This window comes from Miniopterus natalensis, chromosome 15, assembly GCF_054644295.1.
Source record: "Miniopterus natalensis isolate mMinNat1 chromosome 15, mMinNat1.hap1, whole genome shotgun sequence".
NCBI lineage: Eukaryota > Metazoa > Chordata > Mammalia > Chiroptera > Miniopteridae > Miniopterus > Miniopterus natalensis.
This window is the reverse complement of record NC_142095.1, coordinates 26,375,121-26,447,209: the sequence shown is the minus strand read 5'-3', so window position 1 is coordinate 26,447,209 and position 72,089 is coordinate 26,375,121. Positions and strand designations below refer to the sequence as shown.

The 72,089-nt window shown below is 42.6% G+C and overlaps 2 protein-coding genes and 1 pseudogene across 3 annotated transcripts in view; 1 reads left to right on the top strand and 2 right to left on the bottom strand.

The window, feature by feature from the left end:
* Positions 1-134, top strand: part of LOC107546055 (alpha-1,4-N-acetylglucosaminyltransferase) — a 5,892-nt gene extending 5,758 nt beyond the window's left edge. Inside the window, exon 2 of the mRNA XM_087824625.1 lies at positions 1-134. This exon is cut by the window's left edge and continues 481 nt beyond it. Coding sequence (XP_087680751.1) covers positions 1-134 — 134 coding nt within the window.
* Positions 135-19,804: 19,670 nt separating this feature from the next.
* Positions 19,805-20,183, bottom strand: LOC107546056 (cysteine-rich PDZ-binding protein pseudogene; annotated as a pseudogene).
* Positions 20,184-24,162: 3,979 nt separating this feature from the next.
* CLDN18 (claudin 18) lies at positions 24,163-42,830 on the bottom strand. 2 transcript variants are annotated; one of them, XM_016224332.2, is made up of 5 exons: positions 42,611-42,830; positions 28,829-28,993; positions 28,082-28,199; positions 25,232-25,342; positions 24,163-24,334 (listed from the first exon to the last, which is right to left on the bottom strand). In XM_016224332.2, exons 1-5 carry the CDS (start codon positions 42,828-42,830, stop codon positions 24,163-24,165), a joined length of 786 nt encoding a protein of 261 aa, XP_016079818.2. The 2 variants fall into 2 exon arrangements, with proteins under 2 accessions (XP_016079818.2, XP_016079817.2); XM_016224331.2 differs by lacking the exon at positions 42,611-42,830 and adding an exon at positions 38,631-38,850.
* Between the last annotated feature and the right edge of the window lie 29,259 nt (positions 42,831-72,089).

The following is a 72,089-nucleotide window of genomic DNA, read 5'->3' as shown; positions in this document are numbered from 1 at the left end:
GGAGGGGCGTGGTTAGAGGCAGCAACACGCTGGTGGAAAATCTCTATCGTCAGCACTGTCCCAGGACTTACAGGGACCTGATTCAAGGCTCAGAGGGGTTGGTGACTGGGGAGTCGGGTTCAGGGATCAAATAGAGCCAACGCTGGTTTGTTGCTGCTACATCCTGGCACTAAACACTTCCTGCAGTGCCTCGCTTTCCCTGATCTCCACTGTCTGCAGGGGTGTGGGGGCTTCGTCACATGTCGGTAAGAGTAGCTTCCTCTGTCTGTAGTAGAGAAGTCCCAGACACCTTTGTCCTGTTCCTGTGTCTGGGACTGACCATGGTGCCACAAATCTTGTGTGTGCTGTGGCAGAGGTGGCACAAGAGAGGGTGACAGCTTCCCAGGGTTAAGTGATCTAATCCCCTATCCCCTCTTGGTATCCTCAGGCCCTGGGACAGAGCCTGACACACAGTAGGCGCTCAAGACCTCTTGGCTGTATTGAATGTCAAATTATTGGTTCTGGTCCCTAGACTAATTAACTTTTTTAACATTAAAATTTCTGATAAATATATATATCATAAAAGTTGCCATTTTTTCCATTTTGAAGTGTCCAGTTCAGGGGCTGTAAGTACAGTCACATTGTTGTGCAATCAACTCCACTGCCCGCCTTCAGAACTTTTTCATCTTCCCAACGTGAAACTCTGAACCCACCAAACACTGACTCCTCTCCCTTCCCTCCCCCTCTCTGCCCTGGGAACTACTATTGTATTTTTTGGAATATCTCTATGAATTTGTCTATTCTAGGTATGATGTACAAGTGGAAGCATGTTCTATTTGTCCTTTTGTGTCTGGCTTATTTCACTTAGCGTATTTTCAAGGTTCATGTTGTAGCATTATCAGAATTCTATTCCTTTTTAAGGGTAAATAATATTCCTTTGTATGTTTGTACCACATTTTTATCCATTCGTTTGTCGATGGACACTTGGCCTGCTTTTCTCTTTCAGCTATTGTAAATCATGATGCTATGTACAAATATTTGAATTTCTGCTTTTTATTCTTTTGAGTATATACCCAGGAATGGAACTGCTGGACCATATGGTAATTCTTTTTTTAATTTTTCCAGAAATTACCATTCTCTTTTTTACAGTAGCTGTACCATTTTTTACTCCCACTAGCTTTGCATGGGCTTCCATTTTCTCCAAGACTTTGCGAACACAGTGTCTCATGAGGTTTTGCTTTGAGTTCCCCAAGATACAGAGCTTGGCAGATTGAGGCTGGGGTGGGAGAAAGATCCTTAAAACATCCCCAGAAATCTGAGTCTCAGTAGCACAGGGGCTGGCTATGGGAAGGACCCAGGGACTGATGTCAGGAGAGAAAGTTCTTTGGTCCTGGGCTTCACAGTTAGACGCACAGGACAAGTCAGCAGGTGGAGGGGTGGTGGTGGTCGTGGGGTAGTTGACATCTGACCAGGCCTGGGATTCGCTCAAAGGACTAGGACTAGCTTGAGGCCAGATCAGAAACCAAGACAGTCCCTTTATTTTAGGGCAGGTGCACTGTGTGTGTGTGTATAGGAGCATATCCAGCCTCCTTGGGCTCCAGGGGCTGCCTCTTAGCAAGGTCTGGGAGCCATTTACATGAATCCTTTATTTCCTAAAAGTTTAAATGAAGCAATCCTCCTTTCTACTCTTAACAGATCTAAAAATAGCTGGTGGGAGGGAAGGGGAAGACTAGTGAAAGGCTCCACCATTGTTTGGAGTGAGGTGGGGCACCAGTCTGTGGAGCAGAATCCCTTGGAGACCCTAGGCCAAGAGCTGCTGGGGCAGAGAGGTTCTCTTGTCCCTGGCAGGGTAGGTTGGCAGCACTGAGGTGGCCTGGTGCCTCTGTTCCTACCCAGGAGAACCCAGGGGTTACCAAAGCTGGGGAAGCTTACTGGCCTGTTGGGCCAAAAGGCTTCTGGCAAAGGCCTGGAGCTGATGGGGGCAGTTGAGCAAACCTGAACCTGGAGGCCAGATGCACAGAAGGGGAACTGGTATCTCTGGAAACTCTGCTCACTCTCCTGGCTCCTGGGATCCTTGGGTGAGCCTGAGGCCTGCATGGGAAAACTATGCCAGAAATTAGGCCTGGGACAGGCGTGAGTGGGGAACGTCCTTGCATTCCCAGTGATCTGTGCCACGGGAGGCCAGAATCTAAACATTAGCCTCTTTGAAAGCATGTAGGGATCCTGCCCAGAGCTGGGGAGCTAAAACCAGGCTTGGCCTCCAGGTGCCTGGCTTCCTGCGCCCTAGCTGGGCCCTTCACCCCCAGCTCCTGCTTTTGCTCTGGACTGAGGTACCCCCAGAGGGGAGCAGTAATTATAGGACACCCTGAGCTGGGCTTCCCTGGGAGAATAGCCTTGGATTTTTTCTTTTTGAAAAAAGTAAAATGATTTGGGAGTGGGGGAGCTTAATGCTTTGAGTTCTGTAGGTAAAGGGGTACCTTTTAGTAATGAGATGATTTAAAAACAAACTCATTGGATCCCCAGTGAAAGGTTAAGGTTGGTGGTGGATGCACAGGCTAAATAGCCATCTCAGATGGTGGATAAAGAAAAATTGAAGTTGTTTAAGGAAAAGGGGGTGGGGGATAGGGATACCCAAAGGGAAGGGCTACACAGCACTGAGTCAAAGGGTATTGGGTCCATGATGGCAGCAAAAATATACCTGGGACAGTGAAACAAGGAAGAGCATAGAAGAAGCAACAGGAGAACCTAATGGGCTGCTTTGGCTCACTGAGAAATCAGAGAGAGAAGGGGCCCTGGAGACAGGTTCAGAGGGTAAGTCCAGGGCGAGCTGCAGCTGCCTATTGCTCCCCTGGTTGCAAGTCTCCTGGGGTCCCCTTGGAGAGAAGAAGGGGGGAAGAAATGGTGCTGGTCTGAGCTCAGGGGAGCACTTTGGGCCCTTTGTCTTGAGCATATTTATCTCTTTCTTGCAGGAGGAAATATTAGGGGAGTTCTCAGGAAAGTCTCTCAATAGAATATTAATCAACTTTCCAGGTGTGTTCTTTCAGGATCGTGTTCTCTACTGATTGATAGGTGCCAGGGCAGGGGGTCATAAGTCAGTGCAGCTGGTCCTGAGGCAGCCAAGGTGCCACTTGTCTGGTTTTGCTGCATTTCTAGGCCTGGAGCTGACATACAACAGAGGCCTAGATGTTATCTTTACGGAGGAAATGCTCAGGGGGTCTAAACCACATGACCAGCCATATGCTAAGGGAGGGTAGATTATCTTGGGGACAAGGTTCTTGTTTTGCCCACTGCTAAGCATCTGGGACTTTCTGCCTTGGTGAGTCTCTGTACCTGGCCCATCGTCTGCTCTGTTCATGCCTGTCTAACACCTAGTTCCTCCCCCTTGCACTCTGGTGCTGGAGTTTAGCAGGGGGCAGCAAAGGTGTTTTCATTGAGGTGGCTGCACATAAAAGTCCAGGGGAGGCTTGCTTAGTACATGACAAGGGGCCAGAGGCTGGCAGAGGACAGCTCTTTAGGGCTGGACAGCGGCTACATTCACCCAGCAGTCCTTAGGCCCAAGGCCTGCTGCTTCTGCACTGTCTGCTGGAGTTTGATTTCTAACAGGACTTTGAAGGGAGACCTGGTGAGTGTGAGGTACTCCAGCTGTGGCCTTTCCCACCCCCACCTGCAGACAAGGCTGCTGGTCTCCCTCCCATGTCACACAGTCTCTAACACCTCCCCCTGGACCTAAGGAGTGGCCACTGAGAACACCCCCACCTAGAGGAGGCCGGACTCTCAGTTACGTGGCCGATAAGTGGTCTTTTGTCTGTGTCTGTTAACACCAAGGCTCTGGACACATCACCCTCATGTGGAAATATTTTTGGACATCATCCAACCTGACAAAATGGTCCCATGAAGTTGTATGTTTCAGGTTGGGAGCAGAAAACTGAATTTGTTGTGCAACACACTGGGTTCTGCCACAGAGTTGGACTTTGTTCAAAAGGCTTGTTGCTCAACTGAACTGACACAGCAGCAGGGAAGGGGACCACTTGGTGGGCTGTTCTGAACCTCCTTGTTAGCCCCTTGCAGAGCAGGCCAGTTCTGATCAGCAGCGTTAACCACCTGCAATGCCACCTGTCACTAGGCTTCCTAACTCTAGGGAGGATTCTGTGGGAATTGATGGCCCAGGTGCTGAAGATGGAGAAACTCTACCAAGAAGCAGTGGCTCCTTTGTGGGAAAGAAAACACCAGAACTATATTCTAACTGCTTTTCTTCTCCACCAAGAAGCAGTGGCTCCTTCATGGGAAAGAAAACACCAGAACTAAATATTCCTGAGACATGCCATTCAAATCCATACCTCCAATTTTCATTTAAAAATCCTTTTTGTGGTACCAACATAAAATAGCCTTTTGACCAAACTATGGACACTGTCTTTTAAAAATATGTCGTTAAAGTTGCTGGGAATGGAGGCCAGCTGCAAGGGAGAGCCGGATGTGTGTCCAGTGGGGTAGCACTCTCTCTCTCTCTCTCTCACGCGCGTACTGCTTGAAGGTTCTGTGAGTGGGGGCAGCCCTCTTGTAGAGCAAGAAGGAGTGGAAAGGAGGAGCCCTTTCTCAGGGAAACAACTGACTCAGAGAAGTCTAAGGACTGTGACAGCAGTGCTCCAGGAAAACTCTGTGCCCAGCTGGTGAGGTCTGTGTGCCAGTGTCCCAGGCCAATTTCAGTCACGCACACTCCCTCAGTTCTGGGGGTGGTGAGACAGAAGTGGCTTCCTGGGCAGCACCCCTCAAAGCTGGGGCAGTTGGGTGCTCACTCACTCTCACGTTTCCTTGTGGGAATGTTTGCAAGCTTAAGGAAGTCTCTCCTGGCGCTGAGCTGTGCTGCCTTGGGGAAGAGGTGATGCAGTAGAGTGAAACTGTCTTCTCTTCAAGGCATCTACTCTTCGATTTTTTGCTCCATCCAGGGACTGGAACCTGTGAACTGGATTCCCGGGTTCCCATAAAGGTCATCTCCTCTATTGGTGGCTTGAGAGCTGGAACCTCCTACCCCACCACCTTGCTGAAGTCACTCCCATTTTTTACCTTTACATTTTTGACCCACCTAGGCTTTATTGTGGTTTAAGATATGAAATAAGGGCCCAAGTTCATAGTTTTTTTTCAGGCAGTTAGCTGCTTGTTTGAACACCCTGAGTCAATAACCCATCCTCCCCCAGACTAAGATTCCATGTTTTCCCCTCTTCCTCTGTGCTTTCTATTCTTTTCACTTATCTCTCTTCCTAATCGTGAGCCAGTACTTTTTAATTCCTGTAGTTTTATAATGTAGTTTAATATCTAGAGGGGCCCATTTTGTAAACTTATTTTTCAGGACACAAAATGGAAAATGGAAACAAAGAAACTTCTAGAAGAGTTTGAAGTTGAGGCGGTGCAGGTAGGTCTCGTTGGGTGGTCGGGGGGAGCTTGGTTCCCGTGACCTCCTCTCAACCTCCAGCACACCACCTTTCCCCCACCTTGAACTGGTTGGCAGGTATTTTGTTGCTGATATTGTTCCTGGCTGCTGACCCTCATCAGTACACAGAAGGGCCAGCTGCCCACACAGGGGCAGGGACAGGGGACTCCAGGCCTTGTCTTCTGGACCACCGCAGCCTTTCCACTGTGGTCCCCTCGGCAGTGACCCCGTGAGGCCCGCCCAAGAGGCTTTGTATAACCCTCAGATGAATTGCCTGGTCACCCTTCTTTGAAATCCCACCCAGGAGAGAACCAAGTGGCTGTGGACCTCAGTGATAGTTCACCCAGAGCCCCGGTGGAAGGGCTCAGATATGAGACCAGTGAACAGAGAGCAGCAGGCTTCAGGGCAGAGAAAACATCCTCTATAAAAATGCCCCTGAGGAGGGGCAAGTTGAAGAGGAAGCCCGTTCACAACAGCCCCAGGTTCTGCATGCAGAGAGCTCAGAGCATGAAAGGGCTTGAGTCCGAGTCGGGCACATAGTATCCACCCCACTCCAGCAACCCCATTGGATGGTTTTACTTTATTTGAAACACTTTAAAATGGGAAATGCATCCAAACTCATTCCTGAAGCAGGAGAAATACATTAAGGTACACTAAGTTCAGTCTCACTTCCACCCAGTCTTCACCTACCTGTCCCCTACACCCACCATCCACAGGTGACCACTTGTATTTTCTTTCGTACTATTCTAGAGTTTCTTTATGCAAATACACATAGTCTCATTTTCTCTCTGCTCAGAAAGCAGAGGTAGCATTTTTGCCACCTTTTGTTTTCACCTAAAAACATCCATTTGGTGATTTTTTAAATTGAATTTATTGGGGTGACACTGAGGTAACTTCAGTAATCAACTTAACTTATATACTTAGGGATGACATTGATTTAAAGTTTGTAATAAGTTTATGGTTGGAATCTGAAAAAGGTTTTTTACCACCTAAAACTATGAACCCACAATTTATGGAAGAGAAGATGCTTTGGTCTCATGGTTGGAAGCTGGTAGTGGTGTGTAACTGAGATTAATACCATTTTCAATTTATTAAACTCTAAAGTGAAATATATATATTATCATTAGTTGATTTATATACTATACTCAAATTCTAAGTTTATAAAGAATCTAACTAAAGCAACCTCTGAAGCAAACAGAACCTCAAGTGTGATTCTGCACTTTTATGTCTTCCCTGTGTCTGAGGGGAGCTACAAAGATCCATCAAGCCCTCCCTAGACTACAGAGGAAAGGAATCACCCCACACCTTCATGGCCTGCTCTACATCAGTTTTCATGCCTGTGGCTGTTACAGATGGTTACAAGCCTGTCTCTCTGCTGGAGGTAATGGCACAGGCACAACATTTTAGAAAATGGAGCTGCCAGGCCCCAATGTCTGCTAAGTTCTGCAGGGAGGGGCACGGTGGACCTTTGTATCACCTGTGTCTGCACAGAGCAGACACTTGCCATCAAATAAGCCCATCTGGGCCAATTCCAAGTCAGTCACTGTGCCAGGAGTGTCTTCATATATTAATCCCCCTCATGACAAGAGAGAAGAATTAACCTAAGAAAGGAGCCAGACAGAAAAATATTTCCAAGGTGTAGAGAGGACTCAAAAATAAAGATCAGAGGGTGGTGAGTAGAAGGACCTGACCCCAGGGTAAGACAATGATCTGAACGGTTCTTCCACTGCCCATCGCTGGTCATTGCTAGGCCCTTGCAGAAGATGAAGCTTTATTTCATACTCAACAGAGCCCATCAGCAGAATGGATCAACGGGGTGCTCTGAAGGAGTGGGAAGCTGCGCACTGCTCATTGATTCCATGATTCTGACCACAGTCAGACCTTACAGAGGAGATGGGTGAGAACTTGGGCCTGACAGCTGATTACTAGGGGCCCATTGCACTGTAAGATTCAACAGCCTTTTCTTTGCGTTGGTTCAGCACAATATCCATACAGGGAAAGTGCTTTTGAGCTTCTGGACCACAAAGGATATGTTGGCTTAAAGGCTGGAGCTGCTTCAGTTGTATTTTGTGCACCGTCAGTCGCCTGGTGCCTACCACACGGTGGCGCTGTGGGCCACAAAGTGGATGGCTACACAAGGACTTTTTAATGATGTGGACTTCTCTGGTTAACTGCCTTATGGTTAAAAAACCAAAACACAAAACCTTTAACGATAGGGTATAGAATGCTTTTCTGCTTACCTTTGTGTTGCCCAGGACTAGCTGAGAGCCTCACATAGAAAAGGAAATCAGCAAGTAAGTATCTATGAGTTTTCACAATCTGTGCTCCCAAGAAGCCTCGTTTGGGGTTTTCCCCTTTCCAGGAATATCCAACATGCACAGCAATTTCACATGGGAAAATTCTATAGTTTTATTGCTTCCTCAGTTGCTGTATCATTTCTCTCATCTAACTGATTTGTCTATACCTGCTGCATCTCATTCCCCATTCCAACAATTTCTTAGATATACCCAGTCATAACCGAATCTCAGCTTTGGCTGATGTGCCCTTGAGTTGCCCTTGAACTGTCCTCTGCTCCTCAACTTTCCAGCACATATACATAGCACTGCCACCATCACTACCACCCCAACAACCATCAGTGCCATACATTTATCCATGTAATTCCAGGGATTGCTGCCCATTCGTGAAAGTAACTTCTGTAGACTGAGTGGGAAGGAGCCGAAGAAGGGGGTCAGGAGCTCTGATTCAAATCCTGACAATCATAAACCTGTTTTGTGACCTTGGGAAAGTCATGTAAACTTTTGTTTTCTCACCTGTGAAGTGAGGGGGTTGGCAGACAATCTCTTAGACATATAGTATTCTAGAATCCCATGGATGCCTTAGGATTTAGAAATTCGCTTTTACCTTTAAAAAGGTTAGTCAATTTACTAGTTATAACCCGAAAGGTCTTTTGATATTGAAGAAGTCCTCTTGCCTTTTCACTGTTCTTTGGAAATTTAGAGCTGCCTCAGAGTGCCGGAAGCCTATATTTAGAATCAGCATCTATTTCATGGTTCTGAGCAGTTTGTCACATAATTGTCTTTTTTATCTTTGCTTTAGAGTTAGTTCTTTTGTGGTTAATGTATAGCAGAAACAAAATGACTTTTGAAAAAACCCTTTAGGAATTATGGGGCCCGGCCAGGCGTGGCTCAGTGATTGAGCATCGACCTAGGATCCAGGCGATTGGGGTTCGATTCCTGGTCAGGGCACATGCCCGGGTTGTGGGCTCGATCAATGACTCTCTCATCATTGATGTTTCTATCCCTCTCTCTCCCTCTCCTTTCCTCTCTCTGAAGTCAATAAAGATATGTTTAAAAAAAAAAAAAATGGAATTATGGGGTTCACAGCTGTACCACTAGGGGCCCTCACAGCGCTGTGAGAAAACTGAATCTCAGAAGGGAAGGCAGAGGAATTCTGGGGGAGAAAGGAGCAACTGAGGTCAGAGGCAGATCTGCAGTGGTGTAGGCAATGGTTTGAGGGTGGCCTCAAAGAAGCCAGAAAATAATAGTCTGGACTCCAGAAGGGAGGGAATGAGGTGCATCCATGAGATGGGAAGGAGTTGGCAGGTCACAGGGTGGGTGAGAGCTAAGGGTGGATGCAAGCAGAGGTTCTGGGTATATGTGGGTGCTTTGGACCGTCTGGGGAGGAAGATGACCTTACCCTGGACCCCCCCATGGGTAGATCTGGGTACATTTGTGTTTCACATGTAAATTATGAGAAATCTGAAAAGTTTGGGGGTTGTACTGCAGCAAAAAATGGGACTTCCTATTTGTCCAGGGTGTAGGGGCTTGGACCATCAATATTTTGAGTGTAGCAATATATAAATGATCACATAATTTTTACTCATTAGCTGCTGCAGGCAAAGTGGCAAATATACTTATGTTTAATACCCCTAAACTTGTATATTTTTTTCATCCTAGAGTGTGATGAATTTTTTCATGCTAGAATGTGACTGCATTCTCAATACAGTCTTTAGTCATAGGTGGTTGCCAATGTCCATACAGAAAGGGTTGAGGGTGCTAACCTGATTGAGGGGTAAGGCACTAGAGGACCTGTCTTGAAGTTGCATGAGCTTAGGAACACTTCATGCTTTTACTTGGGTTGTATGCATTAGACTAAGTGGAAATAGAAAATAAAAAGATTTTACTCTCATTCTTAAATGATAGAGTATTTAGGTTTCAAATGCTAGGATAATAATTGCTTTCCATCATTACATTAAAGAGATGACTCCATTGTGTTCTGGAAAAGTCTGTTATCACCCCAAATGCTCTTGCTTTGTAGTCAATCTGTCTTTTTTCTTGATTTAAGTCTCTAAGATGTTCTCTTTATTTCGGAAATTTTACAGTTTCACCACAGTGTTTCTAAGCATGGACTTACTTGTTTTTGTTTATCCTTACTGGAATATAGTGTGATTTTGTTTTATTTTATTTATTTATTTTTAATATATCTTCATTGATTTCAGAGAGAGAAGGGGGGGGAGAGAGAGAGAGAGAGAGAGAAACATCAATGATGAGAGAGTCATTGATTGTTTGCCTCCTGCATGCCTCCTACTGGAGATCGAGCCCACAACCCATGCATGGGCCCCGACTGGGACTGAACCGTGATCTCCTGGATCCTAGGTTGATGCTCAACAGCTGAGCCATGGCCGGCTGGGTGAATATAGTGTGATTTTAAATTGGAGAAATCATGTCTTTAAAATTATTTTTTTTAATTGAAGTATAAAGGTAATATAAAGTAAATATAAAGGTAACTGGGATAATTTACTGGAATTTCTAGAAGCAGATGTAGGACTTATTTTTCTGCATATGGTTGGCAACTTCCCTCCATGAACAAATAATAGCAACTTACAGCGATTTAGACAATTCCAAGGAAAGCAGTAAAAGAACAGAGCCCATGAGGCCTGAGGCCCCTTGCCTTCCCAGGGCTAAGCCATGAATTGCTCCTTCGTGTCTCCTCACTAAGATGATCACGGCTACATTCACATTTGTAGAGATGAGCCCTAAGCCTCTCTACACTGGGCACAGAAAGAGAAGTGAGGCTGTTTTGATGGGTTAGGATGGATGTAGATAGTCCAACTGAAGTCTCCTGTTTGATATAATCGCCTCTTTACCAGTTGATCTATTAAAGTAAGTACTGTCCTGAAGACAAACACTCATTTTGTTCTTGGCCATAATATGAAGTCCTAATCTTGGCCTTCACAGGTCTCCATTACTGGGGGGAACTTTTCTTTCTTGATTTACCTGGAAACTTTCCATTAAATGTTTGTTCTTTGCTTACTTCAAGGATGTCTCCTGCCTTGAATAAGCTCTTTCAACTCTGGAGCTACAGTCTAATGAGTGGAAATATCTGTACATGTGGTGTTTTGAGGCTGTTGTGGTTGCGATGGTTTTGCTTTTTCAAATTATCCCTGTGACATAAAACATATTTTTTGTTTGGGTGTGTTTCATGTTATAGTAGGTACTAGATTCCTGACTTAACAGAGGTGAAAATGCATGTTCTTAGTGACCTGACCAGACCAGGGTCCCACAGCAAGGATTCACACTCTGGTATCATACCCTGGGATCTACACCCTAGGATCACACCCTGGACTCACATCCTGGAATGCACACCCTGAGGGTCACACTTGGGATCATACCCTGAATTCATATCCTAGGATCACACCCTGGGACTCAGCCTGGTAAGCCAGGCTCTCCTCTCATGCATCTCAAGCCCACAAGCCAGTGGTGCTGCCACAGGTTCTCCAAATCCCTGGGAAACTAAGGTTTTAATTTAGTTGAATATGAGGGGATAAAAGTTAAGCATTTTAACTGCTAAATAACTTGAAATCAAAAAATTACAACAAATAATATAGCTATATTATGCAGCAGAATGCAAGAAACACAAGAGTCTCTACCTAGAGCTTTCCAATTGAGTCTGGCCCTCCAGGCCTCCCAAGGACAAGTTTCCCAAGGCTGTTTCCCTTGTGTGTTTTTAAAATTTTTTTATTTTCAAGATTTAATTTATATAACATAAAGTTCACCACTTTAAAGTGTATATATAATTCAGTGGTTTTTAGTATATTCACAATGTTGTGCAACCATCTCCACTATTTCCCTGTTTTTAAGGGATTCTTTCATGGAAAAGTTTGGGAAGGCTGAGAATTCACAGCATCAGTAACAGGAGAGAGGGAAAAAAACTTTATTTGAGGGAAGAGCTTTCAGTGCGATGGGGATGAGTTTTCAGTACTTATTCAAGTCCTTCCACTTAGGCAATGATCCTTCTTCTCTCTACTGGGGAGGCAGCCTGTTCCTTGAGCATTCATGCTGGGCTTTGGATGGATTATCACTAGAAGAACTAAGGATGGAGTCTTCCTGCCATAGAAATTACTGAATCACAAAGAACTAAACAGCTTAGAAACTGCGAAGACTCCTGAGAGAGTAGAAGGGACTGGACCAGCTTTTAATTAGGTTTCAATGCAGAGACAGGTGTCCTGTCAATTCCCTCATTCAGGGACACATTTGTCCTGGCATTAACAAAGTCAGCATTCCAGGGAGGCTAACCAAAGCCTGATCCCATGTGAGTTTGTGCCTTTCTGTAAAGATCTGCAGTGGGATTCCAGGCGGTGTAGATAATGGCCTTCTTCCTCTCACTGTAGATGCCTGGCTATTCCAGGGGGCCAGACCTGGTGATCACGCTGTTTATCACTTTTCATGCAAATTCATGAGCAGGTTCAACAATGGTGAGTCCTCTTGTCATTCCTGACCAGTAGCTCTGCTGAATGAGGACTTGGGAGGACGAATGCAAGTCTCTGAACTTGCATCTGATTTGGGATTTTCTTTTCTTGCAGACTCTCCTGAGATTCTTCAAAAAACAGTATACCTTCTCAAAGCCATGTAGCAAAATCTTGTTAACTTAGATCCTGGGTTTCGTGATTCGTACCCATTGCAAGTTCTGAGAATTTGGTGTGTAGAAAAATGGCTCCTGTCCCTTTGAGAAATGGTAATTTACAAAGCTGTGAATAACAATTAGCTATTCTTTAAAGCCTACTTACCTCTTTATAGCTTACTTATCATGCGCTAGGCACTTGACGAATATTATCTTTAATCCTGTCCACAACCTTGCAAGGTAGGCATTAGCCCATGTTGACTGGGCTGCTGAGGCTAAGAGAGGTTAGTAACTGGCCCACTCCCCCCCCCCCCCCAGTGGAAGCCTTTATTTTTATTTATTTATTTTTTAAAATTAAAATTTTCAAATACAGCCAACATTATTTTATATTAGTTTCAGGTGTACAGTATAGTGGTTACACAATTAAATAACTTCCAAAGTGATAACTGGTCCTGTTTCATATGGCTCAGTAAGAAGTGCTGTGACTCCAAATTTCCCAGGATGCCTCACCCCCACTTCCCTATGATCCATACTTGTCATTTGGTTCCATGTTGTGATACATTGAAACACCATGGGATTTGAGTCAGACAGATGGAAATTTCAGCTGCACTAATCACTAGATGAATGGCTGGCAGGTCATAACCTCCTCAAGCCTCAGTTTCCTCAGCTGTAATTGTGATAATGATGCTTTGGGAGGTTGTTATGGGAATGAAAAGAGCTGAAACACTTCAAAGTCCCCAGCATGGTATTGGCACATTGCATGGAACAGTAGAATCTCAACAAATGATACTTTCTCTTCTTCTTTATTTATTTCTGTACCAGTCATGGCACCTGGTACAAAGTAGGTACTCAAGAAATATTTGTGGAAGTAAATTCAGAGGATTCATCATGGCCTTGGTTCACAGGGACGTTGTGAAGTTGGACCCTCTCCAAAAGCTCCCTGAAAGAACAAAAGAAGTTTCGAAGCATGTCAAAGCTACTCATGGTTAAAATCTTTAGGATGAAGCAGGAAGACAAAAATAATACTAAAAACAACAAAAGTACTAAAATCCTGAAGTGACATTCACTAGGTGGAGAACTGTTGTTCTTCAAGGAATAGCACTAGTTGAAGATCGGAATGTGCTCTGAAGCATCAGGGACAATAAATATGATGAGAATGGCTCTTGGGTTTGGTGGATTGTTTAACAGTGAGAAGATTGGTTGGAGACAGTGCATTTTTGTAAGTCTATCTTTCCTTAAGAGTGAATAAAAAATAAAAGATTTTTGAATGTATAACATGGAGTGTTGAAGGGAGGGCATCCTCACTGTGATGCAGGGAGTGGCTGGCAGGGGTCCATCTCAGAAGGATGCAGGAGGGCGAGTGTGTGGCATGGGTGCCGCCATTCCCCAGCCAATTCCACAAGACGCTGTTTATTGATCATGGCATTCTCTCACGCCCGAGTCCTTCTAACTACAGTTAGTTGGAATCACTCTGAGCTGGCATTTAAGATCCAAAGGTGAGGGGAAATGGGGACATCGTTAACAGTGCAAACAAAAATAAAGTAAAAGAAAAAAAAAAATTTAAAAAAAAGACCCAACTTTTTGCTGTCCCTGGTTCTAAACAGGGACTTTTGTGCCCAGTTAGTGCCCAAGATTCAAAGACTGTTCTTCCAGCCCAGGAAACTTCCATCTAGTCTCCTGACACAGACAGGCCATGGCACCAAAGCTACTAGCATCTCTCAGCATGCCATGGAGCTTTTAGTGAAGTAGTTGTTTTAGCATAGGTTGCTAGAAATTGGTGGAAGAGTGGGGAGCCCAGGGAACTGAACATTATTGAGCCTAATGGACTGGGGAACTAAATAGGATGATGGCTCTGCCTCGCTAGGAAGTTGCAGCATTCATAGGCACCCCAGGCTATCATAGCACTGTCCTGTCAAGGGGATTAACACCCCTCCCTCCCCCAAGTAGGGAGGACCAGTTTTTCAGTCTCCCCCAGGTACAACTGGTCCACTCACCTGGAATATGGGGGAGGGGGAAGAATAAACACAGTAGAAGCCAAGATGATGCAGGGGGAGACTACCCTAAAGGCCCGTCTGTCTAGCCTGAGACAAGATTGAGTTGGATAAGAGACAGAACCTCCAGAAGATCTAGGAGATGAACTGCTTAGGGGAACGGCCCAACACAGCTTGCAAAAAGTTGGGAAATTGATTGGTTATTTTGAAAGAGTGCCTGGACCTTCCCTAGCCTGAGATAATATAAGATAATATAATTCAAGCTTAACAAAGCTCTCCCCCCCCCGTGTGCTCGTGCATTCTCTCTCCATAGCAGCCTTGTGGGCCTAGCAGCTGCTGGGATTCTAAGCAGGCTCCAAGTGCAGGCCTGGAGCCAGCTGAAGTGCAGCTGGGAACAAACTAAACTAGCTGGATGGGGACAGATACTGAACTGGACAAAGCCTTGGCATGGCACAGAATTTCTGGACACAGGCTCTATTTCTGGGCCTGATGAAGACAAGGCTGGACTTTTTCCATAGTGGGATAGAGCTGAACCCGGGACAGTCCTTTGTGTTTGCTCTAGCTTCAATAAACCTTACCACAACATCTCAACTTTCCCTGCGTGGGTACCTGGAAATGCTTTTCTTGTGACACCACAAGGACCCCATTTCCACCTGCAACAGTTGTTAATATTTTTCACTTTTTTTTTTTTTGCAGTGCACTTGCTCTTAAACTCAGATACAAGTCTGTGCACACTGCATTAGAGGACAATCAAAATGACAACCATCACACCGCACTCAGAATCATCTTTACTCATCCATGAAGTAAACTTGTTCTCTATCACTTTTCTTACCTTGTGATGGTATAGCCTAGGTCATTCTTCAGTCCTCATGTTCCCCAAGTCCATTAAACCCATGTGGCACAGTGGATATTTGCATTGGAGTTGTACCCACCCATTGCCTCTGATTGAAAGCCTGGCCTGGTGTTTATGCTTGTTTTGATTAGGATGCATTGGCTTTAAGTAATAACAAATCCCAACTGAAATTGGGTTAAGCAATAAAGAAGTAAATTATCATATATTACAAAAAGTTCAGAGATGGGATATCTGCAGGTGAGGAGCATAATTTAAAACTCTGGCTCCACTTGCCTAGGCTTCTCTTGTTCTAGCCTCCTCCATGAGTTGGCTTCATCTTCAGGCTGGTAGCAACCTGGCTTTCGATCATCACATTTAGTTACAATTATGCTTAGATGGAAGAAGAAGGCATATGTGCATGTATGCCTGTGCATGTGCGTGTGTGTGTGTGTGTGTGTATTTTGGGAGATTGGGCACTCTGTTTTGCTGTATTCTCATTAAGAGTGAAGAAATCTTTCTAAGAACCCTCCAACAGACTTTCTTTTATGAATCATTAGTTAAAACTGGGTCATATGCCCTTTCCCCTATATCAATCACTGGGAAGGAGGTTTAGTCACTATGATTGACTTACACCAACAGAATATATCCCTTGAGCTGGGGGTAAGGTCATAGGAGGGAGAGGTAGATGCACTTCTTTGGTAAGAAAAAGTGATAGTAGCAGAATGGTTGTTGAGTAGGCAAGCCAACTGTTTCTGCTACACAGGGACAGAACTGATAGAATCAGAGGTGGACCTTTCACAGAGGAATGACAATTTTTCATTGGCTAGTGGTCAATCAAGCTATCTTGAGAAGAATTTAAACTGGAGGAACATAGATTATGCTTTGGTGGTAGTAGATACTGAACTAAAAATTCATACAGAGTTGGGTCTGGGTAGAAATACCATTTTTAGTTGCTGAGAGAGACGAGAGAGAGCCAGAATCATGGAGTGGGTTTTCTGCCTTTTGCATACAAAAAGACTTGACCAGAGTGCTCATATATGTTTGCTCTTCAGTAAGCTATATTTTGCACAGTGTAGGTTTAAACTGGGCCCTCTGCGTGCCTAGTATATGTATCTTTGCAGTTCTCAAACTACTGAAGAAATTCCAAATGGATAAAGAACACTAACTCTAAGCTGATGATTGCTCTTCAAGGTTGACCTGTTCTTGACTGTCTAGATAAAATCCTCACTGGTATTTTTTTTAAAAAATTATCTTTATTGTTGAAAAGATTACAGGTGTCCTATGTTTTCCCCCCATTGACCCCCTCAACCTTGCTCCCACCCCCTTCCCAGTCCTTCACCCTATTATTGTCTGTGTCCATGTGTTATGCATATATGCATATGATTTCTTTGGTTAATCTCTCCCCACTCCCCACCCCCCTTTCCTCTTCCCTCTGAGATACAACCTTTTGTTGCATGCGTCAATATGTCTGGGTCTATTTTGTTTGTCAGATTCTTTTGTTCATTAGCTTCTTCTTAAAGAAGACCCTTCAACATTTCCTGTAGTGCTGGTCTGGTGGTGATGAACTCCTTTAGCTTTTTTCTTATCTGTGAAGCTTTTTATCTGACCTTCAGTTCTAAATGATAGTTTTGCTGGGTAGAGTAATCTTGGTTGTAGGTTCTTGCTTTTCATCACTTTGAATATTTCTTGCCACTCCCTTCTGGCCTCCAAAGTTTCTGTTGAGAAATCACCTCACTGGTATTTGCCTGCGATTCTGCACTCTATAGGGTCAATAGGATCTCCAGTTCCTCAGACCTGACTCTTTCACTGGGAGAATCCTGAATGGCTCACATAATATCCTGAGAACAATGACAGGTGAAACTGCCGGTATTTTTTATATTGGTTCTTGAAAGCCTTGATCATAGCTGCTACTCTTCATCTTTCCCTTAATAGTTTAACTGGGTGTAAAATTCTAGTTTGACTGCTGTTTTCCTTCTGAACTTTGAATATATTGTTACGTAGTTTTCTGGCATTTGTTTGTGTTGATGTCAGTCTCATTACCATGGGTTTGTAATAAATAATTTTCTTCTTTGCTTATTTTAAGTTGGTCTTTCATTGCTGATATTCTGCTTTTTTGCAACAGTGTAACTAAGTATAGCTTAATTCTGCTCAGGAGATAGTGTGTTTTCAACACTAGAATATATGTCTTTCTTCAGTTCTAGTGGTATTTCCTCTTCCTCATTCTGACTGTTCTTCTTTTTAAAAATTGAATTAAGTGCATGTTAAAGCTTTTCATCTTGCCCAGCCAGGTGTGGCTTAGTGGTTAAGCATAAACCTAGGATACAGGAGATCGCTGGTTCGATTCCCAGGCAGGGTGTGTGCCTGGGTTGCGGGCTCGATCCCCAGTCGGGGGCATGCAGGAGGCAGCGGATCAGTGACGACTCTCTCATCATTGATGTTTCTCTCTCTCCCGTCCTCTCTCTGAAATCGGTAAAGATATATTAAAAAAAAAAAAAAAAGTTCTTCATCCACTGTGTCATGTAACTAAAATATTTTTCAGGCATTATATCTCTCTCTTTTTGTGTTGTGTCATTTCTTTACTTGCTCTTCTAAGTCACCATTGCTGTGTCTAGTCCACTATTTAACTTAACTATGATTCTTATATCAATGACTATATTTTAAGTTTCCAGCATTTTATTTGGTTCATTTTAAAATACCACCCGTTCTTTCTTCTTTGAGTCTTTTTTGAGAAACATTTAAAGTATACTTATTTTACAATCTCTTATATTTTTATATTAGCTATAGACCCTGAGATGTGTTTTCTCTTGGTTGTTGCATCTGGTGATTATCATGATTTGTTTCCTCACATGCTTTATAATATTTGTATTTACAAAATCTCTCCACATGATAACGGTTGAGAACCTCTGCTCTTGACCTTGCTGCCACACAGCTTTCTCCAACACTTCTTATGGTGTCAACAACTGTCAGCTGCTGGCATTGGTTCAGCAACTGACAGTGTTACAGCCAGCATCTCTGATCCTCTTGGCCTTTCCAGTTTGGTTCCCAGATGCTTGCTGTAGCCCCGATCACTTACTGCCTCTACATTCTAGATAAGAAGAGAGAGGAAGGGTAAAGGCCAGGGCTCTGACTTCTATTCCCATCTCATCGACTGGAATTGTGCCATGTGCCTTTGCTAAGACAAAGGTGGCTGGAAAAGTGACCATTTGATTTGGTTTATTTTAAAATACCACCAAATAAAAGTGACCATTTTCTAGATTCTACAGTAGAAGGAGGCAAGAGCAAGTAGGTTTGGAAGTGCCTGTGAGGTATGAAAACATGTCTTGGGTCTTTCGAAAAGTTTATTATTGCAAAAATAAAAATTACATGCCCATTATAGAAAATTTAGAAAAACACTATAGAAGAAAATTAATTTAACGCAGTCTCAGCCAAGGACTATTAGCAGTTTGAAGCATTTCCTTCCAGATTCTTGTTTGTTTTCCCCATGATTCAGATCATATTGTATTTACAATGATGGATTTGACCTTTTCTTGTAACACGAAAGGATTGAAAGGATTAGAAATTCTCCACCTGTTATCACAATTTTTTAAACATTTATTGTCTGCAGTATATTTCATTATGCTGCTGCACCATAGTGTAACTTCTCCCCTCCTGTTAGGATCAATTTTTTCCCTTTCTCCAGTTTTATAGAATTAAAAATAACCCTGTATTGAACTTCTTTGTGCCCACAGCCTTTCCCTCCTTTGTTCTATATACTTATTTATTTATTTATTGGTGGAGAAGGGAAGGAGATTTTTAAAAAAAGGTTTGGTTTCTGCTTCAAAGAGCTTTCCCAAAGAGTGGCGATTCATTTACAGTACATATCATCATGGATGAACACTGTGCTCCTGTCTTTCATGACAGTTTGAGTTCAAGGTAATGCGTGGAAAATGTGTTTTTCTGAAATCTAGTGAACTCATTTGGACCTATGTGGGGTGTTCCTTGTGCTCTTGTTCTCAGATGAAAGGCATTGGCATTTTGGCTTCAAGAACAAATGAAAAATCACAAACACAACTTGTGTTTGATTTGGATCTAGGCTAATTACTTAGGAGCCATTCAGCAATAATGTCTCAGATATTTAAAGACTCTGTGAAACGCAATTAATCAAGGGACTGTTAATTCTAAGAACTATGCAACCAACAAGGGATTGAGGGAAGAACTTTAAGTCTGGGTGCCAAGTTCAAGGCAAAATATCAATAATTTCCTCACATTTGCAATATCTATAAATCAGGTAGAGGGAGAGGATAATAAAAATTATATAAAGAATGTTAAATTTTCCACTTATTCCAGTTCAATAAAATGACTGTAAAGAAAAGAACAACTTCAGGTGGAAGACTAGTTACTTTGTGCTGGTCAGAACTTTTAAAAAAAAAAAAAATACCTTTATTGATTTCAGAGAGAGGAAAGGAGAGGGAGAGAGGGAAACATCAATGATGAGAGAGTCATTGATCGAGCCCGCAACCGGGCATGTGCCCTGACCTGGAATCGAACCCCGATCACCTGGATCCTAGGTCGACGCTCAACCGCTGAGCCACGCCCGGCCGGGCTGGTCAGAACTTCTTAAGAGCAAAAAGAATGAGTACCCATCAACTTCCTTAATTTAAAGTTAATTATTTGTCTTAAAAGATGTTACCTTGTAACTTAAGCATCTATGTTATACTTTGAAAAGCCCAGGCAGAAAATAAAATTACACAGAAAGCCAGAACCTTCACCACTGCGAGATGTTTGCTGGCAGTGCTTGCTGTCTAAAACCTCTTTCCCACACATTGCACAGATGCCCTTTTTGTAGGCATAAACCTGGCAGCAATGAGAACCAGGCCGGTGCACAGAACTTTTACAAATTCTGCAAGTGGAGAACTCATTCATTCCATATGGATTAAATTTTGCTTTTTTAGAAGTCAAAGCTTTATCTTTGTTTAGCTTTTGTGCACCCCTTTCTGTGGGATTCCTTGCACCCAGGAAAACATGTATCTGGAGTGATAACAGTGCCAAGTTCCTTTTCACATTTTCCGCACACCATCCTTCCACTGACAGTTTTCTTAGCCATGGAACCACAGCTTTTTTTTTTTTTTTTTTTTTTTTTTTGAGTCAGAATGATTTCCTTTGGGCAGATTCCCAGGAATGGGACTACTGGGTCACAGAGAATGAACCATGTAGAGTCTTGGAGTATGTTGCCAAAGAGGCCGATTCATTTACATTCTGACACCAACTCTTTGGTGAACCCTTCGTTGAATCCTGTCTGCTCCATTGGCCGTGCCCTTTTGCAGAGGGATGGGACTGATCTGTCAGCACAAAAGATACTGGTGGGAGGGTTCTGCCAGTTGTCAGGAAAAGATATAGTCCCACACACTCACTTTTGACTTTCAAAACGTCTCCACCCACATTCTGACCCCCCCAACCCCCATCCCTCAACATGTTTGTTTGCAGTGGGACATTTTTGTTTCTCTCACTCTCTCTTAATTATGACTTAACTCCTAAGACTTGGGTAAACACTCCAAGTGTTATAAGGGGCTGTCTGGCTGGGTGGCCTGTGCTCCATTATGGTATTTTATTCACCCTTCAGCCCAACTCTGTTCTCCTTACAGAGCCACTGCCATGGCAACAGTCCTACTTGGGGCAATAAGTATAGGTGGCAAAGTTCCACACGCTTAGTATGTTTTACCTTTCAAAAAATTCTTTGGGGACTTTCAAGTTGGCTTGTTGAACAAAATAAATAATTTTTTTATTATTATTTGATCAACAAGGGCTAAGGGCGGCAGCTTTGATAACAGGGAAAGCCTGGACTGGCCAACAACCTGAGACCAGAGTGAGCAGGTCACATCCAGCTCCACTTGAGACAAGAAAGCAATGGGAACACTCTCAACGTCGGTGGAAACTGACTCAGGTCCCAGGCAGTGTTGGGGAGGTCCCACCTAAGACATGAAATGAGCTCAACCCAAACCCATTCTCAGTGAAATTTGGGTGGCTTTTGGCTGCCACCACTGGAGGGGTCAGGGGTCACCTGCAGACAGTGCACTTTGAGGGCTCTGGGCTCTTCCTTGCCCGTCTGGGTGACATCACACCACAGTCCTCTTTAGCCCAGAAGCCCTTAAAGGTGCACACACGATACACAGCATACTGAGAGCTCTACAGAGGCTGAATATGTCAGCTCAGAGGGACCAGCTAGCCCAGTGTCCTCCCCCATCCCCACCTCCACCATCTGTCTGTCCATCATTTACATTAGATTTACTCGTTTGACATTTTTTTAAACTTGAGAATTAATGATTGAAATTTTACAGTACTATGTTTATTTAAGTATTATGTTTTTTGACTTAATAAGCAAATGTATATATTTTTTGTTTTTTAAAGTAGATTTAGCCTGGCCGGGTGTGGTTCAGCAGTTGAGCATCAACCTAGGATCCAGGAGATTGAGGTTCAATTTCCGGTCAGGGCACATGCCCCAGTTCTAGGCTTGATCCCCAGTCGGGGGCATGCAGGAGACAGCTGATCAATCACTCTCTCATCATTGATGTTCCTGTCTCTCTGTCTCCCTCTCCCTTTCACTCTCTGAAATCAATAAAGATACATTTAAAAAAAAATAGATTTACTCCTTCCTTCCTTCCTTCCTTCCTTCCTTCCTTCCTTCCTTCCTTCCTTCCTTCCTTCCTTCCTTCCTTCCTTCCTTCCTTCCTTCCTTCCATGTGTATTTTACCTGTTTAGTGGGATTCACTCTAGTATGGTGGAAAGAGAGTGACATGTGGAGCCAGACCCACCATGGTTGGAATATTTTCCTATTAGCTGTATAGCCTTGGCATAGGGTGACCAGATCTCCTAGGTTGCTGGGGGCTAAGGGGTTTCCTGGAATGCAGGAATTTCAGTGCCAACAGAAACACTCCAGGAAGATGCACTCAGCTTTGAGGTGCCAAAACTCCCACCTCCACTTCCAAAAGCTTAGGAAAAAAGAACAGAAGCTGTTCAAATGTGAGATACGTGTTTTTAATATTTAAGTAACAAAACATGCAGGTCAATATTCAATGCATATACAATAAGAGAGAGCAACAAAAAAATTACAAATCACAATCTAACTACATGGAGACTTTTAAACAATTAAGTGTTGGACAGAGAATATGTTAATCAAAAACCCAACTGAGCCACACCCCAGTGTCTCACACCCAACCAGGGTCTTTCTGGTGGTGGTCGGAGGCAGAGAGCTCATTGTACCCCAAGCCCTTCATCTCAAATCCTGAGGACCCTTAACAATCTCTATGCCCTAGATTGCTCAGCTTCCTCTCTCCCCACCCCCACTTTTTATTCCTGAATTGATTTATGTGTCCATCATTTACCCCATCCTAGACAATGAGTTCCGTAAGCACTCTATTTGATTTAGTCTAAAACCATTGCTATCTCAGTGAGAAGGGCCTCTGAATTTACTGTTTTCTCTTTTAGAGAACACAATTGCTTTTTATTTACTGAGCCATTTTCTGGTCTTTCTCCAGATATAGCCTGTTCAGCCTAAAGACCCCTGTGAATAGTCACCTATCACCTTGGGAGTCACTTTTATACACACTATTGGTGGGAGGACATTTTCCCCCCTCAAATAATAACCCAATGGTCAGATCCCCACCCCCACCCCTACCAATACCTGTTTCCCAGGAGGCCTATTCTGGCTCTGGGGCTGGGATGGAATTCTGGTGGCCTGGAAGGAATTTAGGCTTGCTGGAACAGTGATGTAAACACAGGGAAGGTGTGTGTGGCTGCAATGAGCTTTTGGTTGATTCTTAAACATTCAGTGGTCTCACCACTCTACATGAATTTAGTGAAGGCAACCGCTCTCAGAGTAACAAAGCCGACCACAGTGCCAAGTAAGTCTCTTGTCAACTGACAGTGGCCACAGCCCTATGAGTGTGGACATGTAGCACTTGGAAACATAACATAAAATTCAGGCTCATCGCTTTAAAAAAAAAACAGCTAGTTTCAACTCACTTCCTAGAACCTGCTGTGTTCCATTATTTGGTTTTTACATGGGTTACACTGACTCTATCATTATAATCCGAGTCCTGGAGACTTCAAAGGGAATTAGGATCAATGAGTATTTTATGAAATTTGACCTTAAGTGTGATTTTTTTACAAAGTACAATATAGACATCAAAGCAATTAGTTTTTCATTTTCTTCTGTCTATGGGTAGACGTGAGGCTAATTCACAGAGACAGTGTATCATTTTACTAATACATTATTTATTCTAACTATACGTAGAATACCAAATATATTTTGGGTAGCAAAAAATATATATATCCTCTTCTCACTCTCCTAAGGACACTTTCTGGCCTATGGCAGAAAGGGGACCCACCATGGAGGGCTCAGGAACCCTTGGGAGAGTCTTGCTGGAATTAGCAGGTGCCAAAAGGAATGGAAAGGCTTGGTTTCCTCAAATTGAAATCACTTTGGTCCTGGCGACACTGAAGATTACAGGGTAAGAAAACTCAGGTAGTGAGCTAGGGACATTACAAGTACATTTTCCCTCTCACCTCTTCTTCAATCAGTGTTTATTAGTAACCAAGTTAGGGGTGGAGGAGGCAAAAATCAAATAGCAGGAAATTATGTCTTTTGACTGACTCTTTTTTCCCCTTCTGAATTGTCCTGGAGGATGAGTTGAGAAATAGATCATCAATGGGCTATTGGTCAGAAGGAGGAGGGAGAGTCTGTCTAAATTGTCTGATAGGAATTCACATGCTATCATTAGATTAGAAAGGCTATAGTAAAAAGAAAGAGAGAAATAGAGCATTGGGAAATGTGAGTTACAGCCTCTAATTCATATCTGGTAACTCGCTGTTTTGTGATGGAATATTTAGAGACAGAGACCTTGGCTAAGACCATCTGGCCTCACCATAGGTGAAATCAGTGCTTTTCTAACTTCCAGCGGAGAGTCATAAGCCTTCAGGAATCAAGGGAAAATGCCCTTGTTTTGGGGGTGAGCTCTTATTGGGGTTTTCTTCTGCCCATGCCGAGGTGTCTTGGGGTGCTACACGTAGTCATACTTGGAAGGATGAGATTGTACTTCGTCCTCTGTGCGGGCACCCCCCTCATATATCTTCTTGTTTTTGGTGTTGGGCCCAAAGCCAGTGCTGGCCTTGAAGCCTCCGGTCTTGTAGGCGACATTGTGGCCCGAGGCATGATAAGACACAGCTTTGTAGCTGAAAGAAAAAGAAACATTTCATGACCATAGATGTATTTGGCAGGAGGACTAAGCACCTTATTTACCCTGGGATGCCTCAGGTTTAGCACCAAAAGTCCAGTGTCCCAGGAAACCCTTAGGCCTGGGCAGACTGAGAGAACTGGGCACTCTAGGTTTTGGGACACTGGTTCTTGGCCTCTGCAATGGAGCAGAATTTCTTGCTTTGTAGTAGAGCTGGTAGTTACTACTACTGAGTTCCGTCTGTTAATCAATTAAAGTGAAGCTGAACCCAGACCAATATCCAGGGGAACATGGATATGTCAAGGAATCACAGAATTCGTGAGCTGGAAGGAACCTCCATGCAGCCCGTCTCCTCTAATTGGCTCAGCTTATGGATGCAGTAACAGAGGCGCAGAGAGGGCAAATGATAGGCTAGCGATCCAGGTCTTCCCACTCTGGGCCCATTTATGGAGTTACAGCAAGGTTTCTCAGCAGCAGTGCTACTGGCATTTGGGATGTATGCTTTTTCTTCTGAGGGCCTGCCTGTGCACTGTAGGATGATTGGCAGCATCCCTGGCCTCCACCCACTAGATGCCAGTATCATCTATCCCCCCACACCAACATCGTAACAATCAAAGTGTCTTCATATGTTGCCCCCAGCTGAGGCCATTGAGTTACAGAACACTGGAGCCAGGGGGAACCCAGAGATGGTTTTTTTGCCTGCAAGTAGGATCACACACCTAAATCTGCTCAGATGGAAATATTCCTGTTCTGTTTTTTCTGTTCCTGATAAAAGAGAAGGTTCATTCTCAACAATGTTATTCCATATGCCCAGACTGATCATCCTGGCTACAAATGATATGTTAAAATGGAGTCGGATCAAACGTCTGATTACATGAGGATGGAGAAAACTCACGTGGTTTCCTCGGGCGCCAGGCCCCGGCAGGCGATGCACATCATCACGCCTCCAATTAGCGTGAGGCCTCCAGCGACCCAGCCCACGAACAGAGCCGAACCAAAGGTGTACCTGCGTGGGGAAATGATGGCTGTGGATGTTGTCGACTCAGCTCTCTAGGTTCAACCCACTGCGCTTGGCCATGCCCGTCCTCTCCGTTTCCCTTATCCCCTGAACACATCCGCCTTCGGGCATAGCCAGCTGACCAGGGGCCCTGGAGAACAGCATTGGGACTGAAGCTAATCAGAAAAGCAGCAGGGGGATTCTGGGACCTCTTAGATCACTGAGGCATATGGTTAATTATAAATCTTTAATCTCAGAGAAATATCTCAGGAAATCTCCTTTCCCTCCCTATCACCAAAGGGAAGTGTCTTGACAGTTTAATCAGAGAAGTTTGAGAGAATCAGTCTCAAGTTATCATTTCTGAAGGAATTTTGGTCCCTTGAGTTCTTACTGTGGGCCAAGAGGCATTCATCTCACTTACCTCAAGTAACCCTGGCAACCATCTGTGCAGGTAGGAGTACTATCTTCATAAAGAACTAAATTGATGTGACCATTTTACAGATGAGGAAACTGAGGCTCTGAGAGGTTAATTAACTTTTCAAAGGACCCAGGAAGAACATGGCATTGCCAGGATTCAAGTGCAGGTCACCCTGCTTCCATAAACCTCACTATTAATCATTAAACTTTACTGTCCTTTGTGCATGAGAAATGAGTCTCCTTCCTCAACTTAGACACTCTTGATCAAGGTTAGCAAACTTATACACCTATCTGGGACAAGTAAGAAGCTTAAATGGGCAAAGTGGGCTGGGTGTAATAGAGTAACTTTCTTAATTCTATTATATGGGGGGCATAACCATAAACTATGATAAATGACCTCAGAGTCAGGCATTTGAGAGTGGTAGGGACTGTGGCAACCTGGAGAGTGTGAGCCCCAATTAAAAGGGCAACTGCCTCTCAGCTACAGAGATTGTTGCCATATGAGGGTGAGGGCCCAGTACTGCCAGATTTCTTTTTTTTTTTATAAGGAGATGAAAAAAACAGGTGCGTGCATGTGTGTGAAATCTCTGTACAATGTTGCTCTGCCCAGGTCCCCTCTGTCCATTTAGCCATTTCTGTGTCTTTCTTCCAGCTCTTGTGTTCTTTTGCCTTTACCTGCTGGTCCCTGGGACTCTCCTTGGAGTTTTGGCTTCGGTTCAGTCACTGGAGCCACTTTCCCCACATGCACAGAGGCTGGCTGGAGCTGAGATATGCAAGACCCCACAGTTCCCTAGGACCAGGCTGAGTCCAGGACTTCATCTGAGATCACCCCCTTCTCTGTCCTGCTTGCCCCACTCCCTAACCTATCTCCCCATCCTTAATAAATCACTCAACACGGATCCTCAGGATCTGTTTCTGAGCAACCCAACCTGAGACAATTCTAATTTTTAAAAGTGGGTGATAATTCAGCTTATAAAATGAGATGTGTAGGCTAATACAAAACACCTTTCAGGCTGTGTACAGAGCAAGGGCAGACAGTTTGTAGCTCCGGCCCAGGACTTAGTTTCTGCCAGTATTACACTCAATGGCAGAGGCCAACCAGAATCCTCTGGTCTCAAATTTAGGACTGAAGTTGCCTGTCCAAGGGACAGGGGCAGGCTCTAGGGAGAAGGTGTAAGAGGGTGGTGGCGTGCATTAGCTCTGGGTATCAGGTAGGTGGTAGGTAGCTCCTCTGGGCAGGGACAATGACACTAGGCACATAGAAACTATAGACAAGGTGGGCTTTTCTGATTTGCCTGTAGCAGAGGAGCTTTCTAGGACATGGGACTTTCTATGATAATACTGGGTAAGTCCCAGGCAAACCAGGATGAGTCAGTCAGCTTACTCCTAAGTTGCTCTTGTAACCAAGAGAACGTGAGGGGATCATGGAGGTGGATGATGGCATCTATAGGGATAACTTCCTTCCCATTCTTGAAGCAAAGGGGGGACATGGATGGGGACAGGAGTTTCAGGGAGCCAGAGAGTAGATGGGCTCATCATGTCCTTGTACCCTGTCTGCATCCCAGGATAATGTGGCTACACTTAGTTATAATATTTACATTGCACTCTCAGAACAAGCTCTTTCTCCTTTGCTGCTCCTTCTTGCTATGAGACATGTCCCTTTGAAGTGGCTAAATGAAGACACATTTCAGAATTGCTTTTTCATCTTTTAAAAGTCCTGCCCTCCTTCAGATATGAAATTATAGCAGGGTTTCATGTTCTTCTGCTACACCGTAACCTCCATGAGAACGGGACTTTGTGTTTAGCCCCAGCACTCAGAACAGTTCCTGGCCCACAGTAGGTTCTCAATACATTTGTAGAATCAATAAATTAATGAACGAGAGAAAGAGTCAAGAGGAATGAGAATGAAACATTACTTTTCTCACCGACACTGCATCTTGCTCATTTCCATTCAAGCTTTTACCTATCCCTCGCCAGGTTCCCACCATGGTCTGGAGATGTGGGTTGATGTTCATTTACATGCCTCGGTTACTAGTGCCTGTTTCATGGCCACCACAGTGGGGCCTGTGTAAGAGTGTTAGATAAAGATCGTGAACTGTCGCTGTATTTCAATGCAAATGTCAGATCAGCCTCAAGTCATATCACCAAGGATATTTCACTGAAATGAAGGTTATGAATTTACAGATCATTGTTGACTTATGATATGGCATGGTTGGGTCTGATAAATTTTTGCTATTTCAGGCACCAGCAGTCACATTCGGCATATGTGTTTGATGGGATTTCTACAACAATAATCACCATGGAATCCTGAGACCTAGATTAGGAGGTTACCTGGTTTGAACAGTCTGCACCATCCCACCCATGCCGGAGTACATGTTAGCTGTAGACATCCAGAAGTTAGTCACCAGCATGTTGGCAAACACAGACACTCCAGCGATTGCACAGAGACCTGTGGACCAAGAGTAAGACAGCTCCAGAGTCAGCTTTAAAGTCATCGTAATGTTTCTGAGGCAATGTATACTTAAATGAGTTTAGGTGAACAGGCTACAGAACATTCCATTCCTATAACAGACAGTTAATCCAAGCATTGATTATTGAATTCCCACTGTGTACTAGACATTGTGCTAGGTACTTAGACTCACTTATCTCTCTAGTTGTGAAAGGATTTGTATATGTGCAGAAAGAGATTTTCCATGCATTTTGGGACCAATGGTTAATAGTACAAATATTTGGGGGCCTGGTTCTTTGACAATGTTAAGAACTCCTCCTGTAAAATAATTTTCTTAGAATCTTAGCAAAATAATATGCCTTTAGGGGTTGTGTCACATGACTACTTTAGGGTTGAGAACCTCTTATAATGAGACTGGGTGGCAGCTAAGAGGGACCTTAGCACTTATGATACTTCTGTAGAGTGCAAGTGGGCCGTAATCTCAGTTATTGAATCCCAGTGTGAAAAGCTCTGAACTATGTCTAAGCCATGCTCAGTAGGGAGAAGCTGTGTTTCCTTTGCCAGGATGATTTTACTTTGACATTCTCAGAAGCATGTTTGACAGCAGGAGCCCCAGGCTCCTAGTTTACCTGAGATAATGAACATGATTCCGGAGGTCAGTGTCATGTTGGCTTTGGCGGAGTCCTCCATGGTGCCAATGCGGATGCACTTCAGGGCAAAGATGGACACCAGGAGGCCAATGGCACCCAGGACAATGCCCACAATCATCAGGGCTCGCACCGCCTGCAGCATGGCTGTGGGGCAAGGGGCAAGGGGCAAGACAAGCAGACAGACAGGATCATCTCAACATGATTGATCAGGCTCTGGTTTAATAAAACCAAGCAACCACAACCAACGAGCACTGAACTTCCGAGAAATAGCAAGTCCATAAACCATGATGTGAACCTTGTTATTGTCAAGGGATGTGGAATTGTGGGAATTGCAGAACCATCACTTACAATCCTCTGATTGATGAAGGGCATGCATGCAATGCCTGTAGAATGAGAAAATTATGGACAGTTGGAGCTAGGAGGGCCCATGGAATTTATCTATTTCATTTCTTCATTTTAAAGCTTCATATTCTGAGGATCTGGAAAGGGGAAATGGGGTGACTAAGGTGACATTAAAAATTATTGATAGACCTTATAGTAAAACTGGGTTGCTTTGACTTCTACCCCAACCATCTGTTTTCTCTAGTCTTTCCATGTGGACTCAATGTTTCATATAGTTGTGTCCACTTTAGGAAAACCCAGTATTCATTTATAGCATATTAGGAAGCAAGGTCACTAAGTGATATAGTAAGGGCACTGTATTTCTGCCTCTTTCCAAAGGGACTACTAAGGTCATGGCAAGCTATAGGTTTTGGGCACATATAAAAAAGATACTATATCAATCTCAGGACTTTCAACATGACCATGGTTTACCAGCAGTTTCCTTTCCAGGATCAATGGAAGTTGTAGGTCTTGCTGAGACTCTCCTACAGTGACCTCCCCTTCAGATATGCCCCAAGTGGTTTCTAAGGTGTCCTTAGAGTGCAGTGACTGACCTCAACAGTTTTCTGTTGAGCCCCATGACTAGGCACGAGATGGCAGTAATCAAGAGGGCAGACATGGTCTTTGCCCTCATGAAGCTTCCAGCGAAGTGGGAAAGACAGTCAGTAAACATGCCCACTGCAAGCATAATGAATCTTACAGAAGGAAGGAAAATGAGTCCTTGGCATCTCCCAGAGGGAAAGGCCCCTAGCATGGGGAGTTCTAATAGAGCAGGACTGAAGAGCTGTGTGGAGCAAAGCAGAATGCTCCATCCAACTCTAGTTGTCATAGCAATTGCTACTTTTGATTGAAAGCTATTAAAGGCTTTTTCAGACATTAAAAAACTTACCCCCTACACACAAAAACTTCCTGCAAAGTGAGTAATAGCATTATCTCTATTTTATAATTTAAGAAACTGAAACTCAGAGGTTAAGTAACCTGCCCAAGGACACATAGCAAGAGAAAAGCAGAGCTGGGGTCAAACCCAGAACTGTCTCAAAATGGTTACTTTCTCATCATAATGCACTGCTTTGAGGCACCTTATCCTGGAATATCCGGCAGAGGTCTGGCTGCAGTCAAGGTACAGGGATCTGTATGCTCCTAAAAGAATGTATCCTCCGAACTTGGAGACTTGGCCATAAAATGCCATCCTCTGAGATAGATGCTAAAAATGTATAAAGGAATATTCTCCAAAAGTTATCTCAGGGAATAACCTGTCCCAGGAGATTATTTATAAATGTGACTCTAGAGACAAGGGAGCCCTGGGAGGGAATTCTCTCCAATCTCTTTGGGAAGATTTCCATCTCAAGTATGGGCAATACCAGTGGAGCTGCCAGCTATTCACTCTAAGGTATGTATCACAAAGCAATTTGTTAAGATGGAAGAATTGGCAATCAATGAAATATATTGAAAAAGGATAGGTAGATCATGCAGAATTCATTAAAGAGCCTTCTGCAGTGTCTGAGGAATGGAGGCCCCTTTTCACCAGGTATCCCCCTGTGTAGCTACTCTGGTTCTGTGCCACTGGCCTCTATTCACCAGGTTCTGATTCTCTTCTCTCTAAAGAAACTTCTGATTTTAACTTTGCTTCTCTCCTGGGAAGAGAATTCTGCAAGTAGCCATTATCAGCCTTGGTCCTATTAGCAACTATATTTCCAGAGCAGATGTGTTGATTTATGGTGTGGATCAATCCTCTGGGATCTGACCATTCATTCCTGGGAGAATTGATAACAGTATCATCTTGGTCTTGCAGCTGAATTCTGATGCTAAAGCCATGGTAACCCCATTAAGGCAAAGAGAACTAACAAGGTCCTTGGAGTGGTCCCTAAATTCATTCTTAATAGAGGAGGGCTCTAGCATGTCACCTCCCAAGCCTTGCCTGATGGCTTTGCTGGACCCATAGGATACTGGTAATAAACACTTTGTCCATTCCTTCATTGGTCAATGCAAGCATGTGTCACCTACTTGTGTATTCATTTACATCTTTCTGTATTTACCCAGTACATGTTGGTGTACTCTCATAGCCAAAAACATATTTATGTGCTCAACCAATCAACCACCCAACTAGCTAACCCACCAAACAAACAGTAATTAACCAAGTAGTATAAAAGATGTTCCTTTCTTATGCTATCAAAAATTACACTTATCTCTCAGACTCTTGGCAAGAATGGGGTCATTGAATCTATTTGGACTGAGTGATTCTAATATTTGTTCCTGAAAATGTAACATGTGTGTACTGTGGCTATGGCTGAGGTATGTGACCTTCCCTGACACTGTTGGATGAGAAGGGATGGCAATGCTGGCAGGTGGGAAAGCACCGTGGTTTTGCCTGATGTGGAGAGTTGCTTCTGGTGTGCCACAGGAGCCCCTAGGTACTGGAGCCCTGGCCAACTTGTCCCAGTCAGCCTTTGTCTTAGGCTCTCAGATGCTCTCCTGTCTCTGCTGGGTCAGGTTTACATGACAAGTACTCATTTCTGTCCTGCTCTTTCTTGATCTCTAGATTTCTGATGAACACTGACACCTGCTTTGAACCAGGGATCCACCCTGACCTTGAGCTCCTTTTCATATCTGGAATATCTTCCTAGCTTACTCTTATCCCTTTCTTTTATCCTGCAGCTAGAAAGACACAATGTTGTTTCATATCTGTGGGACCACTGTCAGAGCCACAACTAGGCCTGGATGGATGGACCAAGGTCTTCCATGCTTTGGAGACCCCTTGGGAGGCTCTTCTGAGAGTAGAAGCTGGGAGGGAGGCAGCTGCCAGGAAGTAGGGGGAAATGTTCTCCATCACTCATTTCTAGACTCTCTCCATGTCTAGTAATGGCCATGGAGATAAATGGTTGTGACCTGAACTTCCTTTCCAGTTAGAAGATTCTACCACCTGGGATTCTAACCCTCTTCCATACACAGTAACCAGAGAAACTGCTTCTAAAGGAGGTAGGTTTCTCTTTTAGCCACTCTGTTTCTTATTTGATATTCTGAACAGAGGCATACGCTTATCAGTTGATAACAGGTGAGTCAACGGGTTCTATAGACTGATTCCCTGCACCAAAGGTGTGACTACAGCACTCTTTCTAATGAACAATGAGGCATTATCAGACATGAAGGGTGGGCAGGATTCAGGGCTGATAGAAGCAAACAGAAAAATGGGAACTCAGTGTTCTCTCCCTTTTGCAAAATTTCTTATTCTTCTGAAATGAACTGATAGGCCAGGTGCCTTCAGGTGTAGTTCCCAAACTGGGCTTCACCTTAGCATCTCCTGGGGGAACTTTTAAAGAAATATTAATGTTTTGGCCCCACTCCTAGAGATTTTCCTTTGTTTAATAACAAAATTTCAGTTGTTTAATTTGGGAAAATAGACTTCAGGAGGGCTCAGAAGGAGATACTGAGAGTGGGGAGTTGAGAGCAAAGAGTTCCTAGTGGCTGACATCACTGAGCTTGCTAAGGGTGGGGGTGGGGTTGATGAGACAGCAAGTCACCAGGAGCTAAAAGCCAGGGAGGGGAGAGGACCCATACCTTCAGGTATAGCTTGGCCTCAGATTGGAGGTAGAAAGAATTGGTGGAGGAGTCCAAAGGAGGGTAGGCCAGAGGAGGGAAGTCTGAGGTCAGACCTCAGAGGCAAGGCCCTTCAGAGCAAGGCAAAAGGCCTAGGTTTTCCATAGATCCCAGGAAACCAATATGAAGGTTTTTTGTGTCCTGTGAAATTCTACAGAATGATGCGATGCCAGGTAAGTTGTTGGGCAAGTCATTTAACCTCACTGAAGCTTCATTCCCTCAACTCTAGAGTAGGATAGAGATATCTCTTGCATAGAGATGTTGTGAGGATCAGATGCTACTTGGCACCAGCACAGAACTAAGTCAGGCTCCATAAATATCAGTTCCCTTCCCTTCGCTAAAAAGAATTTACCTCTCTCCAACCCCTCATGACTTTGTACTAACTATGTACAAACCTGAATCCTCTCACATGGTGACAAAACATGGTTGAGGATTTGAAAACGCCATGGGTGAGGGAGTGTGAAGGGCAAGAAAGGAAAAAGATTTGAGAAAAAAGGAAAAGAAAATCCTGAACCAAGGAAGGAAGAAAGATCAGGGAAAATGGACTCAGGATCGTCTGGCAGTGGACAGGGGAGGTGATGGGTGAGGCAGTGTAGGTGACTTTCATCCTCACTGCCCTTCCTTTTCACCCTAAGGTGGGGTCCAACTGTACAACTCTGACAATGGGTGTCCCCACCATGAAATGATGCCCCTCTAGTGACTAGTCCGTGCTAGGGCATGATGCTTTGTGGGTGGCTTCCCCACTATCAAAGGAACAACTTTCACAACCAGAAGCTGAGGAAGCATCCTGATTCCTAGGTCTACATAGCTTTGATCATTGAGAAATCGAGGCAAGCAGCCTCATTTTTATACCTATGATACAGGTCCTCATGGGCTTTGTAGATGTGTTCTCAGTTCTCTGTGGGATTTCCTTCAATGTACAATAGTGTGTACACATTTAGATGTTTGTCTACATATTTAAAAAAGCTAAAGCTTTTTTTTCTTTTGAAGAATGGAAATGTAGCTTGACCAAAAGCCAAGAGGCTCCCCCAGATCTTATTTCAACTTTATAACTGAGTTATAATCATCTTACCTCCTAGGGCCAGTTTCTTCCACCAGACACTAGGGAAAGACAAGCTGGTTTCACAGGATCATGAGCATTAGATTTTATGTGAAACTGTCAGCCAATCTTAAGATGAAGCAAACAAGACAGCTCCTTTAGAGAGGATACTTAAGAAGAGCAGCTTCATAATTTTTTCCCTGAAGGATTTTTGCTTTAGATCTTATGGAATTGTTCTCTGCGTTAAATGTGGTTTCATTAAAATCCATTCCTATGTGTGTAAATATGATTGACAGGTTGATGGGAAACTCCCTAGCTCTCCAGTGGTTGTGGCTTTTTCACATTGGGGTGGGACGGGGGAGATGTAGCCAGTTGTATGAAAAAAATCACAACCCTCGGGGCCTGCAAAGAGTCTGAGAGCCTGTGACCTGCTCAGAACAGAGGTGGAATGCGGGATGGAAGGGAAAGAGAGAAAAAGCCGACTGTAAATAATCTTTACTTTGGGTATTTGGATTCATAAAATGTGTTTGATTTTGGAGAAGAAAAGGAATCTGAAATATGAAACGTTTGAGAGCTTTGGGTGGTGTAGACATGATGGTAATGATTTAATGACACCAAGAGCTAGAGCTTGTAAATGGGTCACAGAGCACTGTAACACAAATGCCTATAGTGAGGCATTTCCCAGATGGGGAAAGTGTGGTCAAGAGATGTAGGTGGTCAAAAAAAAAAAAAAAAAAGAGATGTAGGCAGTCAAGCTGCGCCCTTGATTCCAACTCACCTGCCTGTAGCTGTTGGGCCTGCCACTGCGCTGAATTCAGTCCAAATATTTGCAAACACATTAGAAAAAGCATTACTTGATTATGATGTCATCGTGGAGCCGTGGACATAAGTTTGCCAGGTTTCTGTGCCTCTTCTTCACCTGCTCATTGACTGACCTTTCCTTTTTCCTTCCACTGTCTCCAGGGAGGGGAAATGGGAATGACACACAAGCCCTCCATTTTTTAAATTTAGAACTCCTAATTGTGCCTGTTAATGATATTGCTATAAATGGCCAAGGCCACTGATGTAACCCCTATTCTTATTGTACTAAAGCCTAGATCAATCTCTTCAATTCTAAAGGTAGCACCTTCTACCTGGAACATAGAAATAGAGCCTGAGCATGGGCAGGGAAAGACACAGGATTGGAAATCTGTCAGCCTTGGGTTCATATCCTGCTTCTGCCATCTTCTATCCATGGAGCTTGGGTATGTTTGTTACCTTGACCCACTGTCTGAGCCTTGGTTTCCATTTTTGTAAAAATAAAGCTAATATACATTTCCCTGTATTGTTGTGAAGATTCAGCTGGAGAGTTGATGTGCAGCCCACTAACTGGTAGCTGTTTTTATTTCTGTATGCTGTCCTTGGAGAACTACATGCTACATTGACTATTTGGAATACAATGAGGGAATCTTGGGCTATAAATTATACAGAGCTGGTAATATACAGGTAAGCCATCCTGCTACCAAAGCCATTTACCTCATTAATATATCTGTAGGTTACACAGTATAGCTAGTTGAATGGAATTAAATTATTCAATGACTGTAAGTTCCAATTAAACATGATACATTTTTATCAGATGAGTGAAAAATTTAGTGAGATTTTGCATGAAAGAGCTTATACATAGGAGGATTAAATAATTGGTAGTGACTATTGTGATAACTGAAGCATTATAAAGGTATCTGTCAAATGCCTTTATAGCACTTTAAAGCTTACTTCTGAGCTGAAGGGTTACTCCTGTGGGGTCTAGGTCAAAACCCCCCGAACCCTTCCATTTCTATCTCCAGGCATTTCACCCAGCTCCTCTGCTTCAAGTCTCTCTTCCTTAGGCCCTTGTCATGCTCAAGCAGATGCTTTCCACAGCCCTGTTTCTGATGGCCATGTCCCCTCCGGGTGCTAGGTCCTGACTGGTTAATGTTGCTCCTTTCATCTCCCTTAGGAGCCCCACAAGTATCCAGAAGACCTCCCTGACCTCATCCCTGGTTACTCCATCTCCTTATGTTCCTGCCTTCGGCTTTTTGAGTTTCTTTTTAATCTTTTCCTCCTGGTAATATTCCACCCATCTCTTACTTCAGCCAGCCACCTCTTAAGTCATCCAACAAATATTTGCATTTTGGAATGCCAGTGTACATTGTAGTCACTCCTGCTGCATGAGAACTGGCTGTTTTAAAATCCAAGCTGTTCTCTGTGGCCACAGATTATAAAATATATAAATTATCCCCTTTTCTGCCAACTCAGTCCCAAGAAATGTCTTTCCTGGCTTTTGGTGGAATACTGTTTCCCTGACCCAGATGGGCAGGAGTGGGGTACACCTTCGTGGTGGCTGCCTGGAGTTCCTCAGCTTTTCTGATTTGTGAGCAGAGTCATGAAGGGGGAATATGCTCGATGTTATCAGAGTGCTCTGAGTTTGGTGCAGAGGCCTGTGGGGTCCCAGTCAATATGGGGATGTGAGGAGGCTTCAGGGAAGAGGTGTATTTGAGCTGGACCTCGCACATGGGAGGATTTATGGAGATGGCAGCTGGGATGGTAGACGGGGGCATTTGGGCAGTGGGAGCAATGGGTATCCAGGACCAAACCCAGAGTGTAGTAAATGGACAGGGAGAGGCATAGGCTGGGAGCAGGCAAACAGAAGGAGACAGGTCAGGGGAGGTAGGCGAGGGATGTAGGACAGCCTCGGTGTCAGGCTGTCATGTCCTCACCTGACTAAGCTGAAAATGGGGAGCCAGGAGAGTTGTTTGGGTTTTGAAATATCTAGGGGGATGAGAATTGAGAACTGGGAGCTGGTAATTGGAAGATTCTGCCCGACCAACCTGCCACAGTCAAAGGAGCAAACACTCCAAAGAGACGAAGGCTAGAAACCAGGTTGAGAAAGGTTGAGAGTGGGAGGTGGTAGAAAAATTTAGCCTTTTAGTTTGGTTGTCAGTGACCCAGGGAGAGACAGAACTTGACAATGACCAGAATCAAGAGAAGATTTTCCAGGGAAGGGCGATATAAGTGTAAGTGGGAGGGGAGATGAAAGGGGCAAAAAGGAGAGGGGCTGATCGGCTGGATGGCCAGACAGGCGTGGGGCCTACCAAGCTCTGGTGGGGAGAGGGAGGGGACCTTGCTCTGCGGAGAGGGGAAACTTCAAGGGGGAGGGGGGAGATTCCCTGGACAAAACAGGAAGGGCAGATGAGGGCGGCAGCAATGGAGTTTGGCCATTTGGGAGAGTGGGAATATTTGGGAGCTCCACGCATGGAAAGATAAAGGGTGAGCAGGAGGTTGTAACGTGTGGGAAGCTGTGTGAGGAGATTATTGGGCATAAGGCCATGGGATGTCGTGCCTTAATTTTGAATATGAGATCTATCTTTTTTCTTCACTTAATAGTTAAAAATTAGGTCTAGCCAGTAGTTCTTTTCTTTTCTTTTCTTTTCCCTTCTTTTCAACACAAGTAGAGCTCCCATAGTATCCAGAATGCAAAGTTCCTATGATCATATTTAGTTCATCTTCAAGGGTGAAAGAATATCACTTTTATAATTATATTCAAATTCTGACATTATTATAATGTAATTATAATTCTATAATCAAAGATTTTTTTATGGATGGACTAAAAATAGGTGAACAAATGAGTTAATCATTTAAAATAAATGATTCATCTTGAATCACTGAAGAATGGTGAATAATTTTTGCCAGCATCTTCGTGGTGCACAGCTCTAATGCTCCGGATGTACTTTGAGTACCGTATATACCTGAGCCCTGAGTGTGAAAGGTTCAAATATTCTCTACCTGACGAGAAATCTATAGTCCAAACAGGGAGGCAAGTTAAGCTGCAGAAACCAAATCATGAAAATGGGAATCAAGTGAAAAATGTTGGGAAGTAGACCATGAGTGCTGCAGGCATTCAAGGAATGGTGAAGCCTGCCCTCCAGTTCAACCCACTTGCCACTTTTCTCCTGATCCAGAAGGACAAGGCGAAGGGAGAGCAAACAAGAACCAAAGTAAGCGGGCCAGGCCATCAAAATGGAGGAAAGTTGAGGTCAGATGGGGTTAGGAGGGAAGCTCAGGACTTCGAGCCCTCCCGGGTTTCATTCAGTGAAGCGTGCATTCACCCACGGTTCCCTGTCCCAACACATTCATGCTTGACGCCTGTGATGGTTACTTTTATGTGTCAGCTTGGCAAAGCTACAGCACACAGTTATATAATTATATTCTGATATACATTGTTTTTTTAGGAGTGCATCCCTGAACTTCTCACCACAAATGCAGAAAAAGACTATAACTTAAAGGCAATATTTTTTTTTAGCACCTACAGAGACTCAACTTTTCAAAGAAAAATTTAATTGAATCGAAAATAAAATGAACTCAACTTTTTCGGCTGTAAGAAAATAGTCATCACCCCACTTCCTCATTCCCATGTATGCGCAGGCGGGAGCAAGCCACATGCACATACACGCACACAGTCAACTTTCCCCTTGAGGGTCACTGGTCTGTCCTGGTGTCAGGAGCAGCCCTTAGAATAGACCCACTCTTTTCACGGCCCGCTTCCTCACGGCCAGTTCCTTTGACTTGAGTGCGAACGCCCTGATTTCCCCCCGATGACTATCGCCCCCTTTCACTCGGAGCCACCTCCTCCTACTCACGCATCATATCCTGAGCCAACCCTGTGCCAAGGTTCCTCCCGGCCGCAGTGAGCGCTCACAGGCGCCCCCTGCCCTCACCTGGCGGGGCCCCCGGGGCCTGCCGGGCACCTACCTGGAAGGCCCAGGATGGTGAAGTAGGGCCGGCATTCGGTGAACCCTGAGCTCTGCTTCACGCAGCTCCTCCAGAGCCCTTCGTACTGGAACACCGAGGTGACCGGGTTGTCGTACAGGTCCTGGGTGCTCCACATGTCCATCCCCGTGGCTGCGATGCAGCCCGCCAGGCCCAGCATGGACAGGAGGAAGCCCACCACTTGGCACGTGGTGGTGGACATGGCTTTGGGCCTCTGGCGCTCTGGCCGCCGCCTTGGGACCAGCTGCCGCCTCCCTCCCGTGGAAGGTGCGGGCCTACCTCGCCCCTGAGAGGAGCTGCTCTGATCAGATGGTTCCCCTCAGCTCTCGGTGTTTGCTCACAGTGTTTTCCTTAGATAGTTCAGTTTCACTCTTGGTTCAAGGGCATTATTTTTTCATTTGTTAGGGAAGCGGCCCCAAGAGGCACTTGTCCTGCTGATCTGCGCAGGCCCAGGTGGTTTGAGAGCAGAGAAGGCTGAGTGGACACCCTCCCCCAAGGCCATGCCGCATCCCGGGCCCTGGCTCTGCCTCCAGCACGCCACCATCTGGGGAAAAAGCCGACCTGTCCACCCCTGAGAACCCCCACAAGCCCTTCCTTTAAGCTCTGCTTATCTCAGGAAACCACTTGGGCTGACCTCACCCCCAGGAATCTCCATCTTAAACCAGACTTTCACATCTTCTCCTCACAACTCAGAAGCCATTTTTCACCTATATTTTTTCATTTTAATCTCACAGAAAAGGGTAGGGCAGTGTTTATTATCACCCCCCCCATATATATTTTTGGAGGGTGAGTCAAGTGAGGTACAGGTAGAGAACCACAGATGCTTGAAATCGGCAAAGGTGGAGCTCCCACCTCCACTTCCTCTCTGGTGCTCTTTCTCCATTTCCGCAGGGAGAGCCAGGGGTGCACTAAGTTGTCCCCACTTTTGTGAACAGGAAGTAAAATCCTAGAGACATGCTCTTGGTTCACAGGTATTGGAACTGGGATGAAAAGACGTGAAGCATCCTGTTGACCTGCATGTCATGCTTTCACTCATGCCACAGGAACCACGGGGAAGACCACATGGCAGTCACAGAAGGTTCCACAAAGGCCAAATGAGGGACCCAGGCTAGCCGGACCCTGACCTGGTTACTGAGAGACCTAGGATCTGCTCCTGACACTGTCACTAACACATGGTGTGCTGGGTGATTTGGGGCAAACTGCTCAGCTCCTGCAGGTCACAGTGTAACATGGGGATTAAACGAAGACACTTCAAAGCCCCTTCACATCTTACATACTGTCTTCTACATTTTGCAAAAAAATTTTCACTGCAATTGATAAAAGTATCTGGAATGATATAATCACACAAAAGAGAGACTTGGCCAGAGATTGGCCTTTGCATTTTGTCTACACAATTTGATTTTGTTAGAGAATTAATCGAGCTATGTGTCTTGCCTCTGAATTCAGATACATTTTAATTAGAACTTCTCTAAATCTGAATTTCAAGGCCCTGAAACACACACACACACACACACACACACACACACACACACACACACAGGCCTCAATCTCTAACCTGTACACGTTCTCCAGGAAACAAGCCTGAGCATCTGGACATTTCAATGTTATCTTGGGTGCACCCAGCCACTGCTCTTACAGCTTCATTCCCAGCAAACACAGAAAGCAAATATGAAAGTCTCCTTCCTAATTTGAATGGAGCCAGCACTTCCCTTGACTGCACACCTTGCTTTAGGTTCTGTGATCAGGGTTAGAATGAAGTATGAGGCAGAAAACCCCAAAGAAGAGAGTAAACAAGAGACTTAAGGTGATCAATAGTGTCAGTGGCTCTATATTCCCTGAACTGAGCTACTAGGCCAAGTCTAAAACGTGGTCTCTGCTGGTGGACAAGGATGGGTGAATTAGCTTGGAAAATGTTGGAATAATTCAGGAATGATTCTGTCATTGTTTCTGAGGGCAAAGTCCATTTTACTCTTATTGCAACCAAGACACAGGCTTTTTATTCATAAAGAGATCTATAAGACTTTGTTTCAAGTTGTTCATTTTATGACATTTTTCTAATAACCCCCCAATACATTGACTATAATACCACCAAAATAATAAACTGATAATGGAAAATTAAAAAAAAATAGGTTATTACAGGTTATCTTTCTCACTACCATTTCCTTATGCAAATGTTTTTATGCAAAATTTCAAGAGAGGGAAAATATTATTCAGGTATAATGAATTAAGCTTTCTTTCTTGTTTGAAATGGTGACAGTGACTTTATTTTTTGGAAGAAGGAAAAGTTAATTTTAAATAATAGTCACCTCTACCCAGGCAGAATACTGAATGAGTAGAGAGAAATTGTAAGTCTACAGACTTTTTCATGTGAAATAAATATTGACATGTTTTAAAACATCTGGAAGATGGGATTTTTCTTTTCCTGGTGAGTTTCTGTGCTCTGAAGTGAGTGGGCCACTGCCCAGCTGTCACTGCGAAAGAGTGAGTGGAGTTTACAGGGGAAAAGCTGGCTTCCTTATTCATGGCAATAGGTTTTAAAAATATATATATTAAATGTATCTCTAACAATACTGATAATTCATGATTATAATAATATATAATAATAATTTATGTTCTGATTCTTTTTAACAACATTGTAATAATGTTGGTGCAACTTGGTTTAATCACCTTTAAAATGGAGCAAAATGTTTTGCTGACTTCTTAGGGAAAATCATCCCTGTATTCAGGGTTACATATGGTTCTGGCAGTAACATTTCAAGTTATAAATTTCCAGGAGCTTATATTATTTTATTGATAATAGAGAAGACATTTCCACCACCTTCGCTTTACCACTTTTTAGGAATATAAATATAAAAACCTGTATGGTGATTAAGCAAAAATCGTGGTTAACTGGCAATATAAAATACAATATGAGAGGAGTAAAATTAGCATATTAGTAAGAAAAATAATTGATGCATCTATTAATTTTAAAAGTCTATTACCACATTGTACAGGGTGGGGCAAAAGTAGGTTTACAGTTGTTCATTAAAAAATGCAATAACTAAATAACTAATAAAAGAATAAACTCTGTGTTTTGCATACTCACAGCTATAAACCTCCTTTTGTCCCACCCTGTTTACCCCTAGTTTCTGATTTCATTTTTCGGTGCTCATAATAGAAAATTTGGAAGTAGCGATAATTTTAACTAATCACTCATAATCTTAAATCCTAGACAAAATATTTGGAATACTTCCTTTCTATCCATTCTCTGTAAAGAATTTTTACCTGATTAAGAGGTTATACCATTTGATGTTTCACTTTTTTCACTTAATTGCATACATGGGCAATTGAAGCTCTTTGTATACATCATTTAATATATTTAATATTAAACATTTAATTTGATATGAGCAAAATAGTATTTTAATAGGAGCCTACTAGTATTCCATTACACAGAAGTGCTATTATTCACCTAAACATCATCTATTCCTTCTAAAATTTATTTTTTTAAAAAATTTTTTTCAATTACAGTTGACCTTCAATATTATATTATTTTCAGGAATACAGCATAGTGGTTAGACATTCATATAACTTATGACATGATCCCCCTAGAATCTGGGACCAGGCAGAAAGGGGCCTGGAGATGGATTCACAGTCCCCAATTCAGGAAGGGGAATCTTGGGGCTAAAAGAGGAAGTGGCTAAAGCCTGGGCCTCCTGAGTTCTGGTACTGTGTGTGATTGAGATTCAGTGCCATTCTTACATAGAAGTTATTTTAAAAATGTGCCCGTTGGGGAGAATTGGGCACCAACCAGTTAGGGGAACAGGGATCCTGACAGCTCCAGAAAGCTCCTGTCCCTAAGGTTCCTGCAGTCCTGCTCTGACCTTGGTGGTAGGACTGTTGTTTCTGCCTCCACAGCAGTCCCTCGGTGGTGCCCCAGGCAGAGGCCCAGTGTCCCCCACCAGCCTGCCAGTTCCAGCCCTTACCTGGCAGCCCCAGCATGGTGAAGTAGCCTCGGCACTCAGTGAAGCCAGAGCTCTCTCGGACACAGGAGCGCCACAGCCCTTGGTAGTTGAACACAGCTGTCACCGGGTTGTTGTACAAATCCTGGGTGCTCCACTGATCCATGCAGGTGGCACCAATGATGCCCCCAATCCCGATCAGGGAAACCACAAACCCCAAGCCCTGGCAGGCGGTCACGGCCATGGTGGGCTGCAGCGCTGGCACAGAACACCGCACGACAGAAGGACAACACAGCTCTGAGGCTGTTGAGTGTAGCGATGGAGTTTTCTCGGAAAGGCTGGTACGCACGTCACCAATGGGTCATGAAATGAAGGAGGGGACTCAACAGTGCCACCTGGGCTCACCCTGCTCCTTTATCTACTTACCTGAGATAATTTCCACAACATGGTACCAAGACCCACTTGTTTTCCACCATATGTACACTCTCCTCACTGTTTACCTTTTGAGGGAGTTTCTTTCCTGATTAGCCAGGTTTCCTTCTGTAGAGGGTAAAGCAAGTGAGGAGGGAGCTGCCTGGCAGGCCCGGCAGGTAGGCCAGGCAGGGCCTCCAGGAGCTAAGCCACGAAATACTTGGAGATACAAGGGCTTCATCCTGTGGCCCTCCCAAGGTGCCACTGCTGCTTTAATTTAAAATTTAGTTACCACTTGTTATGAGGCAGGATGAAATACTTGTTAATCTCTGTAGTTGTGTTCTGTAGAGTCACCAGGAACACTAAATGAGCAAATACTAAATCACTGCCCCTAGGGGAAACACAGGGTTAGGTTCCTGCAAGCCTCTGCTCACATTTTCATCAACTGATCAATAAATAATCTTGTTTTATGTGTGCTTCTGTTTAAAGATACCCTATTTAATACTTATTGTTGATTTATTAACATTGAACTAGTGGCCAACAGTACTTCAACTCAGGCCTGAATGAAGGTTATCTAACACATGCTTTTCTCTATAAGGCACATAATAGCCTTTTTGGGCTTGGAAACACTAGACAGCATTTCAGCACTTGGATTTGGGACCATTTTATTTTATTTTTATTTTTTTAACCCTCACCTGAGGATATTTTTTCCATTGCTTTTCTGAGAGAGTAGAAGGGGACTGGAAGAGAGAGAGAGAGAAACATCGATGAGAGTGACACATCAATTGGTGGCCTCCGGCAGGCACCCTGACCGGGGCTAGGGACTGAGCCTGCAACTGAGGTCCGTGCCCTTGGCCCTTATCGAACCAGACACCCTTCAGTCCATGGGCCCACGCTCTGGCTACTGAGCCAAACCGGCTAGGGCTAGGGACCATTTTAAATACAGAAATTTATTTCACAGAACTGTGAAAAACATAGCACTAAATATATTGTGAGAAGGAATCCCGGTCAAAGTAGAGCTGAAACAAGAGGGAGGAACCTCACCTGTTCTCTTCAGCTGAGAGCATGCACCTCCAGCAGCTCAAATTTTTCCATGTCAAATATCTCACCTGTCAAATAATAATTGAAGAAGAGTTTTGAGTATTGATTTTGGGGTTAAATTAATTTTTTGAGTAGATAAATTTGCAAACATGAATCCGCAAATAATCAGCTGTAGTTATTTGATGGAACTGAGTAGCTAACGGAGTCCAGCTATCTGCAGCTTCCGTGGCTTCGATCCCGGGCCCTGGGGCTAGAGCCTGCGTTAGCCCCCACTCCACTGCTGCCCAGCCGTGTGGGACAACGCCTAAGTCACTTACCCTCTCTGGGCCTCACTGTCTTCATCTGTAAAATGTGATGATAACCGTTTTACCTTCCTGGATTGTTTTGTAGATCAAATGTGATTATTCATGTGAAATGCTATGCACTGCACGTGGAGCAATATACTCAGAAAATAATAGCAAATACAGTCAGTCCTCTGGATTTGTGGGTCCCAGATCTACGGATTCCATCAACCTCGAATGGAAAATACTCGAAAAGGAAAAAGTTACGTGTTGCTGATGTGTACTATATGGTTAGGCTTTTGGTGGTTGTGTCTGTACTGAACATGCACTGACTTTTCTCTTGCTTTTATTTCCTGAACAATACAGTTAATGACTATTTACATAACATTTGCATTGTATTAGGTGTTATAAGTAATCTAGAGATGGTTTAAAGTATATGGGAGGATGTGCATAGGTTATATGCAAATACTATGCCATTTTTTTACAAGGGACTTGAGCAACCATGGAGTTTGGTATCCAGTATTTCATACCAATGAATGGCTGAATTATTAGGGTAGACTGGTAGTGATATAATAAAAAGCTTTTGTGATTGACTGATCGGTCTCACATTCTTTTTCTTCACATAGATCAGGAACTAAACCCCAACTTCTCGCACAAACTGTCTCTAGTTATAAAGAAGCTTTAAAAATTTTTGAGGGCGTGTCCAAATATTATTCTACCTACTTTGAACCTGGATTCAAGTTTTAACTCTTTTTACCAACTCAGAGAACTATATTATACATTGTTGGCTAATACCTCTGTGCCTCAGTTTTCCCATTTTTATAGTAAAGGGTTTGGAATATCTCAGAATGTCATAATTCTAAAAATGAGGAAACCTTTTGTGATATTGTCAGGAAGACTAAAATGCCATGTAGATAAAAAGTGTGTGTGCGCGTCCATGGCCGTCTGTGCTGCTCTGGTTTATAAGGTGGAGGGAAGTGCCTGCCCATTTCTTTCTTCTTCTTTGGGTCATTTACTAGAATCTCTTAGAGCATTGGGGAGCATAATTTGAAAACCACTGGACACGATTCCTTTAATAATTGATTCAACAATTCATACCATGAAGGAATGGACTAGAAAATTCAGCTCACTGGCCCAGGGAGAAAACAAGGAAGCTTGTTAGGCTTAGTCTGACGGGGCCCCTATATGGAAAAAAGAAAAAGTCTTTGGAGAACATATGACCATGGGCCTCTGTTTCATATGTAACTGGGGTTTGACTTTACACATCCCACATCATGGGCCTCACCCTCCCACACGAAGAAAATAGCATTAAAAGATGATGCCAGGCCGATAACACATCTAGAAAGACTGGCAGAGGCAACTGCAAAACCCTCAATGCAGGTCAGATAAGATTTCTACATGTAAGTCTCTGTCACACTTGAGTTCAAAATTCCAAAGAAAATCATTTGCAAAAGGGAAATATTTGCAAAAATATTTTTATCCAAAAAACATTTTGGACAAAGGATTCTTATCCAAAATAGGCAATCCTAAGAAGCCCTGGTCAGGGGCTCAGTTGGTTAAAGCATCGTGCCGAGCACCAAAGGATTGTGGCTTTGATTCCCAGTCAGGGCACATGCCTAGGTTGAGGGTTTGATCCCTGGTGGGGCACCTATGGGCACCTATGGGAAGCAGCTGATCCATATTTCTCTCACATCGATGTTTCTCTCTCTCTCTCTAAAACCAAAACCAAAACAAAACAATAAAAACATATCCTCAGGTGAGGATTAAAAAATAACTTGCTCGGCTGGGCGTGGCTCAGCTGTTTAGCGTCGACCTAGGATCCAGGCGATCGGGGTTGGATTCCCGGTCAGGGCACAGGCCCGGGTTGCGGGCTTGATCCCCAGTCAGGGGCGTGCAGGAGGCAGCCGATCAATGACTCTCTCATCACTGATGTTTTTCTCTCTCTCCCTCTCCTTTCCTCTCTCTGAAATCAATAAAGATATATTTTTTTTAAAAATAACTAAAGCATAAGAAAATGAACAACCTGATTAAAAATTAATAAACTATCTGAACAGTACTACATCAAAGAAAATATACAGATGTCAAATAAGCACCTAAAAAATGCTCAACATCATATGTTCCTAGGAAATTATAACTTAAAACAAGATACTACTACATACTTATTAGAATGGCTAAAATTCAAAACACTAACACAGAATTCTGACAAAGATGTGGAGCAACAGGAGCTCTCATTCATTGCTGAGTGGGATGCAAAACGGTATGGCCACTGTAGAAGAGAGTTTGGCAGTTTCTTACAAACCAAACAAACTCTTACCATATGATCCAGCAGTCACGCTGCTTGATATGTACTCAAATAAGTTGGAAATTTATGTCCACACAAATACCTGCACACAAATGTTTATAAAAGCTTTATTAATAATTGCCAAAATTTGGAATTAACCAAGATGTCCTTCAGAAGGTGAATGGATAAACTTTGGTACATGTAGACAATGGAATATTATTCAGCACTAAAAGGAAATGAGCTATCAAGTTGTTAAAAGACATGGAGGAAGCTTAAATGCATATTACTAAGTGAAAGAGGCCAACCTGAGAAGGCTACGTATTGTATGATTCCAAGTACATGACCTTCTGAAAAAAGCATAACTATGGAGGCAGTAAGAAAGATCAGTGGTTGCCAGGGGCTCAAGGCTCTGGAGAGACGGGAGATTTTTAGGGCAGTGAAACTACTCTGTATGATACTATAACATGTGAATATATGTCGTTATACATTTATCAAAACCCACTGAATGTACAACACCAAGAGTGAACCCTAATGTAAGCTATGAACTTTGATAATAATGTGACAGTGTAGTTCATTGATTGTAATAGATGTACCACTCTAGTGCTGGATGTTGATAGTGTCAGAGGCTATGCATGTGTGGGGGTTAGGGGTATATGGGAACTCTGTACTTTTCATTCAATGTTACTGTGAACCTAAAATTGCTTTAAAAAATAAAGTCTTTTTTTTAAAGGCTGAATTCCATATTTGGGTTGATACCTGGGAGGAGATAGAACAGCTCTGGAAGGGCAGAGCAGAGTTAGAATCAGAGGTGGCCATGAAAATGTAAAATTCTGGGGAATTCTGAGAAATCTTGGAGTAAGAAGTGGGCTTTCCCAAGGTGTGGCAGGAGGACTCAAAACCACCTCATTTAGATCTTCAGGGACGGGGAACTCCTAGGGAAAATCTCAGTTAGGTGATAAACAGGAGCAGGAGTCATATCTTGGTGATGTGCTCAGCCATGGGGAGGTCTAAAGTCAGGGCACACATTCAGACTCCCAGCACTGGGGTAATCGTGAAGCCTGAAATGGGAAGAGAGATTTCTGACTCAAGAATGCCCTTCAGGGACTGCAAGACTTCTCCTTGAAGCTCTGCCACTCTGGCTGCCAGATGTACACCTTAGCCCTGTGCCCAAGGGAGTACTCCTGTATCTAACCTTCTGTCTACATGGTCAGTGGTCAAGGATTCTTGGGAAACTTCCAGGAATTTTTATTTTATTTTATTATTTTATTTTACTTTGTTTTATTTTATTTTTTTTACCAATCTGGGAATCAGAAGCAAAGCAGGCTCAATATGTACGATAACATGAAGGCGCTTATGTCCTAACTCTGGCATTGTTGTGAGATTTTACTTACACCATTTTATAAAACTGGGTCTCTGTTTCTCAGAGAAATGAAGAATATTTCTTAATCACTGTACAGAAAATATTCTGAAAAACAAAAGGTTGATTACCACTATGTCCAGAGGCCCCCAAGCACTGAATGTGAGCTCTGCAAAAACAAATTCAGATTTCCAGAAGTGAGAGAGCCAACCTGCTCCTTCCAGGTGAAATGTCCATCCCAGATGCTGTAGGAGAAACTCAGCAGGTTCTCAACATGAGCTCATGCTGCCAAGTCAGATATGACTCAGAAAAATGACCATTGAAACCTGAATTTCAGCCTAATGTGGGCGTTTCAGGGACAGGATTCAGCCCCGTAGTGAGTCATTTCCATTTAGTTTGGCTTGTGGGAGGAACACGATCATGCTCTCCTGACTGTGGACAGGGGTATGAGTGATTCAGGTACCCCACCCCATTCCAGTCTCAGGAGTGCATTTGAAAGCCGATAAGCTCGGCCCACCAAAATACTGCCCAGCATTCATTGGCTTTTTAGACCTGGCTTGTTTTGAGTCTCAGTTTGAGTGTCTAATAGTGTATCAATTTTTAATAAAAGATAAGCCTAGCATATTTGGAAAAGAATTTGAATATTATATAACCTCTCAGGCAGGACAAAAATTAGGCCCCTATTTATTTGCTCAGCAGAATTTTAGTTGGAAAAGCCAAACCTTGTTCCCTTTGGTGACAGAGCAAGATGCAGCAGATATATGGACACGACCCACTTTGTCCATGTTTCTCCTGTTGCCAGCATATGCCAATATCAAGGTATACCCTGAATGGAGAAGACCCTTTGGGGACAAAAGTTCTGAGACAGAATCAGCCCTTGGCTGAGACGATGACATCTCAGATGATCCTCACACTCCTCTGAGCTCACCTATCTATCTTTCTCTGGGACTCCCCTTCCTCATTGATGTTCAGTGCCCCAGGCGCCTCAAATCCCTCTCAGATCTAAAACCTGCTATTGTTATTAGGAAAGAGATGTCCTAAGGCATGCTGATTGAATGGCAGGGCTTAGTCTGTAACCACTTGTGGACTATTTATATTTTACTCCATGAATCAACATCTCCACCTTAAAAACAAATCAAACAGAACACTTTCTGTTTGCTGATGGTTTGGTGATCCCAGACTTCTGGATTGTATGAATGAGTAAATTTTTATGTAAAAGATTTTAAGACTTTAAGAGGGTTGCCAACTTTAGATTTTGTCAGGTAAGAACAATAACCAATTAGTATAATCACCATCATTTATGAGAGAAAGAATATTTTAATATAAAAGTATAGAAAACTACAATCTCAATAAAGAACCGTCATGGACAGCTAGCACATGCATATTTGTATTTATGGGCTATACTATCCTCCATTTTTTTCCTCATTTTTTTTTTCAGATGAGAAAACCATTATCATGGACCAGGACAGGTGCAGAAGCCTGGAGCTGGAGGCCTAGGAGCTGTCCTAAAGCCACTGGGATGCTCACTGCTGAGGGTTGTTGAGGGGGGTCAATGCCAGGATATAGGCGCCAGAAACATGACTCTCGAGCTGAAGGTAAGGGTGAAAATTTTGTGATTCTGAGAGGACGTGCTGACTTTGGGAGAAGATGTAGTTGGACAAAGATAGATCTTGAGAACTCAGGATGACCTGGTTGAGGGGGCAGGGAATGACCTCAGTGTAAGTAGACCTAGTGTATCTGGTGAAAGAATTTTCATATCAGTCATGCAAAAGAAAGGAAGCAATGAAACATCCCTAAGGACAGTGACTATGACCTTACAAGGGACTCTAGAATGTTTTGTGGACAGGGACTGAGAGTCATCGTTGATGGATTGACTGGCTGATTTCGTGTGATTGATTTGATTCATTTCATGGGCGCATTTGTTTAAAAGACAACTGTTGAGCCAGGCAATACACTAAGCACTAGGAACATACAAATTAATAAGGTACAGTCTTTGTCCCCAGATATGCATAGTTACTTATACATGATACATATGTGCTACTATATTTATGTATTACATTGTAAAACATAGCCTAACATGGAAATTCAAGGAAGGTAATACAAAAGTAATTGCAAATAAAAGTTCTGAAATTATCTTCGTGTACACCAGCGGATTGTTTTGTCTGTTCCTGGACTGTGTGTATTTCCTATTTGGAAATTATTGGCCCAAACAGCTGTGAGCATGTTGAGGGAGACCAGCAACTAGGAGTGATAATGGCTTTGGAGAGCAAATATTATAGGGCTGGGGAACAGGCATGGGCTAAGAGAGAGTAGCTTAAGCTTTGTGTGTCAAAAGAAGGCATCAAGCAAGTGAAAAGACAACCAACAGGATGGGATGCCGTGAGAAATCATCTTATTTAAGAATTTGAAAGCAAATTTTCTCTTGAGAGGATGGAGGTAGGCAAAGGGAAAACATACTGCTAGCTCTCGGGAAGATTTCTGTATGTTGGGCGGGTAAAGGGAGTGCTCCGATGCTTCAGAACATTCCCGAAAGGCCCTGTGTACTGACTGCTTTACAAACTAAAGAGTTTGTGTGCATGAGCCGAGGAGGATGTTTTCCTCCTGACTTTTGATTAGTTGAGATAAAAAAATTAAAATGTAAAATCCAATCACCTCTAGATAGTGTAAGCAATAAGACGGGAAGAAGCCCACTGCATGGGGAGCGCTGGGGTGACGGTCGCTGAGGTTCTCATAGGCCTGCGACACACACCTTATCTGAGCTGACACTCAGGATGGGGGGCGGGGGCTCTGTTTCCCGCCCCCAGGAAGAGAAGGAGACCGGGAGCAAACAAGGGGGGAGGGCTGGTTTCTGTTTGCCTGGCTGCCTTTAGTCAGGGCGCTGAAAACATGCTCCAAGAGTTTCTCAGTCACGGAGAAAAGGAAAGCTCCGGCCTGCATTTTCCTTCACAAAAGGGTTTCTTTTAATGACAGGGGTTTTTTCTTATCATAAAAGTTATGCAAAATAGTAGAAAATTTAAAGGATAAACCAATTTAAAACTCTAAAATAAGGATGAGTAGGTGGAGCATAGGATTTCTAGGGCAGTGGAACTACTCTTTGTGATACGATGGTGGCGGGTACATGTCATTATGTTTGTCTAAACCTGTAGGATATACAACACTAAGAGTGACCCATGATGTAAACTATGGATTTGGGGCGATGATGTGTTAATGTAGTTCATCAGTTGTAACAAATGTACCACTCGGCTGGTCCAATATTTTTAACATAGTTGGGGTCATACTACATATACAGTTTTATCATGGTTTTTCATTTATATTTATAAAAAATATTTTCTTCATCAAAAATTCATTGCAAACATAATTTTTAATATTCTATTATGTGGGTGTACCATGCTTGTTTAACATCTCCCCTATTGTTGCGTGGTGAGGTTATTTTAGTGGGCACTTTTTATGTGTAATATGATTTTTGATAAACCAGATCCTCTGGTTTTTGAAATCTTGATGGGTAGAAGTTGAAAACACTAGCATTTAAACCGTAACTAATGTTCTATTTCGTTAGAATCACAGGCTCTAATACTCCTTCAAGATAGACCGTATGTTGTTCTTGGCACCACAGGAATTAACACTATTATTATTCAAATGTAAACTATTATTGGGGAAAGGGTGATGTTGCCATAAACCAAAATATAAATGTAGGCTGAGAATCCAAGTATACTGATGGCTAAGGTTCCTTTTGGGGGTGTGTGTGTGCTTGAGTCAGAATAGTGTCTCTGCAGAATTTTTCCTCCCTCTTTGGTAAGGAGAGGTGAATGGAGTAATTTCAGATAAACAATGATTTTATTTTTAGTATAACTATGTCCCAAATGTTGTATGGCACATAGTTATACTAAAAATGTACTAAATATACTAAAAAATTTATTTGTGTTTATCTGAAATACGAATTTAACTGGGCATCCAGTATTTTTATTTGGTAAACCTGGAAATCTTACATATGACCTGAGAGCCACATACGTAACTTTAAATTTTCTAGTAGTTATATTTTAAAAAGTAAAAAGATAAGCAGGTGAAATAATTTAAATTATATACCCTATTTAGCCTAATAAATTCAAAATACCATTTCAACATATAATTAATTAAAAAATTATTAATGAGATATTTCACAGTCTCTTTTTTTGTACTAAGTCTTTGAAATCCAGTGTGTACTTTACACTTATATCTCAATTCGAACTAGCCACATTTCAAGGGCTCAATAGCTACATGCGGCTGGTGGCTATTGCATTGGACAGTGAAGGTCTCGACCTCCCTAAATGTCATTATTCCACTGGCCTGGGGCAGGGGTATGTTTTAATAACTCCCAGGTTGTTCCAAGGTGCAGCCAGGTTGCCACCGGGGCTCCCCAAGGCTTCCTGGCCCCACGTCTTTCAGGGATGAGCTGCAGCTGCCACAAGAGGGAGCCAGCCGTTTGGAATAAAGCTACGCGATCACTGGGCCTGGGATTCAGGAAAGAACTGGCGAGCCCGCAAATGCAGCCCTGGGCCGGCTCCTCAGGTTTCCTCCCGCTGGCTTCCCAGCCAGGGTGCCCTTCAGCCTGGGCCACCACTCCAGGCCTCTGCGTTAAACTGCCCCATAGCTATTCCTCTCGCTCACAGTACCTTGATCTCCCCTCCCTCCTCCCATGAGGCCTGACCCCTGTGCAATGGGAAGGGGCGAAGGCTAGGTAGCAGGCTCCCACAGACTGGGGTGTGACCCCCAGCTCCGATGCTCACTGGCCAAGGGCAGTGTCAGTGCATCGCGTAGCCGGCCTCAGCTTCCTCCCTGGGGCGGAGACAGTGCCAATCTCGTGGGCATGCTGAGGGAGGAGGGGGCGTGATGATGCGCTCAGAGCAGTGCGCAGGAGATGCTGAAATAAAGTAAAGCAAAGTAGGTGCCAGGAAATAGCAGCTCATTTGCCCCCTGCCCTACGGATGTGCTGGAGGTAATGTGTCTTACTGCCCTACTCTGGTTTCTGATTCAATTTCTTTGACCAAGCAACGAGTTTACTGTTGGACCAGTTCAAATAAGACCTTCCCTATCCCCTCGCCTCTCCTCCCAGCCACTTCCACCCCACCCAACCTCAAGGAACCAGACTTCGCTGACAGGTTCCTGGGAGAGGAAGGGTGCCAGAGGCGAGGGGAGGGAGAGACAGTCTGTGTGGAGAAGACAACTGCACTCTCTTTCTTAATTACAGGCTTCTGCCGGAAACAGTTTGCTCTACAGCAAACCATATGACAAACCAAGCTAAAAGACAAATGACAAAGGGTTAATATCTTAACAGGTCTCATATACAAATGATATTAAAGCAAGTTTGGAGTTTTGATGAGTGTCATGGACCAACCATTCTGATTTTTGAATTGAGACAGTAATTGTAACTTAAAGTGGCCGTGGTGTTGTCTAACCAAGAATGAACAGAAAAGTCATGGGTCTGCTGGAGTTTCAGCTCATTGCAGAGTAAATTTATACCCACTAGCCAGATTTTAAAGTGACAATAAAAACCCCAAGTAAAATTTCATTATTATTATATCAACAGTGGTATATAGTCAATGTACTGGTCATATTCAGTATTTTGTAACCTCTTTATTTTTAATTTAATATATCATGGAATAATTTTTATGCCATTACATCAAAATTTACCTCCACCTTTTAAAAAGCTGCATAGTATTCCACCATGTGACTATATTATAATTCATTCAATCAATTCCCTACTAATGTTTATTTAGATGGTTCTAATTTTTTTATTATAAAGAACAATGATGTCTTTGATGTCTTAGAACATTAGTCTTTTCCCACTTTTTTTATTATTTCCTTAGGATAAACTAACTAAAGTGAAATATCTGGTATGAATCAAAAGAAGAGTCACATTTAAAAAATGGATCATATTGTTCTCTAAATAGTTAATCAGCTTACACTCCTTCTGTAACAGTATGTTTAAGTGACAGTTGTCCATATCTTTAAAACTGAGGATTATCAATGTTATTATTACTTCCAAGAAAGAATGCATGGATGTGATGTCTGTTTTAACTGCAATTCTTTGGTTATTACCCACCAGTAAGTACATTCTCCTGTATTTGTGGACATTTTAATTTCTTCTCTTTTGATTTGCCTGTTCATGTTGGGGAATAAAGTTTCAATCAGATTAATAATTCCATTACAAGGCTGTGTTTTAATATCCTCTTTTAGTGAAATTAATGTCAAATTGATGGGCAGAGGTCTCTACCCTCCAATTATATATAAATTAATGCATCCAATTACTGTTTTAGATTAGAGTACTTTGCAGATTCTTATCTTCTGTATAACTCAAGGTTTTATGGTGTTTCTATTTTTTTCTGAAGAATGTGAGTGTAGCATGAAACTCACTCAGACAGAAATAAGGTTGTTAACATGGCCTTTGGTGGGGGAGGGAGCTTTCTTAATTTACCTCTCTGTGGGATCCACTTATTGGTTCTAAAACGTAGGCAGTCCAAATCTATTTGAAACAATTTGGGGGGGGATGTTTACAAAATCTAAAATTGGGTTTGTCAGCGAGATTGAACTCATTTTTTAAAAAATCAGGCAGTTAACTTAAATGTAAGACATATACAGGGGGGGTTCTGTGATCAATTTCAATGTAATCATCACTAAGGAGCCTGTTGAAAGTCTTCACCTGGAATTAAATAGAATGGCCATTTCTGGACCATTGGCAGTGACCAGGTTTCTGGGGACACCCTCTGCGTGTTTCAGCAGCTCTGGCTGTGCCCAGGCACGTCCTTACACGAAGTGTAATGGGGGCACTTGGTGTGCTCAGGCATTTCCCACTCTTTCCGTCATGTTTCAGGTCAGTGTAGGGCTCCAGTGTAACCATGAGAGTAAAGCTTCCCTCCAAAATACAGCAAAGAAGCAGAATCCGTAGGTTGCAAGCCCAGCACAACTTGCCTTCCCCAGTGTCCTCTCAAACCCAGTCTTGGTAAAGTTATTTCCCTGATCATGGATGACTTCCCGAGCAGGTACCATAGCTTTCCCAATTACTCATAGATAGCAAAAGATCCACAAATCAGAGTGACCAAAACACAGTCACATTTCAGAAATCCGTATGTTCACTCACAATGGTGTGCTCAGTACATTTGACATCCACTGAGGATCATTTGTTAACATTTTCTCCCTCTGTATGACCAAATTATTTTCAGCAATACTCACAAAAGGAAACAAATAATTTTAATGGACAAAGAAGAAAGGTGGATCACAAAATTTTTTAAATCAAACTTCCATATATAATCATGTCAGTAACAAAAAATTTTTTAATGAAACAAATATTACAATGCAGAAAAGGGGGAAAGTCATGAATTAATACTTTCTACTGACATTAGGATTTAAAAAAAATCCTCACCTGAGGATATGTTTTTTCATTGATTTCTAGAGGGAAGGGGAAAGAAAGAGGGAGAAACACTGATGTGAGAGAGATACATTGATTGGTTGCCTCCCATACCTGTTCCAACTGGGGATAGAACCCGAAACCTAGGTATGTGCCTTGACTGGATATTGAACCCTCAACCTTTTGGTGTACAGGATGACACTCCAACCAACTGAGCCACGGGGCCAGGGCTAGGATTTTTTTCAAGAAGGAAAAAATTACACTGTAATTTGTACTCTGTTTTAAATTTTAAACACAAGAAAAGCTCCAAGTGCACTCATAGAATGACAGAATTGCAATAACACATATTCTTTGTCTTTGTAATAAACATGCTATCATGGCTTATTTTGAATCTACTGATAAAATGCAGGAATATGTTGTAGCACAGGAGTTGGAGATATTAAACTGTGCCCGAAGCAAACACAATGATTCCCATCCCCTAAGAACTTACTCTTGAAACAAATGTGTGTAGCTAAGTTCCAGTGGGTCAGGCCAACCCGACAGCAGGGAACTTTCTGAATTAACTTCTATGCAAAAAATGTTTAGTTAAAAAGAAGTAATAAAAATGTGCTAATTTGAAGACTACATATGTATTAATATTAATAAACAAGAGTAACCACAGCAATTGTTTAGATTATTATACCAATAGAAGATACTTTGGAGGAGGAGAATTTTATCATTGACATTATATAGAATTGTCACATGATACTAAAAGCAGACTGACTTTGAGTACATTTTATTACTGTTTTTAAATTCTCTACAGATGATGTCTCCCAGGTGCCTTGCTACCACACAAGCTCCTGAGTTTGGATTCAGCCTTCAGGAAAACATAGGGAGAAGATCCAAGTTTCTGTCATTGGGTGAAATCGGGCTCAAAGTAAAAATTATGCTCAGTTATTAAAGAATGGACAAAGTTATTTTCTTAAACATTTCAGTTTGTGGCTGGAAATTTGTACTCAGCAACTTGTTATTCTAGAAACTGCTTCCTGGTGCTGTGGCGTTCCTCTCTCTCTCTCATCTGAGCCCTGGACCTTCTGCCATGTGGTTCGGTTTCTATTGCATGGGTAGAAGAGATTTACAACTTTTATTTTGGACAGAAAAATCACTCCTCAGATGGGCTCCAACCTGAACACGATGGCCCCCTGGGCAGAAGCATGAAAGTATAACCTCAGTACACAGTCTGCACAGAATCCAAGGGATGTCCATGCTCAATGTCAAGTCAGTCACAGAGGACCCTTTCATTTCACTCCCCTCCCCTCACTAAAGGCATTTCACACCCCATCTCCTTTGGTAATTCCTGGCCTGAGGCTGTTGCAGGTAGGCCATCGATTCCCCACGTCTCCCTTCTGAAAGCATTGAGAGCGGGATGGGCGTTCGCTCATGGAGGAGGGGCTCTCTCATAGAGCAAAGGCAATTCTTCTGAATAGTGAAATCCAATGCAGCTTTGCAAATGACCGCTGTGAGTGAGTCTTCAATCAGGATGTCTCTTTGGTGGTGCTTCAGCTTGCAATCATCTCCAAAGTCCTCAGGGGGAGGCACAGTGGATATGGTCCCCCGCTGGGCCTGATAACTCTCCAAGGAGTCCCTGGGGGTCCGGTGCCCATGCCAAGAAGGCGCTGCAGCAATTAAAGAAGGTTTTCTCCCTGAGCTCTGGGGTATATTTATCTTCAAGCTAATGTCACAGTTGGTGCTTTCTTTTGCCAAGCTTCATAACAACCGGATCTCCTACTCCTTCACTGCCTTGTAACAGTGAGAGCAGGGTTCCAAACAAAAAGAAACCTCCCTTCTGGTGACAGGGGGAGAGCGCTAGTTGAATATCATTAGATTCAGTAAGTCAGCCTCATTTCAAAGGCATCTGGTTGACCTATCTCAGGTCCTGCTGAAGCTGTTACCTAGAAGAGGCGCTGGGCCTTTTGTCCCCGAGGGCTGGCGGGAGGGAGGCTGGGCGGCCAGCGCGATGCCCTGCTGGACAATGGGGAGCATTGACGAAGTGCTCCCATTTATTGGCTGAGCGACTGCATCAGTCATTCATTCAGAGGCACAAGGTCTAAATTGCAGAACCAATTAACAGCACTAATAGCCCTTGCCTGAATTAATCTTTGAGACAAAAGGGAGGAGAAGTGGAAGTGCTATTAGCAAATCAAGCTGTACCATCCCTGCTTTATTGCGGAAATCTCAGCGTCTGTATGTGGCTATTGTGTGCTGACTGCAATTACAGCCCTCATTTAAAAATGATTAAGTGGTTATAATTATTTTTCAATTAAAACTTATATCTTCCATTTATGCAACATTTCAGACTTCAATTAAACTTCGTTTTAAAAGTGCCACTGAACCAAAAGATTCCTGTTTCCTCTCTTGCCAGGAAATCCTCAACTCAACCCAGATAGGATTTTGACTTCCAACCTTCAGAATTAATTTCCTTAAGTTTAGACATCGTGATGAGAGTTACCAAGCAGAACAAAGATTCTGCGATGCCTTCTGGAAGTCACCACCTCTGCCACCATCACGGGTGTGGGGGGAGGGAGAGACAGTTCCAGGTTCTTTCTAGAAATTTGTGACTACTGAAAAGAGAAGCTCTTGCCATTGGAATGTAGTGTCTCTAGAAGAGCTGGCGCCTGGGGCTAAGTATTTAGAGCAGTGTTCTCAGTTGTAAGAAAGATGTGAAGTTTTGAGCAATTGAATTCATTAAAAATTAGAGCAGTTTCAGGGTTCTCCCCTTAAAACTTCTCTTACTTGCCTTTAATGTACTTTCTTGAGGAGAGAAAGAAATCTCTAGGACTTACACATAAACCGTAGCCTGTTTTATCTTGCTGGTGCCCATAATCACAGCACATACTTGGAGTATGTTCCCCATGGGGACATCATGGGTCATGTGTGTGGTGATAGAAAAAGGGGTCGAGAACTTCTGGGGTCTAGAGGTTCCAATCAGGACTGTTGCATTGAGCCCTGCTCACCAACTTGAGTGAAGACCAGAGCTGTAAAAAGCAATTCTTGGCCTCGGAGAAGCAGTGTAAGGTGTTCGGTGTTATCCTAACACCTGCTAACCTTGGCCCCCTATTTTAACTGAATATGCTGAGTTAACCTCAGTTTTACTCTGTGCTGTGGAAGGCCCCTATGCCACATGTAATCACTTTCAAACTCACACAATTAAAAGGAATTATTTATAATTCTTATTCTTACTAACAAAGTCCTGCTTCCTCTGACCTAATTCTGGCTCTGGTGAGGAAACTCATGTCACCAGCAATGGAAGGCATTGTCGGTGATGAAACCTGGAGCCTGCACCATGGGCTGGACTCTGCCCAAGAAACTCAGACGAAACTGATTGCCCCTTCCTGCAAGGAAGAGATGTATTGATGCAATACATTTTCCCCTTAAAATTAAATAAAGTATATTATCTGATGTTGTTGATACCTCCAATGTAAGTGAGTTATTTGTGCTTATAAAATAATATGTTAATTGTAGAAGAAGAGATAATTTGGGAAACAAATCTAGGCCAAAAAAACAAAACAAAAAAGAAGTCGAATCAAATTACCTATAATTACTGTCAAAGGTTTTAGGTAATACCTCCTAGTATCAAAAATGTTATTTCTAATTAAAGTTAGATAACAGTATCCCTGTTACCTTGAGCATCTTATTGGCTCATAGCCACAGGGAAGAAGGGCCGTGCGATCTCCCTCCGGTGAGGGCTGTCTCCAGGTTACAGAAAGGACAAGGGTTTTACTGAGCTTTGTTTGTGCCCAGGCCAAAGACACCTAGAGGACTTCCAGGTCCAGAGGAGAGTGAGACTCGTGCTTGGTGCAGCTGAGAATCAGAAACAAAATGGTAGTCAAGACCCGGCAGCAAGTAAGGAGCCTGGTCAAGAGCCTTGGATTTTTTTATTTTTTTATTCTTAAACACAGGACACATAGTACAAGCAGCAGTGCCAAGAGAACCCCTGAAGACCAGGAGAAACAAAACATTCGGAAGTGCAATTTCCTAATTAATTTTTCATAGAGCTTGTTCCAGCTGAATGACTCTTTTTGGTCTTCACATGTGTATCTAAATACCCTATATCTGTCCCTACCATTTAAATCATTTATTTTATATAGTTTATACAACACACCTAGGATGTAGCTATTATAAAGCTAAATTTCCAGATGGGATTAAGGTAGTTGCGGAGAGAGGCTAAGGGTTTTTGCCCCTGGTCACATAGCTAGGAAGTGGCAGAGCGGGATTCACTCGCTCCTCCTGGCACCAGCACCTCTCTTTCCTCATTCCTGTGGCTGACAGAGAGCCCGGCCTCGGTGGGGCGGGGCCCTCCCTCCGCTGCCCTCCGGCCCCCCGCAGCCCCACCCTTCCCCCTCCCGCCTGCCTCCTTCCTCTTCTTCAAAGGAGTCATTGATTTTCTTGGCCCTTTACTCCTCCGTGGGAATTTAAGGATGAGCTTGTCACATTCCATAAATAAAACCCCTGTTGGGATATTGATTGGAATTACATTAAATTTATAGGTTACTTTGGGGAAGACTTGACATCTTCATGAGACTGTCTTCCTGTCCATGAACGTAGAGTATCTCTCTACTTATTCAGGCCTCCTCCATGTACTTCAGTGAGATTTTGTTCATAAAACACATCTATTTATTTCAAGACTCCTTGCAGATTTTAATATTTTGGTATTGTGAATGGGGTCTTTTTCTATTTTTTGTCCTATTTGATTATTACTATGGTATAGAATTTCAATTAATTTTTGTATATAAATCTTGTCTCTAGCAAGCTTGCTGAATTCTTTTATTTTCAGATAAAGACAGTGTTGTTTCTTCTTTTCAGTCCTTAGGTTTGTATCAAACTGAATTGCTTGTATTCAGTACAATGGTGCCTTGTTCTTGATACCACTACTGTTTCTCCATTACGTGTATTGTTTGTTTTAGGTTGTTTTTTTTAAAGGTTAATATTTTATTTTTTTATTTTTATTTTTTTAAATGTTTCTTTATCTTTATTGTTGAGACCATTACAGATGTCCACCTTTTAACTCCACTGATCCCCTCCACCCCACATCCATCCCACCCCCAGGCCCTCCCCACACCAATGCCCACGACCATGGACCATGCCCACCCCACCCACACTCCCCTCCCCGCCTTCCCTCTGAGATCCCTCAGTTTGTTCCATGCTTCTATGTCTCTGGATCCACTTTGTTCATCAGTTTATTTTGTTTATTATATTCCACATATAATAGGTTTTCATAAGTGCCCCGTCCCAGATTTTTAAAATTATTTTCTGTTTCTATTTATTAGAAGTTATTTTAAATCATGAACGTGTTGAATTTCATCAAATCTTTTTCTGCACTTATTGAGATGATCACATAGTTCTCAATCTGGTATTGAGATATATTACATTAATACATTTCCTGGCAGTTTGGGGGTATATCCTATTTTATTATGATGTATTGCTGTATTCAATTTAGTGAGATTTTACCTAATATATATTTTTTAACATATATATATTTTTGGTTTCAGAGAGAGAGGAAGGGAGAGGGAGAGACAGAAACATCAATGAGGAGAGATTCGTTGATGGGCTGCCTCTTGCGCGCCCCCTGCTGGGGATCCAGCCCACACCCCAGGCACGTGCCCTGTGCCCTGACCGGGAACCTAACCTCCATGAACCAGATCCACCCCTGAGCCACGCCAGCTGGGCTTACCTAATACTTCTCTGTCTAGTTTTATAAATAAGATTGATCTATAATTTCCTTCCTTCCTTTTGTCCTTCCTTATCTTGTTTTAGTACTGAGAGTATACTTACCCTCCTCCATGAATTAATTTCCATCATTCCATATTTTTCCATTCTTTGAAACAGTGTATGTGTTATCAAGATTGTTTAATTAGCTCATATTTATTACATATTCACTATGTGGCAGCTCTCCTTCTAGTCACTAGGGATATGGGAATGAGTGGAAGTCTCACCCTACACATCCCTTAACATTTTCATCAACTCCCCTGGCGCTAGGCCTTTGGGAGTGAGGAAGTTTTTCAATTTCCAATTCAATTTCTTTTATAGTTTTGGGTTTATTCAGGCTTCCTATTCTTCAATTTGCTTTTTAAATTTTTCTTAGAAACTTTTCTAATATACCTATTTACCAATATATTGGGATAAAGTGCTTTAGGGTGCTAATTAAATAATGTTTTTAAGTCATTGTAGATGTAGCTTTGTCTTTTTGTTTTCCCTCCAGAAATATTGTTTATTTCTGCTTTTCCATTCTTGCTCAGTCTGGTTAAATGTCTGGTTAAAAGTTTGTCTATTTTATTATTGTGAAACTAATTTTATTCATTTTTGCAAGGAGCCATCTTTTAGTTCCTAATTTCTGCCCTCAGCTTTAATATTTTCTTCCACTTCTTTCCAAATAAATTTTTGCATCTAGCTTCTTGAAATGACCACAGTACTAATTTATTTCCAATCTTCCATTTGAAATGCATTTCTCTAAATATCATTCCCACTGAAAGAAATCAAGGTTTCTTGCAGAATGGCTGAGTTCAGATCTGGAGTGGAAAATGTGCAAAATGACCCTGGAACATCTGTCACAATAGATAACAAAGAAGCTATCAAAGACCACTGGGGTCATAACAATAGGGCCCTAAAACTTCATTAAAGGGGTTCATTCTCATTGGCCAAAAATGGGACAATACGACCATCAAAAATATTATCTGCTGTGAATTGAGATATATCATATATATACTAAAATCCATGAACTCATAATGATACCAAAAATATCCCTTATGGTAATTTCTGGTGTTAGAATATCAACTCATTATTCTGAAAATCCTTCAGAAAGGGAAGAGTCAGTGTTTATATTTTGCTTTTCTTATACAAACTATACCTCAGGAAAACTAAATAGTTGATAAAGGACAGTTCGTTTTCGAATAATTTTCGTTAGTAAATAAAGAATAATGTATTTAAGAGATTGCCACTTTGCAGCCCTTAATGACCAAATGGAAGCGGGCAGTGATTCATTCAAATGGCTTCTAAATTCTCCTGAGTTGATGTGCTGGTGGTGCACCCCACCACCTATGATGTATTCTTGCCAAAAATCCAAACCTTGATTGAATTAGCTGTCAGCATATAACTACTGGGAACCAAGGAACATTGTTAACTTACCCCAGGGGGATGGAATCAATAAAATCCAGACTGGGAAATTCTTCAAGAAAAACACCAGCCTTCTACAACAAGCAATTAGTAATAAGACAGAACAGAACTTATAGATACATAAACAAAATACAATATATATATTGTTTAGAATCTTGATTCTGACTAACTAAAATGTTATTAAAGAATTATTATTAGTTGTTTTGGGTATGATGATAGAGAAAGATGATTACCTTTTGGAGATACGCATTAAAGGACTTATAAGATGGAATGATATGATCTAATTTGCTCCCAAATTATTCAAAATGGTCAAATGTTAAAAAAGGTTGAAGCTGCATAATGGTTACAGAAAGGTTCATTATACTCCTCTCTACTTTCTTTTGAATTTTTCCATAATTAAAAAGAAAGCATCTAAAGTTTTAAATTTGCTTCTAGGAAGTACTTCAGCTTCATCCTACAAGTTTTCCAAGAAATACTTTTGTTTTTCAGTTCTAAACATTTTTCAGTTTCCATTGTGATTTTCTATTTATTTATTTATTTATTTAAATATATCTTTATTGATTTCAGAGAGAGGAAGGGGAGGGAGAGGGGGAGAGAGAGATAGAAACATCAATGATGAGAGGGTCATTGATCGAGCCCGAAACCCGGGCATGTGCCCTGACCAGGAATCGAACCCCGATCACCTGGATCCCAGGTCGACGCTCAACCGCTGAGCCACACCCCGCCAGGCGTGATTTTCTCTTTAAATAATGAATTGTGTACGGGTGCATTTATATACTTATATACTTGCTTTAGATACTTTAATATTATGTTCATTTCTAATTTAATTTTGTTATATCAAGAAATGTATGTATCTTATTAATTTAATTCTTTGAAATTATTTGAGACTTCTCTTGTGATATAATAGAAGGTCAAGGTAAATTTTTTAAAAATAACTTAGAAGTCAGTGTTGCATTTGAATTTGTAAAGAACACACATTACTTATTTTGTGAGTTCAGAATTCTCTTATATGTATTAGATCAGCTTGCTAATTGTGTTGTTCTTTATTCTTACAACATTTTATTTGCTTCATCTATTTTTTTTATAGAGATGTGGTAACACTTGCCACTGTGATTATAAATTATTTAATTTTCTTTGTAATTTTATAATTTTTTTTTATATATATATATATATATTGAGTCTATGCAGTTTGTTTTTACTTGGTTTATTTCCGAGCCTATTCTGGTTGTCCATCACTGTAAAACAACATGCTTAGTGGATAACACACCATTTTTATTATGCTTGCGGATCTGAGTTGGTAATCTGAACACAGAACATCTAGGAAGGCTTGTCTCTGCTCCCCGACCTGTGGGATCTCAGCAGTGAAGATGCAAATAAGTGGCAGGGACTCTAGTGGCTGGGCGCTGGAGTCACCTGGAGACTTCTGCACTCAAATGTCAATGAGCAAATGTGACTCAAAGGCTGGGGCTAATGTCCAAGGCACCCACCTATGGCCCCTCCATGGTCCTGCCTTCTCAGAGCATGGTGTTCAGCTGGCTTCTGAGGGGGAGCACCCCAAGGGGGAGTGTCTGGAGAGCAGTCATTCCAAGAGACCGAGGTGGAAGCTACAAGGCTTCTGCCGACCTTTCCCTTCAGAAGCCTTGTAACATCGCTTCTGCTGTGTCTCACTGGTTTCAACCCGGTGGCTAAAGCCAACTCAGAGTCAAGGGCAGGAAAATCAGACTCAGTCTCTGGACGGGAAGTGGCCAGGTCACGTTGCAGAAGAGCATGTGGGGTGGGCTATAGTTTTACAATCAGCTTTGGAAAATACAATCTGCCTCAGAGCCCATGTTGTTAGGTGCATATTTGCAGCCTTTATTGTCACATATTTTTGTTTGAATGTTAATATTTTTGATGCAATTAATATTGCTTGCCTAGTTTTCTGTTTGGTAATATTTGCATGTGATACATTTTTTGATTCCTTTATTTTTCATCTTTCTTGTGGTTTTATTTTAGGTTGGTTAAAAAAGTCCTTATAATCTCCATCATTTAATTGGTAAATGTAATAATGTAATCTGTTTACATGTATTGTGATTCCTGATATATTGCAGTTAATTTCATTGTCTTAGAAGACTGCCAGACATATCGTTGATCCTCAATATTAGTTACTACTACTACTGTTGCTACTACAACTCTTATTCCCAAGCTCCATTCCAGAGCCCTCTGTAATGAAACTGGAGAGAAGAGCTTCCTCATATTCTACCTATTCATTTTTCAAACTTCTCTACTGAAAAGTGCTCTTTCTGCATCTCTGAAGGTAAGGATATTTTTTTTTTAGCAATTTTTAAAAATATATCTTTATTGATTTCAGAGAGAGGAAAGGACAGAGAGAGAGAGAGAGAGAAACATCAATGATGAGAGAGTCATTGATAGAGCCCACAACCCGGGCATGTGCCCTGACCGGGAATTGAACCCCAATCTCCTGGATCCTAGGTCAATGCTCAACCGCTGAGCCATGCCCGGCCAGGTAGGATATTCTTCAAAGACTTTCTGTGTTTTCCGATACCTGGCTGGGGAAAGACAATTTCTTTACTGGACCCATAAGCATGGGGAATTTTTAGCACAGGCCCAATTTCAGATACTATGATTAAGAATATAAGTTTAGAATTACTTTACCACTCACTAGCTGTTTGCTTTTGGCCAATTATTTAATTATTTAGAACCCCAGTTTTCACATCTGGAAGATGAAGATGCCACTTGCAGTTAAATGAAGTAATGTAAAGTGCTTAGCACAGTAATTTTAAGTGGAAGATATGGTTATTAGTATCAATTCAGACACATGTCCTGAAGGCCGACTCCAAGTTAGGCCCTAAGCTGAGCCCTGAGTACTGCATCCAAGAGCCCACTAATGGGCAGGGGAGTAAGCCTTCGGTCCCATATCCCTCATGGGGACACACACCTTGTCAGAGTTTCCACATTTTACACAATGTCTGCATTTTTTCTTTTGGTTTGCCTTTTGTTGTAGCATCCTAACAGTATGTGACAATAAAACTCACTTGTTACATTGTTGAGAAACCTGAAGCTTGTATTTCCATGTCCCCAGTAAGTAATCAGACCAAGGGCTACTCTTTCCTGAAGGAAAGCAAAACATCTTATAACCACTAGAGGGGAGTAGCAACTCACTAATTCAACAGGACAATCCTATACCATAATAAAGTGTGATGTATCCCTGGGATGCAAGGATAGTTCACATTTGCAAATCAATAAATGGGGAATGAAAGATAAAAAATTATATGATCATCTGCCCTGGCCAGTGTGGCTCAGATGGTTGGAGCATTGTCCTGTGCACTGAAAGGTCGCAGGTTTGATTCCCAGTCAGGGCACTTACCTAGGTTGAAGGTTTGATCTCCAGTCAAAGCACATGTGGGAGGCAACCGATTGATGTATCTCACATCGATCTTTCTCTCTCTCTCACATTAAAAAAAAAAAAAATCAGTGATCATCTCAAGAGATGCAGAAAATGCATTTGACAAAATTCAGCATCTTTTTATGATAAAAACCCTCAATAAATTAAGTATAGAATGAATGTACCTCAACATAATAAAGGCCATATTTGATAAGCCCATGGCTCACATTATACTCAATAGTGAAAAACTAAAAGCTTTTCCTCTAAGTCAGCAACAAGAAAAAGGTGCCCACTCGCACCGCTTCTATTCATCATAGTATTGGAAGTCTTAGCCAGGGCAACCAGTCAAGAAAAATACATAAAAAGCATCTAAATTAGATGTCACCTGCCAACAGAGACAATTTCATTGCTTTATTTCTATTGTGTCATACAGATGCTGCCAATCTGACAGAGCACTGAAGCAACCTGTTGAAGACATAGCTGAATTTCTAGCTTGGAGGCAATACCTTTTGGGGATGGGTGCCATCCTTCAGGACATAGTGTATACACTGAATCAAATACTTTTATATGGTGCTGTGTCCCCAGTAGAAAGAACACATGGGTATGGAAACAAAGAGATAGAAGCAGGAGTGACCCCATTAACCATCACTCCCAAGGAGGACTTTGTGCTTCTTGTTCTTGCAACTCTCAGCTCTGCAAGGTTAGAAGTCCTAGCTTTTAATGGATCCACTTTTCCCAGAGGGCACAGCAAGAGTCTCATTTAATTATAAGCTGCTTTGCTATGGCTGCTTTTTGGGCACTTAGGGATCCTTACAGACAGGGACCAGCAATAAAGAAACGGGGCCACTGTTTGGAAAAGGGTAATTGACCCCCGTCATCAAAAGGAGGTAGCCTGTTGTCACATAGTGGGGCCAGAGACTATGTGGAACCCAAGTGACTCACTTGGGTTCCCCTTGCTACTCCTTTGACCAATTGTAATTGCAAATGAACAGATACAACAACCCCAGTCTGAGAAAGGCATGGGACCCAGAGGCTCAGAAGACTTGAGCATGAGCACCTTGGTTGTGTCACCAGGTAAGCCACTGACCAACACTAGCAGAGGGGGCTGCGGTTCATCCTACTACTCTTCCTCTATATTAGTCTGCTCAGGCTGCCATGACAAAATAGCATAGACTGGGGGGCTTAAACAACAAAAATTTATTTTCTCGTGGTTCTGGAGGCTGGATGTCCAAGGTCAAGGTGTCAGAAAGTTTGATTCCTTTTGAAGCCTCGCTTCTAGGCTTGTAGATGTCTGCTTTCTTGCTGTGTCCTCACTGTGACATGCATGTCTGTGTCCAGTCATACTGAGCCCACTCTAAAGACCTAATTTTAATTTAATTACCTCTTTAAAGATCTTATGTAGGAATACTATTGCATTCTGAGGTACTGAGGGTTAGGGATTTAATATATAAATATTTTTGGAGGGGGGGTACACAATTCAGCCCATAACAGTCTCTTATGAGCTTCTTCTTAAGAAGAGAGACACAAGAGAATCCCTGAGTAGCTACCCCCTAAATGTATGAGAAGTGGATTTGAGCAGTGCAGAGGGCGAAATATGGTAGACATGGAGATACATCTTTCAGATCCCCTTGCAGTTGTGGGGAATGCAGGCAGCAGAAAGCTTCCAGCTGTCAGCACCTTCAGGATCAGCCTCAGCTCTAGAGGCTGATGTTGTCTGAGGTCAAAACTTTATTGGACAGCCTGCACCTGGTGGCAGAGCAAAGCGTGGGCATAGGGCGTGGCCACTTTAACCAGACACGGGCAATTATAACCAGCAATCTCTGCTCCGGATCTCCCCGTTGGGTTGGCTAAGGCATTTTAGTTTGACTTCTCCCTTTGCCCAATCTTACTTCTTCCCTTAGAATCCTAGTAAACATTTTGTACCTCAAACTCCATCTCAAGTGTCTGCTTTTGGAGAACCCTGCAGGTGACATTTGCTTCTCATCTTTAAATATGCTCGCTGTATCACAATTCCAGGCCTTTCTACCATTTCAAGAAAAATCGGCCTTGGCAAATATCAAAATAGAAGATTTACACAGAGTAAAAGTAAGTATAGTGAGCTTCTTCGCTTGTTGTTCTGGCCCTTTTTAAGCCTGTCAACTAGTAACATTAACTTGATCCCAGTTAGGATTCTGGGCCCAATCCCTCCTTAAGCAATTATTTTACTCCAGATCTAAGGAACCAGGTTCTCATATCCATGTATGAGTAAGCCCCACCCTGTATTGTATTTCCAGTAACTACTCAGTCTTGTGCTCCCTATAGGTTGTTTATCCCACATTTCCTCCGGCTTTTGCATACATTCATGCAAATTTGTTCATCTCTCATGAAACTATATATTAAAAAAGCAATGATATTTTCCAGTCAGAGCACAGTTCATCAAAAATGCTGTTTTTCAAACCTGAGATTGAATGGTTTGGAGCTTATTCTGAGGAGCCCTAATAACAGCATTCTTTCCTCACTATAAACATTTGTGTTTTCCACCCTTCAGACTGTGATTGCTGGATGCTGTTCAGAAACCTTTGGCTTATGGTAATGTCAGACCTTTGTCATGTACCAGGCATTTAACTTAATTTCCCCCCCTTTTTTTCAGGAGAAATAAGAAAGAACACTATACTGATTACAAACCAGTTCCAAGTTTATATATATATATAAATGACTGATACAGTTAACACCTCATAATGTATGTTTAAATAACTTTAAAAAAAATGTTTATTGATTTCAGAGAGAGGAAGGGAGAGTGAGAGAGATAGAAACATCAATGATGAGAGAGTCATTGATCGGCTGCCTCCTGCATGCCCCTGACTGGGGATCGAGCCCACAACCCAGGCATGTGCCCTCACCAGGAACTGAACCGTGATCTTCTGGATCGTAGGTTGACACTCAACCACTGAGCCACAGCCAGCTGGGCTGTTTAAATAACTTTTAAAGACATATTATTATTTATTTATCATTTACATCAATAATTTTGAAAATACAAACAAATTCTTTACTGTTTAGAGCTAAGTAGAATTTATAAGTAGGAATAACAGATTATATCACAGTGTAATGTGCTAAAATTAAGTGGCTTTCATACTCAAGAGCATCAGTGGAGAAATATCTAAACAATAGACAGCATCTAAAAAACTAATGCTGTCTTAGAAGATGCCATGAATAATTTAGATGTGTTCAAAGTTTTACATCTTCCACTGCTCACTCACATTAAAACTAAATCAGGTTAATGGTAGCTTTTGAAAAATGACATCATTTAAAGCACAATCAGTCAGTCCCTCATATCACTGAGTCCTGAATATTTATCTTGACTACTCCTAAGTCCATTCTGCTGGTCATTGGCGTTACCCATAAACGAGAATCTTTGTCATCTTGAATCTTATGCAGAGAAATGAATGGAGCTCAGTCAGCACCTGGCCAGTACATGGGCCATTTTTCAGTCTGCAACAGAATGATGCTCTGAAACAACCTTCTTGCTCAAACCATCAGCTAAAGTGTCTCCACAGAAAGATCACCAGGCCACTGTCCCAACTGCCTCATAGGCACATTGGTGTCAAAGCATTGGCCCAAAGGGTTGGCTTGAACTGCCTCAGGACTGTCCAATATTCAGGGAAAAGCTCTCCACATATTCAGGGAAAGCCTGAAGGATGAAGTGATGTCCTCATAAACAGCACATGCCCAATGGCTTCTTGATCTGGAGTGCCTCTGAAAAAGATGCCCCCCAGGGGTCACCCTGGAGAAGCCTATCTTCCATAAATGCAGCAAGACCCCATAAATGGCCCTCCCAGTGAACTCTCCTACTTATTAGCTTTGCCTAGTCACAAACACATATCCAAATCCTTGAGAAATTATGCTATTTGCCCACAAAGCCAAAACAAATCAAATACTCATCACATCCTCTGTTAATGTATTTGACACAAATTGCATTTAAGTGGAACAAGGGTGTGATCGCATAGCTATTTGATAGCAGCCATTTGTGCACACTGCTCACTTATGCTCTGGGTTTATTACTGATATTATTCTGTACAAAAAATGAATCTTCCCATGTTGAGAAATTAACTTGATCTTAATGGAGAAAGTCTAGAGGTCACAAAAATGGTACAATTAATTCAGCACTTCTGTCTCCAAGTGACTGTGTTGCAACAAATTATGAAGTGTAATTATAGTTACAGAACATCAGAGCATTTGGCAAATTCAGTTAATTCTGTTGAGACAAATCATTCAGAATTGGCTTTGGCTTTAGATTGAATTATTTGTGTTTTCATTTGGTGCTTTGCCATCACATATACTCATGTGAGGAAGCTTCAGGGGCAGGATTTTGGTGGAGTGCCAAATCCAAGAAAAAAAGGAGAAAGACTGTGGATATAGGCTTGGTTTCTTGAATACTGCTTTGGAAATAATTCCTCTAAACAGCGGTATATTGCATCTCTGCTTTATAAATCAGATTGGCATATGTGGTTGTTTTGAGGATTAGGAGTGAACAAAATGAAACATCAATGCACAAGGGACCCCGCCTTGGGCAAAGGGCAAGGACTCTAAGAAGACCTGTCCTGCTCTCTGAATCTCTGACTAAAAGTTAACTTGTCTTCTTTCTATGTCAGTTTTCTACAGGGTAGAACTGACCATAGAAATGACAAAACAGAATTGACCAGACCAGGTAAAATACCTCGGGGAAGAACACTCAGTACTTTCTGGGAACGCGTCAAATAATTGATCTGCTTCCTGACTGTGGGGAGGAAACACTCAAAATGCATGCCGGGGGGAACTAGCCCCCGGGGGACACTTTAGCCCCAATTCTTTCTCTCTCTTCCATCTCCTCTCCCCCTCTACCACCTTGTCCTCTGTTTCTCTCCCTTCTTCTTCCTTCCTTTCTTTCTTGTCTAAATGGTGGGGACATCGAATCAAAGACAAAGAGGAGGAAAGAAGCATTTTTGGAGCAGGGACTAGTCAGGCAACAGGTTTGGCTGAAACAAGAGGGTGAGGTTGAGAGGACAATGATTTCAGTGTGGACACATGGAGATGGCATTGAAAGTTGGGTTACTTCAAGCTCAAAGAAGTGTAGTGAGCCTGGTAAATTCTTGAGCAAGAAATTGATGTGATAAGAATACTATCAAGAAGGGCATTGCAATAGTGAGTGGAGCTAACTGGACCATAAGCTAATATATTTTTTAAAAATATATCTTTATTGATTTCAGAGAGAGGAAACGAGAGGGCGAGAGAGAGAGAGAAACATCCGTGATGAGAGAGTCACTGATCAGCTACCTCCTGCACGCCCCCAACTGGAGATCGAGCCCGCAACCTGGGCATGTGCCCTGACAGGGAATCAAACCCCCGATCACCTGGATCCTAGGTCGACGCTCAACTGCTGAGCCACACCCAGCTGGGCGCTAATATTTCTTTATCAAAGGACAGAGCTATCCTTCTATCTCAGTTCTAGGTCACAGAATCTGCATGTATCACAATTAAGTAAAGAATCGGTTGGTCAAAGCAAGAATTGACTATAGAACATGTGAAGATGTTTCTAAAAGATACACATGGCCATTTCCTGTCTGCATCGGAGCTTAAGGCCTCTCTCCAGAAAACCTGGGCCCTCCTTCAGGGCTCAGCTGGAGCACCTCCTTATTTGGAAATCTTCCCTGTCCTCCCTTCAGGTGCTTTCCTCTGTCATTGTTTGTATCACTCTCCTCTTTTCATCTGCCCACACTGAATCCTGTCCTCCCAGTACCCAAATTCCTCCATTCCTGTGGCCCCTTGAAGGAAAGGGCTGAGTCTTCAACTCTCCAATCAATGGCCTTGGCACAATGCAGTGCACAGCAGGTGACTACGGACTGCCTGAACCTCTGTAACTCTGGGCCATCAGGTGCATGTGGAGACATCATTCCACCACCTTACTGGAAAACATTGTTTTTTAAATATGCTTTCAAATATGTCTTGTCCTAAGAAGGAGCCAGACTGTGAAAAGACACATCAAAGGAACTGGATTAAGGTGTTTGCAGCTCTGACATCCTGTGATCTAAGTGCTATGCTCCCTGGAAGAAGGAGGTGGTAAGGCCAATGAGGCTGTTTGCCAGAGTTATCTAGGGGAGTTAAGGGTTGGAGAAAACCTATTACTTCACTCCTCCTTAACTCACCCACAAGGCCCAATCTAGTCAAGCACTCTTAATATCAGAATCTTTAAACAAAACAAAAT

Bases quoted from the DNA above. Each gene is read 5' to 3' on its own strand.
- CLDN18 (XM_016224332.2), bottom strand. From the start codon at position 42,830: ATGGCCGTGACCGCCTGCCAGGGCTTGGGGTTTGTGGTTTCCCTGATC. The intron at 25,343-28,081 runs GTAACCTCCTAA...TTCCCCACGCAG, and splicing joins GTGCAGACTGTTCAAACCAG to GTACACCTTTGGTTCGGCTC. The intron at 24,335-25,231 runs GTGAGTTTTCTC...TTTTTCTTTCAG, and splicing joins CTGGCGCCCGAGGAAACCAC to CTACAAAGCTGTGTCTTATC.